The following is a 70063-nucleotide window of genomic DNA, read 5'->3' as shown; positions in this document are numbered from 1 at the left end:
GAGGAGAAGGTGAAAGGAGACAGAGAGAAGGTGAAAGGAGAGAGAGAGGGCAGGAGAAGGTGAAAGGAGAGAGAGAGGGCAGGAGAAGGTGAGAAGGAGGAGAGAAAGAGAGCAAGAGAAGGTGAAAGGAGAGGGAGAGGGCAGGAGAAGGTGAAAGGAGAGAGAGGGCAGGAGAAGGTGAAAGAGAGATAGGGAGAGAAGGGCAGGAGAAGGTGAAAGGAGAGAGAGAGGGCAGGAGAAGGTGTAAGGAGACAGGGCAGGAGAAGGTGAAAGGGGAGAGAGAGGGCAGGAGAAGGTGAAAAGGAGGCAGAGCAGGAGAAGGTGAAAGGAGAGAAAGGAGAAGTAAGGAGAGGGCAGGAGAAGGTGAAAGGAGAGAGAGAGGGCAGGAGAAGGTGAAAGGAGAGAGAGGGCAAGAGAAGGTGAAAGGAGAGAGGAGAGGGCAGGAGAAGGTGAAAGGAGAGGAGAGAGGGCAGGAGAAGAGGTGAAAGGAGAGGGGAGAGGGCAGGAGAAGGTGAAAGGAAGAGGGCAGGAGAAGGTGAAAGGAGAGAGAGGGCAGGAGAAGGTGAAAAGGAGAAGAAAGGAGAGGGCAGGAGAAGGTGAAAGGAGAGAGAGGGCAGGGAGAGAGGTGAAAGGGAGAGAGAGGGCAGGAGAAGGTGAAAGCTGAAAGGAGAGTGAAAGGAGGAGAGGGCAGGAGAAGGTGAAAGGAGAGAGAGAGGGCAGGAGAAGAAGGTGATGATAAGGAGAGAAAAAGGGCAGGAGAAGGTGAAAGGGGAGAGATAGGGCAGGAGAAGGTGAAAGGAGAGAGAGGGCAGGAGAAGGTGTGAAAGGAGAGAGAGGGGAGAAAGGAGACAGGGCATGAAAGGAGAAAGGAGAAGGTGAAAGGAGAGAGAGGGCAGGAGAAGGTGAAAGGAGAGGAGAAGGCAGGAAAATGAGAGAGAGAGGGCAGGAGAAGGTGTAAGGAGACAGGGCAGGATGAAGGTGAAAGGAGAGAGAGGGCAGGAGAAGGTGAAAGGAGAGAGAGGGCAGGAGAAGGTGAAAGGAGAGAGAGAGGGCAGGAGAAGGTGAAAGGAGAGAGAGGGCAGGAGAAGGTGAAAGGAGAGAGAGGCAGGAGAAGGTGAAGGCAGGAGGAGAGAGAAAGGGCAGGAGAAGGTGAAAGGGAGAGAGAAGGGCAGGATAAGGTGAAAGGAGAGACAGAGGGCAGGAGAAGGTGAAAGGGAGAGAGGGCAGGAGAAGGTGAAAGGAGAGAGAAAGGGCAGGAGAAGGTGAAAGAGAGAGAAGGGCAGGAGGAGGTGTGAAAAGGAGACAGGATGAAGATGTGAAAGGGAGAGATAGGGCAGGAGAAGGTGTAAGGAGAGAGAAAGGGCAGGAGAAGGTGAAAGGGAGACAGGGCAGGAGAAGGTGAAAGGAGAGAGGGAGGGCAGGAGAAGGTGAAAGGAGAGAGAGGGCAGGAGAAGGTGAAAAGGAGAGAGAGAGGGCAGGAGAAGGTGAAAGGAGAGAGAGGGCAGGAGAAGGTGAAAGGGAGAGAGAGAGAGGGCAGGAGAAGGTGAAAGGAGAGAGAGGGCAGGAGAAGGTGAAAGGAGAGAGAGAGGGCAGGAGAAGGTGAAAGGAGAGAGAGAAAGGGCAGGAGAAGGTGAAAGGAGAGAGAAAGAGGGCAGGAGAAGGTGAAAGGAGAGGAGAGAGGGCAGGAGAAGGTGAAAAGAGCAGGAGAAGGGCAGGAGAAGGTGAAAGGAGAGAGAGGGCAGGGGAAGGTGAAATGAGAAAGAGGGCAGGAGAAGATGAAAGGAGAGAAAAGGGCAGGAGAAGGTGAAAGAGAGAGAGAGGGCAGGAGAAGGTGAAAGGGAGAGAGAGGAGCAGGAGAAGGTGAAAGGAGAGAGAAGAGGGCAGGAGAAGGTGAAAGGAGAGAGAGGGCAGGAGAAGGTGAAAGGAGAGGAGGGCAGGAGAAGGTGAAAGGAGAGGAGATGGCAGAGAAGGCTGAAAGGAGAGGGAGAGGGCAGGAGAAGGTGAAAGGAGAGAGAGAGGGCAGGAGAAGGTGAAAGGGAGAGAGAGAGGGCAGGAGAAGGTGAAAGGAGGCAGAGAGCAAGAGAAGCTGAAAGGAGAGAGAGAGGGCAGGAGAAGGTGAAATGAGAGAGAGGGGCAGGAGAAGGTGAAAGGAGAGGGAGAGGGCAGGAGAAGGTGAAAGGAGAGAGAGGGCAGGAGAAGGTGTAAGGAGACAGGGCAGGAGAAGGTGAAAGGAGAGAGAGGGCAGGAGAAGGTGAAAGGAGAGGGAGATGGCAGGAGAAGGTGAAAGGAAGGAGCAGAGAATAAGGAGAGAGAGGGCAGGAGAAGGTGAAAGGAAAGGAGGAGAGAGAGAGGGCAGGAGAAGGGCAGGAGAAGGTGAAAGGAGAGAGAAAGGGCAGGAGAAGGTGAAAGGAGAGAAAGGAGAGATGGCAAGATAAGGTGAAAGAGAGAGAGAGGGCAGGAGAAGGTGAAAGGAGAGAGAGGGCAGGAGAAGGTGAAAGGGAGACAGGGCAGGAGAAAGGTGAAAGGGGAGAGAATAGGGCAGGAGAAGGTGTAAGGAGAGAGAGGGCAGGAGAAGGTGTAAGGAGACAGGGCAGGTGAAGGTGAAAGGAGAGAGAGGGCAGGAGAAGGTGTAAGGAGACAGGGCAGGAGAAGGTGAAAGGAGAGAGAGGGCAGGAGAAGGTGAAAGGAGAGAGAGGGCAGGAGAAGGTGAAAGGAGAGAGATAGGGCAGGAGAAGGTGAAAGGAGAGAGAGAGGGCAGGAGAAGGTGAAAGGAGAGGAGAAGGGCAGGAGAAGGTGAAAGGAGAGAGAGAGGGCAGGAGAAGGTGAAAGGAGAGCGAGAGGGCAAGAGAAGGTGAAAGGAGAGACAGAGGGCAGGAGAAGGTGAAAGGAGAGAGAGGGCAGGAGAAGGTGAAAGGGAAGAAAGGAGAGGGCAGGGAGAAGGTGAAAGGGAGAGAGAGGGCAGGAGGAGGTGTGAAAGGGAGACAGGGCATGAGAAGGTGAAAGGAGAGATGAAAGGAAGAGAAAGGGCAGGAGAAGGTGAAAGGAGAGAGAGGGCAGGAGAAGGTGTAAGGAGACAGAGGGCAGGAGAAGGTGAAAGGAGAGAGAGAGGGCAGGAGAAGGTGTAAGGAGACAGGGCAGAGAAGGTGAAAGGAGAGAGAGAGGGCAGGAGAAGGTGAAAGGAGAGAGAGAGGGCAGGAGAAGGTGAAAGGAGAGCGAGAGGGCAAGAGAAGGTGAAAGGAGAGACAGAGGGCAGGAGAAGGTGAAAGGAGAGAGAGGGCAGGAGAAGGTGAAAGGAAAGAGAAAGGGCAGGAGAAGGTGAAAGGAGAGAGAGGGCAGGAGGAGGTGTAAGGGACAGGAAAGTGAAGAGAAAGGACAGAGATAGGGCAGGAGAAGGTAAGGAGACAAGTGGGTGAAAGGAGAGAGAGGGCAGGAGAAGGAAAAAGGAGACAGGGCAGGAGAAGGTGAAAGGGAGAGAGAGGTTAGGAGAAGGTGAAAGGAGAGGGAGAGAGGGCAGGAGAAGGTGAAAGGGAGAGAGAGGGCAGGAGAAGGTGAAAGGAGAAGGCAGGAGAGAGAGGGCAAGGAGAAGGTGAAAGGAGAGAGAGGGCAGGAGAAGGTGAAAGGTAAGATGAGAGAGAGAGGGCAAGGAGAAGGTGAAAGGAGAGAGAAAGGGCAGGAGAAGGTGAAAGGGAGGGAGATGGCAGGAGAGAAGGTGAAAGGAGAGAGAGAGGGCAAGGAGAAGGTGAAAGGAGAGAGAGGGCAGGAGAAGGTGAAAGGGAGAGAGGGCAGGAGAAGGTGAAAGGAAGAGAAGAGGGCAGGAGAAGGTGAAAGGAGAGAGAGGGCAGGAGAAGGGAGAAAGCATGATTGAAAGGAGAGAGAGAGGGCAGGAGAAGGTGAAAGAGAGAGAGAGGGCAGGAGAAGGTGTAAGGGAGAGAGAGGGCAGGAGAAGGTGTAAGGAGACAGGGCAGGTGAAGGTGAAAGGAGAGAGAGGGCAGGAGAAGGTGTAAGGAGACAGGGCAGGAGAAGGTGAAAGGAGAGAGAGAGGGCAGGAGAAGGTGAAAGGAGAGAGAGAGGGCAGGAGAAGGTGAAAGGAGATTGAGAGGGCAAGATAAGGTGAAAGGAGAGACAGAGGGCAGGAGAAGGTGAAAGGAGAGAGAGGGCAGGAGAAGGTGAAAGGAAAGAGAAAGGGCAGGAGAAGGTGAAAGGAGAGAGAGGGCAGGAGGAGGTGTAAGGAGACAGGACATGATTAGGTGAAAGGGGAGAGATAGGGCAGGAGAAGGTGTAAGGAGAGAGAGGGCAGGAGAAGGTGTAAGGAGACAGGGCAGGTGAAGGTGAAAGGAGAGAGAGGGCAGGAGAAGGTGTAAGGAGACAGGGCAGGAGAAGGTGAAAGGAGAGAGAGAGGGCAGGAGAAGGTGAAAGGAGAGAGAGGGCAGGAGAAGGTGAAAGGAGAGAGAGAGGGCAGGAGAAGGTGAAAGGAGAGAGAGGGCAGGAGAAGGTGAAAGGAGAGAGAGAGGGCAGGAGAAGGTGAAAGGAGAGAGAAAGGGCAGGAGAAGGTGAAAGGGGAGAGAAAGAGCAGGAGAAGGTGAAAGGAGAGAGAGGGCAGGAGAAGGTGAAAGGAGCAAGGGCATGAGAAGGCGAAAGGAGAGAGAGAGGGCAGGGGAAGGTGAAATGAGAGAGAGGGCAGGAGAAGATGAAAGGAGAGAGAAAGGGCAGGAGAAGGTGAAAGGAGAGAGAAAGGGCAGGAGAAGGTGAAAGGAGAGAGAGAGGGCAGGAGAATGTGAAAGGAGAGAGAAAGGGCAGGAGAAGGTGAAAGGAGAGAGAAAGGGCAGGAGAAGGTGAAAGGAGAGAGAGGGCAGGAGAAGGTGAAAGGAGAGGGAGAGGGCAGGAAAAGGTGAAAGGAGAGGGAGATGGCAAGATAAGCTGAAAGGAGAGGGAGAGGGCAGGAGAAGGTGAAAGGAGAGGGAGAGGGCAGGAGAAGGTGAAATGAGAGGGAGAGGGCAGGAGAAGGTGAAAGGAGACAGAGAGCAAGAGAAGTTGAAAGGAGAGAGAGAGGGCAGGAGAAGGTGAAATGAGAGAGAGAGGGCAGGAGAAGGTGAAAGGAGACAGAGAGCAAGATAAGGTGAAAGGAGAGAGAGAGGGCAGGAGAAGGTGAAAGGAGAGGGAGATGGCAAGAGAAGCTGAAAGGAGAGGGAGAGGGCAGGAGAAGGTGAAAGGAGAGGGAGAGGGCAGGAGAAGGTGAAAGGAGAGGGAGAGGGCAGGAGAAGGTGAAAGGAGAGGGAGATGGCAGGAAAAGGTGAAAGGAGAGGGAGAGGGCAGGAGAAGGTGAAAGGAGAGGGAGAGGGCAGGAGAAGGTGAAAGGAGAGGGAGATGGCAGGAGAAGGTGAAAGGAGACAGAGAGCAAGAGAAGTTAAAAGGAGAGAGAGAGGGCAGGAGAAGGTGAAATGAGAGAGAGAGGGCAGGAGAAGGTGAAAGGAGACAGAGAGCAAGATAAGATGAAAGGAGAGAGAGAGGGCAGGAGAAGGTGAAATGAGAGAGAGAGGGCAGGAGAAGGTGTAAGGAGACAGGGCAGGATTAGGTGAAAGGGGAGAGATAGGGCAGGAGAAGGTGTAAGGAGAGAGAGGGCAGGAGAAGGTGTAAGGAGACAGGGCAGGAGAAGGTGAAAGGGGAGAGATAGGGCAGGAGAAGGTGTAAGGAGAGAGAGGGCAGGAGAAGGTGTAAGGAGACAGGGCAGGAGAAGGTGAAAGGGAGAGATAGGGCAGGAGAAGGTGTAAGGAGACAGGGCAGGAGAAGGTGTAAGGAGAGAGAGGGCAGGAGAAGGTGTAAGGAGACAGGGCAGGAGAAGGTGAAAGGGGAGAGATAGGGCAGGAGAAGGTGAAAGGAGAGGGAGAGGGCAGGAGAAGGTGAAAGGAGAGGGAGATGGCAGGAGAAGCTGAAAGGAGAGGGAGAGGGCAGGAGAAGGTGAAAGGAGAGGGAGAGGGCAGGAGAAGGTGAAAGGAGAGGGAGATGGCAAGAGAAGCTGAAAGGAGAGGGAGAGGGCAGGAGAAGGTGAAAGGAGAGGGAGAGGGCAGGAGAAGGTGAAAGGGGAGAGATAGGGCAGGAGAAGGTGAAAGGAGAGGGAGAGGGCAGGAGAAGGTGAAAGGAGAGGGAGAGGGCAGGAGAAGATGAAAGGAGAGGGAGATGGCAAGAGAAGCTGAAAGGAGAGGGAGAGGGCAGGAGAAGGTGAAAGTGAAAGGAGAGGGAGAGGGCAGGAGAAGGTGAAATGAGAGGGAGAGGGCAGGAGAAGGTGTAAGGAGACAGGGCAGGATTAGGTGAAAGGGGAGAGATAGGGCAGGAGAAGGTGTAAGGAGAGAGAGGGCAGGAGAAGGTGTAAGGAGACAGGGCAGGAGAAGGTGAAGGGGAGAGATAGGGCAGGAGGAGAAGGTGTAAGGAGAGAGAGGGCAGGGAGAAGGTGAAATGAGAGAGAGGGCAGGAGAAGGTGTAAGGAGACAGGGCAGGGAGAAGGTGAAAGGGGAGAGATAGGGCAGGAGAAGGTGTAAGGAGAGAGAGGGCAGGAGAAGGTGTAAGGAGACAGGGCAGGAGAAGGTGAAAGGGAGAGATAGGGCAGGAGAAGGGTAAGAGAGGGCAGGAGAAGGTGTAAGGAGAGAGAGGGCAGGAGAAGGTGTAAGGAGACAGGGCAGGATTAGGTGAAAGGGGAGAGATAGGGCAGGAGAAGGTGTAAGGAGAGAGAGGGCAGGAGAAGGTGTAAGGAGACAGGGCAGGAGAAGGTGAAATGAGAGAGAGAGGGCAGGAGAAGGTGAAAGAGACAGAGAGCAAGATAAGGTGAAAGGAGAGAGAGAGGGCAGGAGAAGGTGAAATGAGAGAGAGAGGGCAGGAGAAGGTGTAAGGAGACAGGGCAGGATTAGGTGAAAGGGGAGAGATAGGGCAGGAGAAGGTGTAAGGAGACAGGGTAGGAGAAGGTGAAAGGGGAGAGATAGGGCAGGAGAAGGTGTAAGGAGAGAGAGGGCAGGAGAAGGTGTAAGGAGACAGGGCAGGAGAAGGTGAAAGGGGAGAGATAGGGCAGGAGAAGGTGTAAGGAGACAGGGCAGGAGAAGGTGTAAGGAGAGAGAGGGCAGGAGAAGGTGTAAGGAGACAGGGCAGGAGAAGGTGAAAGGGGAGAGATAGGGCAGGAGAAGGTGTAAGGAGAGAGAGGGCAGGAGAAGGTGAAATGAGAGAGAGAGGGCAGGAGAAGGTGTAAGGAGACAGGGCAGGATTAGGTGAAAGGGGAGAGATAATGCAGGAGAAGGTGTAAGGAGAGAGAGGGCAGGAGAAGGTGTAAGGAGACAGGGCAGGAGAAGGTGAAAGGGGAGAGATAGGGCAGGAGAAGGTGAAAGGAGAGGGAGAGGGCAGGAGAAGGTGAAAGGAGAGGGAGAGGGCAGGAGAAGGTGAAAGGAGAGGGAGATGGCAGGAGAAGGTGAAAGGAGACAGAGAGCAAGAGAAGTTAAAAGGAGAGAGAGAGGGCAGGAGAAGGTGAAATGAGAGAGAGAGGGCAGGAGAAGGTGAAAGGAGACAGAGAGCAAGATAAGGTGAAAGGAGAGAGAGAGGGCAGGAGAAGGTGAAATGAGAGAGAGAGGGCAGGAGAAGGTGTAAGGAGACAGGGCAGGATTAGGTGAAATGGGAGAGATAGGGCAGGAGAAGGTGTAAGGAGAGAGAGGGCAGGAGAAGGTGTAAGGAGACAGGGCAGGAGAAGGTGAAAGGGGAGAGATAGGGCAGGAGAAGGTGTAAGGAGAGAGGGCAGGAGAAGGTGTAAGGAGACAGGGCAGGAGAAGGTGAAAGAAAGGGGAGAGATAGGGCAGGAGAAGGTGTAAGGAGACAGGGCAGGAGAAGGTGTAAGGAGAGAGAGGGCAGGAGAAGGTGTAAGGAGATAGGGCAGGAGAAGGTGAAAGGGGAGAGATAGGGCAGGAGAAGGTGTAAGGAGAGAGAGGGCAGGAGAAGGTGAAATGAGAGAGAGAGGGCAGGAGAAGGTGTAAGGAGACAGGGCAGGGTTAGGTGAAAGGGGAGAGATAGGGCAGGAGAAGGTGTAAGGAGAGAGAGGGCAGGAGAAGGTGTAAGGAGACAGGGCAGGAGAAGGTGAAAGGGGAGAGATAGGGCAGGAGAAAGGTGTAAGGAGAGAGAGGGCAGGAGAAGGTGTAAGGAGACAGGGCAGGATAAGGTGAAAGGGAGAGATAGGGCAGGAGAAGGTGTAAGGAGACAGGGCAGGAGAAGGTGTAAGGAGAGAGAGGGCAGGAGAAGGTGTAAGGAGACAGGGCAGGAGAAGGTGAAAGGGGAGAGATAGGGCAGGAGAAGGTGTAAGGAGAGAGAGGGCAGGAGAAGGTGTAAGGAGACAGGGCAGGAGAAGGTGAAAGGGAGAGATAGGGCAGGAGAAGGTGAAAGGAGGAGAGGAGAGGGAGGGCAGGAGAAGGTGAAAGGAGAGGGAGAGGGCAGGAGAAGGTGAAAGGAGAGGGAGATGGCAGGAGAAGGTGAAAGGAGACAGAGAGCAAGAGAAGTTAAAAGGAGAGAGAGAGGGCAGGAGAAGGTGAAATGAGAGAGAGAGGGCAGGAGAAGGTGAAAGGAGACAGAGAGCAAGATAAGGTGAAAGGAGAGAGAAAGGGCAGGAGAAGGTGAAATGAGAGAGAGAGGGCAGGAGAAGGTGTAAGGAGACAGGGCAGGATTAGGTGAAAGGGGAGAGATAGGGCAGGAGAAGGTGTAAGGAGAGAGAGGGCAGGAGAAGGTGTAAGGAGACAGGGCAGGAGAAGGTGAAAGGGGAGAGATAGGGCAGGAGAAGGTGTAAGGAGAGAGAGGGCAGGAGAAGGTGTAAGGAGACAGGGCAGGAGAAGGTGAAAGGGGAGAGATAGGGCAGGAGAAGGTGTAAGGAGACAGGGCAGGAGAAGGTGTAAGGAGAGAGAGGGCAGGAGAAGGTGTAAGGAGACAGGGCAGGAGAAGGTGAAAGGGAGAGATAGGGCAGGAGAAGGTGTAAGGAGAGAGAGGGCAGGAGAAGGTGAAATGAGAGAGAGGGCAGGAGAAGGTGTAAGGAGACAGGGCAGGATTAGGTGAAAGGGGAGAGATAGGGCAGGAGAAGGTGTAAGGAGAGAGAGGGCAGGAGAAGGTGTAAGGAGACAGGGCAGGAGAAGGAGAAAGGGGGAGAGATAGGGCAGGAGAAGGTGTAAGGAGAGAGAGGGCAGGAGAAGGTGTAAGGAGACAGGGCAGGAGAAGGTGAAAGGGGAGAGATAGGGCAGGAGAAGGTGTAAGGAGACAGGGCAGGAGAAGGTGTAAGGAGAGAGAGGGCAGGAGAAGGTGTAAGGAGACAGGGCAGGAGAAGGTGAAAGGGGAGAGATAGGGCAGGAGAAGGTGTAAGGAGAGAGAGGGCAGGAGAAGGTGTAAGGAGACAGGGCAGGAGAAGGTGAAAGGGGAGAGATAGGGCAGGAGAAGGTGTAAGGAGACAGGGCAGGAGAAGGTGTAAGGAGAGAGAGGGCAGGAGAAGGTGTAAGGAGACAGGGCAGGAGAAGGTGAAAGGGGAGAGAGAGGGCAGGAGAAGGTGAAAGGAGAGAGAGAGTGCAGGGGAGGGTGAAGGTTAGAGTGAGTGTGTAATCCAGCTTTACTGAGACATGCCGTGAGTTCGATTAAGATTTCAGGCTATTTTAGGCTATTTCTTCACATTGTAAGTGCATCAATGCACACACGGCAGAAGGCTATAAGTGTGAATGTTCCAAAACGCAATCAATTTTCTGGAAAACACTGTTCTCAAAAGTGACCCCAAATGCAATAATACATATATTGCTTTAATATAAAGCTGATTTTTTTATTTGTGAAAATGGTCTTCCCCAAACTTGAAACTCACACGCCACCTATGTATGCCAGTTAGAAGTTATTTGGCCACTTTAGTTGTGATACAAACCTTATCAAAACATATAGGCCTATGGGGTAGGCTACATGAGGTGTGCGACTATGTTTTGAAAAAGTACTGAACACGCTGGGCATCATTCACAAGTGATAGACTAATATTTTCACCCATCAGACTATTCTTAATTTAATGTTGTCTTTACACATACTAAATAATATACATGTGAAATTTGTTTTGATTTAGTATGGACCTGGACCGTTATCATTCACCTGTCTTGGAACAAGGGCATGGGGAATAAAATACATGCCATCTATGTACTTAAATAGCGAATGGAGGACGCTTTTCCTGTGGTTCATTTTTATGCCAGCCTGGTAGGCTATACTCCTGTTTTAAAGCAAAACAATGCGTTTGATATTAGGAAAGTTAATAAATTAATATAGTAGGCCTAGCCTACTAAGCTGATCAGATCCTCCTCTTTTTAGTAGAGGCCATCACTCTGTTTTCTCCCGCAATTGCATAGCCTATAGAAATGTTGCGCAACGTGAGCTCATGGGCTCTCATAAAGTGTTTGATTTGATTTTCGAAAACATTTGCATTGATGTCAGAGTGATTAGAGGGACAATAGAGTGCTGAGTACCAGGCAGTTAGCAAGTTTGGTAGGCTACTAATGACCATAAGCAGCATCAGAGCTTGGAGAAGCCTAGTTAGCGTGATTAAACGGTCACGTGGAATTTAAGGCGGTCATGACTCGTGACCGCCTTAGTGACGGTAATACGGTCACCCTAACAGCCCTAATCTCAGCTCCATGGCAATGTAAACTATTGAGCAAGTCACCCATAAATCATCCTCCTATGTGTGTGTGTGTGTGTGTGTGTGTGTGTGTGTATCCACTCATGGTAGCACTTTATTTTACAGAATTGACCTAGTACTTACTTGGAAACTGCATAGTAACATGGTAATTACAAAGGAATAACCTATTAATTACTTCAAATCAAATCAAATCAAATCAAATCAAATTTTATTTGTCACATACACATGGTTAGCAGATGTTAGTGCGAGTGTAGCGAAATGCTTGTGCTTCTAGTTCCGACAATGCAGTAATAACCAACAAGTAATCTAGCTAACAATTCCAAAACTACTACCTTATAGACACAAGTGTAAGGGGATAAAGAATATGTACATAAGATATATGAATGAGTGATGGTACAGAGCGGCATAGGCAAGATACAGTAGATGGTATTGAGTGCAGTATATACATATGAGATGAGTATGTAAACAAAGTGGCATAGTTAAAGTGGCTAGTGATACATGTATTACATAAGGATGCAGTAGATGATATAGAGTACAGTATATACGTATACATATGAGATGAATAATGTAGGGAACATTATATTAGGTAGCATTGTTTAAAGTGGCTAGTGATATATTTTACATCATTTCCCATCAATTCCCATTATTAAAGTGGCTGGAGTTGAGTCAGTGTGTTGGCAGCAGCCACTCAATGTTAGTGGTGGCTGTTTAACAGTCTGATGGCCTTGAGATAGAAGCTGTTTTTCAGTCTCTCGGTCCCAGCTGTGTCTTTGGGACTAGTTGCAACAAGCACCATTTGGCACTATTTGGTTTCAGGTAGTTACAGTTAATTGTGTTCAATTAATTGGAGTAAGTAGCAGAAAGTACTCATTGATACCTGGTAATTTACCAGGTAAACACCAATTAATTACTTCACCGTAAAATAAACTACTAGCCCAGTCATATTAGCCAACCAGTCTCCTTCAACTCCTTCCCAGTCTGTTTCTCTGTTGACTGTTGTGCCAGAGATGTCTGGTTGGCGGTCACTGACTGTGCCACTTTGTGCCTGCCCAGATGCCAGCTTCCTCTGCCACCATTCTGGCTCTACTCTGAGACAGTGATCAGCCATTACGGGTATGAGACGGTGATCAGCTGTCTGTGCCACTGTGTGCCAGTCGGCTCCAGCAGACAGACAGTTTCCTCTGTAAACTCATGATGCTGAGACGATGGTGATGAAGATGGTGTACCACGGTGTGTGATGCCACCAAGTCTAGGTCAATAAGACTCTCGCTGGCTGACTGGCATTGTTTGTCTGTCTGCCGATTCGAATGGCGTTTTCTAGACTAGAGATGACCTCTTTGTGCTGTTATGACGTTTTTTTCAACGTGCTCACACAGCAGCATAATTTCCCTTCTCATTCTCAATTCACAAAGCACACATGCATGCATGCACCCACCCCACACACACACACACACACACACACACACACACACACACACACACACACTTCAGATCATTGATGTTCGTCAGCTTTTCAATTACCTGAAATATTCGCTCAAATAAATCTAAATGAATTGCATTCAATTGATTAATTTGTTAATAGTTTGGTAGAGATAGATAAAAGACGATCAAAGCAACATTAAAATATGAACTAAGTTCCAAATCATTCGGAGTAATTGAACTCAACATTGAATACATTTTGTATTTGAATGATTATAATATGAAATAAAATAAAATGTATTCATCACACACACAGTTCACCGCAGGTATAAAAGGTGCAGCAAAATGCGCCCTCAACAATGCATTCATCAAAAAAAGAACAATGAAAAGAGTCAAGTCAAAAACAACAAGTAGTAGAAGCAATATAAACATATAAAGTGGGTCATGGAATGAATAGTATATATTAGAACAGCAGTGTTGACGGGGAGTGTGTGTGTGTGTGGGTGTGTGTGTGTGTGTGCCATTTGTCAGCTCTGAGTGCTCTTGTGTGTGTGTGTGTGTGTGTGTGTGTGTGTGTGTGTGTGTGTGTGTGTGTGTGCCATTTGTCAGCTCTGAGTGCTCTTGTGTGTGTGTGTGGTGTGTGTGTGTGTGTGTGTGTGTGTGTGTGTGTGTGTGTGTGTGTGTGTGTGTGTGTGTGTGTGTGTGTGTGTGTGTGTGTGTGGTGTGTGTTTGTGGTGTGTTTGTGGTGTGTGTGTGTGTGTGTGTGTGTGTGTGTGTGTGTGTGTGTGTGTTTATGCATGTTTGTGTGTGTTTGTGTGTCATTTTGTGTGTAAGGGTTGGATGTGTGGGTGGTCAGTGTAGATACTTTCTAAGGTGTGTATAGTCTCTCCGGTGGAAATAGTCTCTCAGGTGCAGGTATAATTAAATTGAAAAGTAATAGAATTGAACACAACACCAAATTTGAAGGGGGACACTGATGGCCAAATGCATATATTATCATATTTTTCCATGAATTCAACATAATTAATATAGTTAATTAAATGTGTGAAACAAACAACAGCTTCTATATTTATTTCTAGGTCTGTGGCCTCTCAGTTTCAATGTTGGCTTGCTGTTGGTTGGTTAGTCCGGGACTCTGCATGGAGAAATGCAGAGAATGCAACTGGTGGCAGAACACAGAGTTACAGCGCCACCTACAGTCCTCCAAGTAGAACCTCACTCTCTCTCTACTCTAGTTATTGTAACGGTGAGAGGTTAGCATGTCTTGGGGGTATGATATTTGTGCATCTGTAACTTTCTCACTTATCATTATTCACAATTCATTCTGGAGTATCCATAATCATGGTAGTATCCACATTAATGTAGAAGTGTTTAGAAACATATTCTATTCTTATTTACATAAAAAGTGACTACAAAAGGACACAATACATTTTTTACTATTCATTTCTATTGGGCACAAAATGATATGAAACACAACCAAAACACACAGCAAATGCACCCAACAAGTTTGTAGAGTCACAAGCTCTATGTAGTCATTGTGTACCATGAATAATATACTTTTGACTACATTAATACACTAATGAGTGAATCTGTCCAACTACTTTTAGTCCCCTAAAATGTGTATGGATGAAAATACAATCCAATTAAAGCTGCCAGTATGCACTTTAAACCCGTAGTCATTGAATCATTTCCAATCCAAAGTTATGGAGTACCGAGCCAAAACAACAACAACATTGTCACTGTCCCAATACTTTTGGAGCTCACTGTATGTGCATGAGACGTGCATGTATTAGAATGGCTCAAAGTCATATCACGACTACATCAAATCATTTGGTCCTTACAGTATAGTGATCCAAGTCGTATCAGAATGGTTTACAAAATGGTTGGAGGTCAAAATGGAAGTGATATGGCTCTCCATTCGGTTCCAATATAAAAAGCATGTTTTTGTTTGTTTGGACAAAAAAACTGCACAAACAGAAAAATAGAGGGCCTCGCGGCATCGCTCTGGTTTGTTTTTGTTTTCACAGCACAGCGGAGTCACCGAGGGTTCACAAGTATCTGTGAGGCTGCTCTGTCACATTTCATTATGTCTCTCTCTCTCTCTCTCTCTCTCTCTCTCTCTCTTTCTCTCTCTCTCTCTCTCTCTCTTTCTCTCTCTCTCTCTCTCTCTCTCTCTCTCTCTCTCTCCTCTCTCTCTCTCTCTCTCTCTCTCTCTCTCTCTCTCTCGCTCTCTCTCCCTCTCTCGCTCTCTCTCTCTCTCTCTCTCTTTCTCTCTCTCTCTCTCTCTCTCTCTCTCTCTCTCTCTCTCTCTCTCTCTCTCTCGCTCTCTCTCTCTCTCGCTCTCTCTCGCTCTCTCTCTACTGTACTCCCCCAGTAACATCAGGCTTTCTTTCTCTCTCGATCTTTCGCTCTTTCTCTCTCTTTCTCTCTCTCTCTCTACTGTACTCCCCCAGTAACATCAGGCTTTCTCTCTCTCTCAACCTTTCGCTCTTTCTCTCTCTTTCTCTCTCTCTCTCTCTCTCTACTGTACTCCCCCAGTAACATCAGGCTTACAATTCAATTCAAAGGGCTTTATTGGCATGGGAAACATATGTTTACATTGTCAAAGTAAGTGAAATGGATAAACAAAAGTAAAATAAACAATAAAAAGTGAACAGTAAATATTACAGTGTTGTAACGATGTGCAAATAGTTTAAGTACAAAAGGGAAAATAAATAAACAAAAATATGGGTTGAATTTAGAATGGTTTTTGTTCTACACTGGTTGCCCTTTCCTTGTGGCAACAGGTCACAAATCTTGCTGCTGTGATTGCACACTTTGATATTTCACCAAAAAGATACCTCTCTCATCGTCACTCAATGCCTAGGTTTACCTCCACTCTACTCACATCCTACCAGTAGCGTGCTGTGGTTCTGGGGCCTGGGCCTTCAGTGAAGTCCTACACAGTCCCACCTGAATTAATCCACCTCTTATTACCATCATTATGATGCCATGGCTCTAGACACTATACATTTAGACAGAAACACAGTATAACCAGGCGTTGCGTTTTTATTCAGAGAATTGCAGGGGAAGAGTACAATACCTTTTCATTGTGCAGCTTCGTTGCCCTGCGCGCTTGTTCGTTGAGCTGTAGATCCACTCGGGTGTCCCCAAAAGTTTTCAAAAGCACCATTGCTTGTAAGTGCCCAGCCGTACTTTGGTGTATCGTTACTGCCTTGGTTAGACAACTCAGGTTTGCAAAGCCAGTGTGGCTCCAAACACCAAATCGATCACTTGCAAATAATAGGCATTCCCAGCAGTACAGTTTGCAGTGCTTCTCGGAGCCTGTGAGTCATTGATAGCGCCCATAGTTGAAATTGGCGAACGAACCCCTTTCCCGCCTGTGACAGGCTTTGTAGCGTCGGCGTCTACCTCTCCTGACAATGTCTAACTTTTCTTGAAAAGTTTGTCTTGAGAATGGCGTTATAATTATATCCTCGACCAAATCGATATCTTCTCCTTCCGCCATTGTGGGTTGAAAAAACAGCTTAGTAGTACACAAATTAATTTGTTGATCAATTTCAGTTTCCTAGTTCTGAGACCTGCCCATATAGGACCTGCCTCTCAATATTGGTAATCCAATCAAAAGACGTGCACGCACTACGCCTGCTAGCTGGCTCCTGTGTAACACTGGAGCCAGCCAGCAGGCGTACAATAGCCAACTCTAAAGCTGATTGGTTGACACTAAATTTTAATTTCCATTCACTTTAAGCTACAAGCGCCCGCACTGTTGATTCTGAAGGCCTGAGGGCAGATTTTAGACCCCTGGCAACACATGATGGCTGAATTATGATTGGATAAAAGATCTAACATAAAGTCCAGCCCTCCAAATCTCAACCTGGGGCTGGAAGCAGTGCAACCAAGAGTGTAACTCTTACTCTGGGGAATAATTTAATACATATTTGTGGGAAAATATATTTAAAAAAAAATTATATTCTGATGATGTTTAGGCCAGCAGAGAAGGCCTTGCTGGCCCTGACGGCCCACCACTGCATCCCACCATACCCTTGTCTGTACATTATGCCCTGAATCTATTCCACCATGCCCAGAAATCTGCTTCTTTAATTCTCTGTTCTCAACGCACTAGATGACCAGTTCTTATAGCCTTTAGCTGTACCCTTATCCTCCTCCTCCTCTGTTCCTCTGGTGATGTAGAGGTTAACCCAGGCCCATTAGACCCCAGTACTACACCCATTCCCCAGGCGCTCTCATTTGTTGACTTCTGTAACCGTAAAAGTCTTGGTTTCATGCATTTTAACATCAGAAGCCTCCTCCCTAAGTTTGTTTTAATCACAGCTTTAGGACACTCCTCCAACCCTGATGTCCTAGTAGTGTCTGAATCCAGGCTTATGAAGGCCACTAAAAATTCTGAGATTTCCATCCCCAACTATAGCATTTTCCATCAAGATAGAACTGCCGAAGGGGGCGGAGTTGCAATCTACTGCAGCGATAGCCTGCTGAGTTCTGTCATACTATCCAGGTCTATGCCCAAACAGTTTGAGCTTCTACTTTTAAAAATCCACCTTTACAGAAATATGTCTCTCACTGTTGCTACTTGTTACAGACCCCCCTCAGCCCCCAGCTGTGCCCTGGACACCGTATGTGAATTGATTGCCCCCCATCTATCTTCAGAGTCCGTACTGTTAGGTGACCTAAACTGGGATATGATTAACACCCCGGCCGTCCTACAATCTAAGGTAGATGCCCTCAATCTCACACAAATTATCAAGGAACCTACCAGGTACAACCCTAAATCTGTAAACATGGGCACCCTCATAGATATTATCCTGACCAACCTGCCCTCTAAACACACCTCTGCTGTCTTCAACCAGGATCTCAGCGATCACTGCCTCATTGCCTGCATCCGTAATGTGTCCGCGGTCAAATGACCACCCCTCATCACTGTCAAACGCTCCCTAAAATACTTCAGCGAGCAGGCCTTTCTAATCAACCTGGCCCGGGGATCCTGGAAGGATATTGACCTCATCATGTCAGTGGAAGATGCCTGGTTGTTCTTTAAAAGTGCTTTCCTCACCATCTTAAATAAGCATGCCCCTTTCAAAAATGTAGAACTAAGAACAGATATAGCCCTTGGTTCACTCCAGACTTGACTGCCCTTGACCAGCACAAAAACATCCTGTGGCATACTGCATTAGCATCGAATATCCCCTGCGATATGCAGCTTTTCATGGAAGTCAGGAACCAATATACACAGTAAGTCAGGTTAATAAAGGCTAGCTTTTTCAAAACAGAAATTTGCATCCTGTAGCACTAATTCCAAAAAGTTAAGGGTCACTGTAAAGTCGATGGAGAATAAGAGCATCTCCTCCCAGCTGCCTACTGCACTGTGGCCTGGAAACACTGTCACCGCCGATAAACCCCCCCCCCCCCCCACCGCTTCTCCTTCGCCCAAATCCAGATACAGTAGCTGATGTTCTGAAAGAGCTGCAAAATCTTGACCCTTACAAATCTGCTGGGCTAGGCAATCTGGACCCTCTCTTTCCAATTATTATCCACCGCAATTGTTGCAACCCCTTTCGTATCATCTGAGATCCCCAAAGAATGGAAAGCTGCCACGGTCATCCCCCTCTTCAAAGAGGGAGACACTCTAGACCTAAACTGTTATAGACCTATATCTATCCTGCCCTGCCAATCTAAAGTCTTCGAAAGCCAAGTTAACAAACAGATCACCGACCACTTCAAATCCCACCGTACCTTCTCCGCTATGGAATCTGATTTCCGAGCTGGTCACGGGTGCACTTCAGCCACGCTCGAGGTCCTAAACAATATTATAACCTCCATTGATAAAAGACAGTATTGTGCATCGTCATCGACCTGGCCGAGGCTTCGACTCTGTCAATCATCGCATTCTTATCGGCAGACTCAACAGCTTTGGTTTCTCAAATGACTGCCTCGCCTGGTTCACCAACTACTTCTCAGATAGAGTTCAGTGTGTCAAATCGGAGGGCCTGTTGTCCGGACCTCTGGCAGTCTCTATGGGGGTGCCACAGTGTTCAATTCTCGGGCCAACTCTTTTCTCTGTATATATCAATGATGTCGCTCTTGCTGCTGGTGATTCTCTGATTCATCTCTACGCAGACGACACCATTCTGTATACTTCTGGACCTTCTTTGGATACTGTGTTAACTAACCTCCAGACAAGCTTCAATGCCATACAACTCTCCTTCTGTGGCCTCCACCTGCTCTTAAATGCAAGTAAAACTTAGTGCAGGCTATTCAACCGATCGCTGCCTGCATCCTCCCGCCCGACTAGCATCACTGCTCTGGACGGTTCTGACTTAGAATATGTGGACAACTACAAATACCTAGGTGTCTGGTTAGACTGTAAACTCTCCTTCCAGACTCACATTAAGCATCTCCAATCCAAAATTAAATCTTCCTATTTCACAACAAAGCATCCTTCACTTATGCTGCTAAACATACCCTTGTAAAACTGACTATTCTACCGATCCTTGACTTCAGCGATGTTATTTACAAATTGGATGTTAGTCTATCACAGTGCCATCGTTTTGTCACCAAAGCCCCATATACTACCCATCACTGAAACCTGTACGCTCTCGTTGTCTGGCACTCGCTTCATATTCATCGCCAAACCCACTGGGTCCAGGTCATCTATAAGTCTTCGCTAGGTGAAGTCCCACCTTATCTCAGCTCACTGGTCACCATAGCAACACCCACCTGTAGCACGCGCTCCAGCAGTCATCCCCAAAGCCAACACTTACTTTGGCCTCCTTTCCTTCCAGTTCTCTGCTGCCAATGACTGGAACAAATTGCAAAAATCACTGAAACTGGAGTCTTCCCTCACTAACTTTAAGCATCAGTTGTCAGAGCAGCTTACCGATCACTGTACCTGTACACAGCCCATCTGTAAATAGCCCACCCAACTACCTCATCCCCATATTGTTATTTATTTTTGCTCTTTTGCACCCCAGTATCTCTACTGGCACATCATCTACTGCACATCTATCACTCCAGTATTAATACTAAATTGTAATTATTTCGCCACTATGGCCTATTTATTGCCTACCTCCCTAATATTTCTACATTTGCACACACTGTATGTAGATTTCTTTCTATTGTGTCATTGACTGTACGTTTGTTTATCCCATGTGTAACTCTGTGTTGTTGTTTTTGGCCCATTGCTTTGCTTTATCTTGGCCAGGTCGCAGTTGGAAATGACAATTGTTCTCAACTGGCCTACTTGGTTAAATAAAGGTTAAAAAAAAACATTAAAAAACTCGCACATCATCTACACATCTATCACTCCAGTGTTAATGCTAAATAGTAATTATTTCGTCACTATGGCCTATTTATTGCCTTTCTACATTTGCACACACTGTACATTGATTTTTCCATTGCGTTATTGACTGTACGTTTGTTTATCCCATGTGTAACTCTGTGTTGTTGTTTTTGGCCCATTGCTTTGCTTTATCTTGGCCAGGTCGCAGTTGGAAATGACAATTGTTCTCAACTGGCCTACTTGGTTAAATAAAGGTTAAAAAAAAGTCCATCAAATTGGATTAGTTTTTTTTCTCATTCTTTCTTTCTTTGTGGGTCTGTGTAATCTGAGGGAAATATGTGTCTCTAATAGGGTCATACATTTGTCAGGAGGTTAGGAAGTGCAGCTCAGTTTCCACCTCATTTTGTGGGCATTGTCTTCTCATAGCCTGTCTTCTTCTTCTCAATAGCAAGGCTACGTTTTTTTTCTCTCTATCAATCTCTCTCTTCTCTCTCTCTCTCTCTCTCTCTCTCTCTCTCCCTCTCGCTCTCTCTCTCTCTCTATCTCCCTCCCTCCCTCTCGCTCTCGCTCTCTCTATCACTCTCTTTCTCTTCCCTCTACTATCGTCTTTTGCTCTCTCCCTCCCTTTCTCTCTCTTTCTCTTTCCTCTCTCCCTCCCTCCCTTTCGCTCTCTCCCCCCTTTTTTCTCTTCCCTTTCTCCCCTCCTTTTCTTTCCTATCTCCCTCTCTCCCTCCCGCGCTCTCTACTGTACTTCCCAGTACCATCAGGCATAAACAATGTTATATCGTATCATCCTCCCATTCACTTCTTCTCATCCTTGCTCATCCATGCTCTATCTTTAGCTCTAACTGAGCCATCCCCTCCTCTCCTCCTCCAAGCCACTCTCCCCCCTCCTCCTCTCCTTACCCCTGCCAGTTGTCTTGTGTCCTGTCTGACCTTTGGGTGACTTCTGCAGGGTAGCTTCTCAGTCATCTGCAGCTGTGGTCCTGCCAAAATCTGGATAATCCTATCACACTGTCATCACTGTTGAGAGAGGCAGGGCGGATCAGGGCAAGGCATGGCAGGTGAAGTGAAGTGTGTGTATTTGTGTGTGACTGTGTGTGTGTTTGTGTGTTCATTCATGTCCACATGTGTGTGTGTATGTGTTAATGATTACTTGTCAACAGACAAATAATATATAAATATAATATATAAACTAACTGACAGAAAGTGAGTGAGTGCTACGTATTACAGTGCATTCGGGAAGTATTCAGACGCCTTGACTTATTCAACATTTTGTTACGTTCAGACCCCCCTCATCAATCTACCCCCCCCTCCAAAAAAAGGAAATATCACATTAACATAAGTATTCAGACCCTTTACTCAGCTGAATCACTTTGGCAGCGATTACAGCCTCGAGTCTTCTTGGGTATTACGCGACAAGCCTTGCACACCTGTATTTGGGGAGTTTTCCCATTCTTTTCTGCAGATCCTCTCAAGCTCTGTCAGGTTGGACATTGCTCCAGAGCTATTTTCAGGTCTCTCCAGAGATGTTCGATCGGGTTCAAGTTCAGGCTCTGGCTGGGCCACTCAAGAACATTCAGAGACTTGCCATGAAGCCACTCCTGCGTTCTTGGATGTGTGCTTAGGGTCGTTGTCCTGTTGGAAGGTGAACCTTCGCTCTAGCCGGAGGTCCTGAGTGCTCTGGAGCAGGTTTTCATCAAGGATCTCTCTGTCCTTTGCTCCGTTCATCTTTCCCTCAATCCTGACTAGTCTCCCAGTCCCTGCCACTGAATAACATTCCCACAGCATGATGCTGCCACCACCATGCTTCACCTTAGTGATGGTGCCAGGTTTCCTCCAGACATGATGCTTGGCATTCAAGCCAAAATGTTCAATCTTGTTTTCATCAGACCAGAGAATCTTGTTTCTCATGGTCTGAGTGTCCTTTAGGTGCCTTTTGGCAAACTCCAAGCGGGTTGTCATGTGCCTTTTGGAATGCTGCAGAAATGGTTGTCCTTTTAGAAGGTTCTCTCATCTCCACAGAGGAACTCTGGAGCTCTGTCAGAGTGAACATCGGGTTCTTGGTCACTTCCCTGACCAAGGTTCTTCTCCCCTGATTACTCAGTTTGGCCGGTTGGCCAGCTCTAGGAAGTGTCTTGGTGGTTCAAAACTTCTTCCATTTAAGAATGATGAAAGCCACTGTGTTATTGGGGATCTTTAATGCTGCAGAAATGTTTTGGTACCCTTCCCCAGATCTGTGCCTCGGCACAATCCTGTCTCGGAGCTCTATGGACAATTCCTTCAACCTCATGGCTAGGTTTTTGCGCTGACATGCACTGTCAACTGTGGGACCTTAAATAGATAGGTGTGTGCCTTTCCAAATCATGTCCAATTAATTGAATTTACCACAGGTGAACTCCAATCATGTTATAGAAACATCTCAAGGATGATCAATAGAAGCAGGTTGCACCTGAGCTCAATTTTGAGTCTCATAGCAAAGGGTCTGAATATTTATGTAAATAAGGTATTTCTGTTTTTATCTTTTGCAAAAAGATTGATGAAAAAACGTAACGTAACAAAATGTGGAAAAGGGGAAGGGGTCTGAATACTTTCCGAATGCATTGTATACTGTACATTGATGTACTCATCCCAAACGAACCCGTAGCTATCTGGGGTATTAGTCCTAGTATCATGACTATGATAAGCCAGCCAGCTGCAGTTGGCACCACCAGATGCTCGCCTTGTGCCCTAGTCCATCCATAGCCTGCTGCCTCCATACAAAGCAATAAACAACAACTTGTAATCACACACACACACACACACACACACGCCAGATGCTGGGTGGAGTGTGTGTGTCCTCAATCGGCACAAGGTATCAGATCGTTATCCCCTACACCCAGTGAGTTCTGTATTATCACCACAGACTATCAACACACAGATTCTGCTGCCTCTGTGGCTGCACCGTACTGGCCCCATCCCTCTGTCTCTCTGTCTCTCTCTCTCTCTCTCTGTCTCTCACACACTCTTCCTCTATTTCCCTCTCTCTCTATATTTTTATTTCTCTATATCCCTCTCTCTCTCTCACTCTACCTCTATAACCCTCTATCCCCATCTCGCTCTCTCTTTCTCTCTCTCTCTCTTTCTCTCTTTCTTTCTCTTCATCTATATCCCTCTCTCTCCCTCTTGCCTTCTGCCATCTCCCACCCCCTGTTCATCCCTCCATCTATATCTCTCGTACTCTCTCTCTCTGTCTCTCTCACTCTTGGGCATAAGATGCATCACATCTGTGCTTGTAAATAGACATGTATAACACCACGTTGATATTAGGGGTAAATCTATGGGCAGGGCCGGGTTAGGATCCCAGATGATTGAGTAATGGAAAGATTTTAGGATAACAAATAAGTTGTTTTCCCTTTATCCCTTTAAGGCTAGCTGGCCCAGACAAGACATGATGGAGATAATAAACAAACAGTTCACAAGTTAATTTCTCCAACAATGCAACTTCTCACCCCTGATGTTGAGTCCATATAGCATCCAAATGGTGAAGTCAAAAACAAGACAAGGTAGGCCTGTTATTAAAAATAGAAAATGTTGGCCTATAATAAAAATAGAACATGAAAATGGGTTCATTTATATTATTAACTAAATAATTATCCATCGTAGCACGTTTTTAGTCTAGTCCAGTAGTACCATATCTCATTCCATTGAAGTCGGTTCTGAAATCGCCAGATAGACCCCAGTGTTGATTCCCAACGTAAACATTTCTAGCAGAGACAGTCGCTAATATATGTTTTGATGATATAATGCCAATGTTCAAACTCTCAAAAGGATGAACAAACCCAGTGTGTTAAAACACGTGCTGATCAAAAGCAATCATCTTTGCAATATTTTGAAAAGGTAGGTATGTCAGGATGGCCGAGCGGTCTAAGGCGCTGCGTTCAGGTCGCAGTCTCCTCTGGAGGCGTGGGTTCGAATCCCACTTCTGACAATTACTTTTGCGCAAATTCTGAGAAAAGAGAATGATAAAGCTAATTTCTCGTATTTCTTAACCTCTATTCGTTTCATTGCGCAACATTTATTCGTGTTACATAATCAACATAAAGATGAGAAGTCAATCAAGTTCAGAATTATATTTAATTCATATTTTGTCTTGTGCAATAACTATTGCAATAATTGGTGTAGGCCAATATCTTCACCAGGCTGTCACGTTCTGACCATAGTTCTGTTATTTTATTCTTTGTTTTAGTATGGTCAGGGCGTGAGTTGGGGTGGGCAGTCTATGTTTGTTTTTCTATGTTGGTTTTTGTGTTCGGCCTAGTATGGTTCTCAATCAGAGGCAGGTGTCGTTAGTTGTCTCTGATTGAGAATCATACTTAGGTAGCCTGGGTTTCACTTTTGGTTGGTAGGTGTTTGTTTCCGTGTGAGTGTGTTGGCCACACGATACTGTTTCGGTTTTCGTTTAGTTCACATCGTTTATTGTTTTGTATTTCAGTGTTCAGTTCGTTTCTATTAAAAATCATCATGAACACTTACCACGCTGCGCTTTGGTCCTCCTCTCTTTCTCCCGAAGACGATCGTTGCACTGTCTGAATAAATTTTTGTATAGTTATTCATCTCATAAATCGTTTATTTGAACATATTGATGTAAAAAAGTATTTCATATATTTATATTCTTCATGTTTCAATAAACAGAGATGTATAACTAAATAGTTATACAACTAACAAAAAACATCTGAAAACATCAACAACATGTATATTTATTTTGCAGCAATCAATGTAAATAGTCTTATTTCGTATGCAAAAATATTAGATGAGTTGGTCGAACAGCCTAATTGTAAAATTAAACAATTTTATGGAACTTCTAGAAATTGGCCATGGACAACCTCTAACAATTGTTATAATGGCATGCCTTTTATCAACCACAAAGGTGTAGAACCATGAATAGTTCTGAAATAATTCTGAACATATTTTATCTAAATATTTTCCTCACAATTTCCCCCGATGTGGATACCTTGTGATCCATCCAAAGCGACAACATTTTATTCAATGAATTCCATGATGGTTATGGCTTTAAAATAATGAATCGAATGTGTCACAATGGTTTGCTTTGATAAAAGATAGGTAATGCTCTAATGGAATCAGTCTTTACAACGATTACAAAACGTACAAATAGGAGCGAAAAAGAACGGTGGATTCAACTGTGCTAGCCTTTCTTTATGTTAAATGTTACCAACTCATTAGTGATTCAGGAAAACCATCATATAACAGTTTTTAATAACTAGCAGATCAACTAAGGTCAGGCCTACACCTCACTACGCTTCTCCACCTATTTGTTCCACATATTTGTTTATGCCCCAGTAGTGCTCCACAAGTCTTTCCCTGGGATAATGTCCCCTGCTAATGCCAACAGACAGCCATGATATTATGTGACAATTTCACCTTTATCACCCTTCTGTAATTGATGTAACAAAGTGTCACGTATCCACGGTGACAGACAGATCTACAAGCCTGGGGGCCACGTATCCACGGTGACAGACAGATCTACAAGCCTAGGGGGGGCATCGTGATCAAAATCACATTTATCAAAACCATAAATGTTTGTTATTGATCTAGAAACCTATGTGTCAAAAAAACAAACATTTTGGCACGTTCACAATGGTTTATAGTGTAAGAGATGAGGTAAACGCATGTTTGATAAATCAAAAGCACGAGTTGTTTCATAGATAGTCATATTGTTTTTTTCAACGGTAGCCTATTGGTGTGTCCCACTCCCTCTAGTTTTGTGTTATATTTGTGCCATGGTTATTGTGGGTCTGTTTGCAAAGTAATGACGTTCACAATGACGTTTGGTTGCAATGTAGCTACGCTACCCAAGCCGCTTGCAATCCATTCTCACAAAAACCTCACAATAAAAACTCTTCCGGAGAGAACATAGGCTAAGTGCTGCAGCGTCCCACCACACCCAATCTCTCAGGATGACGAATGAGACCATCCAACCAGTTTTAAAGTAGCGCCATGGGTCAGTCTATCAGTACTGGAAAATCATTCTAACTGCTGAAAAGTATGACAGTCAGTACTGTTCTTTTTGGGTTGATTGTTGCTGAATTCAGTCTTTCCCTTCACAATGCTGGTATTTATTACACGTTGTTTTATTATTAATCCGAACATCAGGGCTGGAACTGAGGTCTCTGCCCTTACCAGATATAGGCCTGGTCCCTGTGAAGTTGTGTGCTGCTAAAAACAACAATATCCACTCTAGGGATTATGAATAAATAACATGGGGGAGAATAGTCTGAGTAATTGGTGTGTGTGTGTGTGTGTGTGTGTGTGTGAATAATTGTTGAGGGTTCTTCTTCCCAATCTATGTCATGTCATTTCCAGGATGATTTTAAAAAGTTTTTAATGGCAGATCTCTGTTAAGACTGCAAACAGAGGTCAAGGGTTGTGTCCCAAATAGCACCCTATCCCATATCTAGTGGACTACTTTTGACCAAAGCCCAATGGGTCAAGTTCAAAAGTAGTGCACTACATAGGGAATAAGGTGCCATTTGGTTCGCACACAATATGTTCCTCTACTGTAATATGAAGATGCCAGGAATTGTTTATCCTGACAAACACACTTTGATTTTACTGTAGATTTACAAAGACAGTGTCCCCGTTAGAGATGTCAACTGGAGTGCACAATTTCTTACTGAGGCTGGGGATACTTCAGGTGTTTAGTGGAAGAAGGTGATCTTTTAAGGACATGCAGAGATGTCATCGATGACAATGTTAGGATGGAAGAATTCAATGTAGTGGTCCTAACCTTAAAATGTGGACCTGTGTGGCTCAGTTGGTTGTGCAACACCGAGGTTGTGGGGTTGACCCTCATGGGGACCCAGAAGAGGGGGGGGAAATGGATGCACTCACCACTTTAAGTCGCTTTGGATAAGAGTGTCTGCTAAATAAAGGTTTCTTGGTCTGGTTTTTGCCCTAACACTACAAAGGTGATTCAAATAATCAAAACTTGATGATGAGTTGGTTATTTGAATCAGTTGCGAAGCGCTAGGGAAAAAAACAAAAACTTACATTCAGGAGGGGGGCCCCTGGACGGAGTTTGGGAAACCCTGTGCTAAATTACTAAAATATGCACAATTGTATTTTTTTCACTACTGGTATGAGTATGTGTGAACAACTCCCCGTCTTGTATCACTTCAAGTCAAGACTTTCGGTTCCCTTTCCTACACACTGGGGGTGTGTGTGTTTGTGGGAATGTGTGTGCTGGTCAAAGGCGAAGTAAGATCCTGAGTCAGAACAGAACAAGGAGACTGTTGTCAGGGAGTCAGAGAACCAGAGGCTAGAACCAGTGGCTATAGAGCCATAAGCTATAGAACCAGAGGCTATAGAACCAGAGGCTGTAGAACCAGAGGCTACAGAACCAGAGGCTATAGAACCAGAGACTATAGAACCTTAGGCTAAAACCAGAGGCTATAGAGCCATATGCTATAGAACCAAAGACTATAGAACCACAGGCAATAGAACCAGAGGCGAAAGAACCGGAGGCTAGCTGGGTAATCATGTCGTTCCAAGGGGAAAACAGCACTGCTGCAGGTGAGACTGTCAACGATTCAGGGGTATTATTAAACTGGTATATCAACTGGTCCAAATTCCATACCTTACTTACAGCGTTTGTTGTTTGAAATTAGGTCTGCATTTGAGGGTAAATGAATGTGGAAGTGAGAAAGGTGTCATGGACTTATTTAGACAAATACTTAAGTGACTATCTGATATTTCATGTGAATTATGGAAATATTTCTGATATCCCTAACCTCGTGTAAAGCTTTGCTTGATGACGACAAAGCCTACCCATTATTGATGGAGATGTTAAACTTGTAGTGTATTTGAGGTTTAAAGAGGCTTCTGACGTTTGTAATTTCCCACGTTGAAATTTCAGACTTGATTTTCCCATATGAAAACTGCATCATGCCATACTAAAATGTCCATTCATTTTAATCCACATAATAATTCACATTTCCTGTTGCTGCAGAATTATTTTTACTGCTGTAGCAAACTGGCTCAAATTAAGATCCAACATCTGTAGTGAAAACCTGACTCATTTGGTTTCGAATGTCGTTCTTCCTCATTTATTGACCACTTATTCATGATTCAGAGCTGTAATAACTGAACATTTTGTTTCTGTTCTGGAATAACTTTTTCTCAATTTTCTCAGCTTCGAGTGGAGAAAGCAGTTGCTCCTCTGAAGATGAAGGAGATATTCAGGTATCTTCAATAGCATCTGTGATGCCGCCCCCCTCAAGATCTTATACTAATAACTCCAAGCACGTTGTTTATTTACTTTCTTATGCAATAAAAAGTAAGTAAGATGTGACTGATTTCTCTGTTCATGTGTCTGTTTGTTTGATCTGTCCTGTAGTGTGAGATTCTGGAAAAGCAGAGGGATGAGGCCAGTCAGAAGCTGTCTGAGATGCAGGAAGGTGAGCTGCACCAGTCAACATCCTTGATTACATGGTGGGAGCTCAGCTTTCCAATGAAGCTTCCGTAATGAGAATAAATGCGCACACATTGTAGGAGTCTATTCATCCAGCAGCCTAATACCAGCTTTCTCTCTCTCTCTCTCTCTCTCTCTCTCTCCACACTCCCATTGTCTCTCTCTCTCTCTCCACACTCCCATTGTCTCTCTCCCCCTCTCTCCTCAGTATCCTCTCAGCTGTTGAAGGAGATGGATGTTCTAGAGATGCAGTTCCAGATTGAACGCTCCTGCAGGGAGAGTGCAGAGGCCCTCGCTGTCAAGGTGGGGTGTATTGTGGTTACTGTAGTTCGTCATGCGACAGCGTTGGAACTCCAAAGAATGTCTCAGTGATGTCATCCACTGAACCAATCAGTGTCCCACTTGGGTGTGCACGTTTTGTGCCAGCCCAGTACTAACACAGACAAGTCAGCTAATGATTAAGGGCTCAATGATTAGTTCATAAGTTGAATCACTACTAGGTGGGAACAAAAGCCTGCACGCCCTGTGGAATAAATAACACTGCTCTTAACAGATATCTTTCTCCTTGAACACAAAGGTGACAAAAGAGAACAAGGTTCTGAAGAGGAGGAGCCAAGCTCTGCTGCCACTCCTCCCTAAGCTTCCTGAATACATGGCCACCATGACCTTTGACCTGGAGTCTGACCAGGGGGTCGACCCCAACCCCGATGGGGACAGCGGTGAGGAGGCTGTGCTGCAAGGACAGGCACAGATCAGAGGTATAGAGACATTCTGAGATCCACCATACACAACAACTACCATCCCGAACACATACTGTATAATGTATGAACATGAATGAGAGATTCCAGTATGACAAGGCAATAGAATTGAGATTTGAGAGGATTGTTTTTTGTACTTTTACCCGACCGACCAAGAAAATGTAAAGAGATATAAGATACCTGCTTATCTTCCTCTCTCACATTTCACTTTCTCTCTCCTTCTCCTCCTCTCTCTCCCCCACCCACCCTCTCTCTCACTCCATCATGGTCAGAGCTGCAGGCCTCAGTGGAACAGCTGCTGGGGGAGAAGATGCAGTTGTGTGAGCAGGTCGATTCACTGAAGAGAGAGCAGAGCCAGCTCGAAGAACAGGTAGATAGCCGTGTGTGTGTGTGTGTGTGTACTAAGTAAAACTTTATAAGTATTTATTGTTTCCCACTCTTCTACATGTGCCACTCAGTTGGCCCTAGAGATTGGGGAGAAAGAGGCCATACTGAAGAAACTGGCCAAGCAGAACAAGAACATGAATAAGATGAAGAGAGGTGAGACCCCACTCAGACACATACCAGTGTTCCTCATGATATTACGCTCCATTCACCTCATACCAAAGTCACATTCAATGTTTTATGTGTATGTGGGTCCATAGTATCCCAGCTAGTGACAGAGGAGTTCACAGAGATCAGTCAGAAACTGGACCTGGAACAGGGTCTCAGACAGCACGCCGAGGTCTTCGCTCACCAGGTACACAACCCTGTGTTTCGGTTTGTGTATTTCATTTCTGTGCGTTTTGTGTACATGCGTATGTGTTTCCGTTTGTGTATTTCATTTCTGTGCGTTTTGTGTACATGCGTATGTTTCCGTTTGTGTATTTCATTTATGTGCGTTTTGTGTACATGCGTATGTGTTTTTGTTTTCTCAGTGTGTGTGTGTGTGTGTGTGCCTGCGAGTGTGCACCCATCTCACACTCCTATAGGTGGCATGCCATAGGAAGACAAGGAGCAGCAGTGGCCTCAACCAGGGCCCCGGGGGCAGTCCTAGTGAATGGAGGAGCATTGGACAGAGGGAGGGCAGGGCTACTTCCTCACTTCCTCATTCAGACACTCACTTCCTCATTCAGACAGGGGGCATATTGTGGGGCGCGCGGAGGGGGGTGGGGTAGATACACCCATTCATTCTGTATTCATTAAAGAGGACAAATTAGCCAAACAAATACAAAGAGGTGTGGAGAAGGGAGGGACACAGGCAGGCTGGTCACTTTGTAAACACACATATACACACACACACACAGCTCACGTTTCCCCAGCTGGCCCTGTTGTAAACAAAGGTGGCTATCTTTTCCTTCTATTTTTTTACGGGCGTCTAGGAGGACAACAAAAGTAGTCTCCCCTCTTAGAGCCCCCTCGCTTTATAATGAGCATCCATCACGGCGGCAGTTTGAGAACGGGGACTATAGCTTTAAACACAACCCCGCCTTTAGCTTGACACTTTACATTGAATGCTGGCAATTGTCGCCTTTGTGCACGCTGTTCGCTATTTGCCAGACAGGCACATAATGGGACGCCTCGCAGGGATCCTTACCTGTGAAAAGGACCCCTACTGTTCTGAGACAACCACACAACTCAGCCCACTTTACTCTTAATGCAATGCGAAGCATTATTTGTTTGATGGTGTGTGTGTGTGTGTCTGAAGCCTCTATTTGTCTACTTTCACATGTTTTGAAAACACACTCCCCATTCATAGGTCTTCTCTCTCCGCATGTGTCGTGCTGCATAATAATGATGTGGGCCTCAAATAGGAAATAACTTAGCTAAGCATGTGTGTGTGTGTGTGTGTCTGTGCATGCGTGCGTGCATATTGTGTGGAAACCAGCAGCCCCTTTCCCTTGTCAAACAGCACTCCCTACTTGGTCCCTAGCTGTGTGAAAGTAGCCTTGTGCTATAGGGACTTTAGAGGGCTTACACCAGGGTAATTGGGAGTAAATATGGGACTGGTTGTTTTGTTAACTGTAATGATGATGTGTAGTCAAACACACAGATGACTGCTGTCGCGACACCTTCACTGTGTTCGACCTCGTGGGAGCCAAAAGTGAAAGTGACTCACGGACTTTCAGTTCCTAAACTCACTGTCTCTGACTGTAACGGTTTTGTTAAACCTAGTTTCACTATCATTTGACCATTTACAGCTTCACATTACAGCTTTATCTATGCTGCTGGAAGGGAATTTGGCATCATTCTGTATGGGATTCCATATTCATTTAATTTGACTTCATACCACCCCTTTCCACTAGTCATACCTGATGACTGTATGCTGGTCATAACTCTTGCACATCTAAAACAAAATATGAAAAAGCAAATGAATGATTGATTCATGATTGATGGATTGATTGACTGACTGGCAGGTGTTGGTGAAGCAGAAGGAGACCCAGAGACAGAGCATGGTGCTGCAGCAGAGTTCAGAGACCAGTCTCCAGCTCCAACATGCTCTGGAACAGGTGGCCCACATCAGCAGTACCCTACAGGAGATACAACGCTACTACCGAAACCAGGTAGATTGTGTGTGTGTGTGTGTGAGAGTGTGTGTGTGAGTGAGAGTGTATGTGTGAGTGAGTGAGTGAGTGAGTGAGTGAGTGAGTGAGTGAGTGAGTGAGTGAGTGACAATGTTCGAGTCTTTTTTAAACTACAGTATATTAGGCCTCCTGAGTGGCACAGTGGTCTAAGGCACTGCATTGCAGTGTTGCATTGTCACTACAGCCTGGGGTTCGATCACAACCGGGCGTGACCGTGAGTCCCATAAGGCAGCGCACAATTGGCCCAGAGTCATCTGGGTTTGGCCGGGGGGGGGGCTTTACTTGGCTCATTGCGCTCTAGCGACTCCTTGCGCCCGCAGGCTGACTTCAGTCATCAGTTGAACGGTGTTTCCTCTGACACATTGATGTGGCTGACTTCCGGGTTAAGCCATGTTTCGGGGGACGCATGACTCGACCTTTGCCTCTCCCAAGCCTGTTGAGAGGTTGCAGCAATGAGACAAGATTGTAATCACAACAAGGGGGTAAAAAAAAAAACTACAGTGTATTTGTTGGCGTATAATACCTGAGCAATGGATCTGAAGAGGTTACATTTAAATGTATAGGTCTAGGTCTCCCGAGTGGCACAGCGGTCTAAGGCACTGCATCAAAGTGCTTGAGGTGTCACTACAGACTCGGGTTCTATCCTAGCCGGCTGTGACTGGGAGACCCATGAGGTGGCGCACTATTGGCCCAGCATTGTCTGGGTTAGGGGTGGGATTTCCTTGTGCCATTGCGCTCTAGCGACTCCTTATGGTGGGCCAGGCGCCTACAAGCTGACCTCAGTTGCCAGCTAAACAGTGTTTCCTCTGACAAATTGGTGCGGCTGGCTTCCAAGTTAATCGAGCAGTGCGGCTTGGCAGAGTCGTGTTTCAGAGGACGCATGGCTCTTGACCTTTGTGGTGGAATTATTGTAATCAAATCATTTAAGATTTCTTCAAAACAATCAAACTTCATTATTTAATTACTGCAGTAATGAAGCTGGTTGGTAATCACCCCTGGAGGTGATCAATGAGAACTCAAAGAGATGGTTTGAGCCACAGCATTTTATAGCAATGTCCATCCTCCTCCGTCTATATGACACGCAACAGATGTATGGAATGGGTCACAAGGTTTAGATTTGTATGAAAGATAATTATAATTCACAGCAGACAGTCTCTGCTGTAAAAACACAAGAACTCATTGTGTAGAGACCAGTGTCTGGCCCCCCAACTCCATACTGGAGCCATCTCTCCCTGGTACCGTATAGAACAGAAACATTAACTCATGCTCTGGAATGCGGTATCCCCAAAGACATTGTAAATCTTCCAGAGGCCCATCCTCAGTAGAACACGCATAGATGAGCGTTCTAACAACCGCTTATTCTGTTGCATAAAACAACCATTTGATGCAATAACAGCATTATAACATAATCTTGTAATTTCCACCATACTTTCACCTCTCCCGAGTCCGTAGGGGAGTTGCAGCGATGGGACAAAACTGTAACTACCAATTGCGGAGAAAAAGGGGTAAAAGTACAACAAAACCTCAAAAATAGTCAGTAAGTCTAATACATGTCGCTGTACATGACTATCAAAGGTGGAACCGACCGAGTGTGCTCTGGAAGAGAGTTTTCTGTCTGAGCTGCAATGTGTCAGAGGCCAACTGGAGAGCAGTGAGGAGGAGAGGAGGACCATGGACACCCAGCTCAGGGAGGCTCAGAACACTGTCACCCAGCTTCAGGGGGAAGGTACATTTACAGATGAAGTTTGGTCACAGTGAGCATAGGACACTGATGCACAATTCAAATATTTAATTACAAAAAAACAACACTATAACCGTCTGAAGTTGAATTTCTCTTTGCCCCATTTTCAATATTCAAACAAATGCTATTTTACCGTATTCAAATATGACACACTTGTGGTTGGTGGTACTTTCTCTTCGTTTTAGTGAAACAGCTTGAGGATAGGCTGAAAGACGCAGAGAAAGACCTGGTTTCAGAGAAGGACAACTCAACCCCTGCACTTCCTCCTCCTCCACCACCCCTGCCCCCACCGTCCTCCAGTACTGCTGTTGAGTAGGTATTCTATATACTATAAATACATAACCACGATATTAGCTGGTAGAGGTATCCTATTTCAAACAACTTGAACTTACATTGAAAATGAAAACTTGTTGACCTTTGTTACAAAGCAAGGTGATGGTAATACCCATAGGTACATTTGATTAAATAATTTAGTTAATTTGATTAAATAAACAACTTCTGCAACACTTTCTCTTCTTCCCCTCTTCAGTCCCTTAGTCGTCCTTCGCAACAAGAGGAAGGAGTCAGCCAACAACATTGATAAGAATAGTGAGTGTTCTTACCATGTTATTATTACGCATTTCCACCCTCTTCGGAGGACAAAAATAAACTTTGTTAATATAGCTTTTTCTTTTGTTGTTACATGTACATTCTACACACATTTTACATACATGGCACTTGTTTTTTTGTAGTTGCAGTAGTTACTGTCGTGACTTTACATTCATTAATCTGATGACTGTTATTTATTTAATCCACTAACTATGTTTAATTGTTACCCCATTAAATTAACCATGTAACAATTAAGTCATTAAGATTTGGGGCACCACGGAAGAAGTTGTTTAGAGAGTTACCATCTTCCAAATTAAACTCTATAAGGTCTTTACCTATAATGTTAATAAACAGCCATCTTATTAATCATTACCTCTTATCAAATACTCGTTCTGAACGATCGTCACCTTCTTGGATCTGCAAAAACCCCAGACTTGCACATTATTCAGTACTACACAAATTGCTTTAATCATTTATTTACTAGCTAACTAAATAATAACACAGAATACACACACACACACTTACATGAGACAAAGGTCCCTAGTGGACTGACAAGATATGACAGCTTGTTACAACATAGATGGAGAGGGGGGAGAGAGAGAAAAAGGACACTTATTGTACAGTCAAGGACATTAATCATATATCTTGCACACGAACCACCGCCCGTTTGGAATAAGAAATCATGAATGTATTTACGTGTGAAATGCCTTTGTTCGTCGTTTATCTCGGTCGGAACCAAACCTTCTCTGAAAGTTGTTCCAGCTATATGGCTCTGATTGTCCAAAAGGGATCTCTCCTCCCCTTTCCCGTTTTCTACTGTTGTTCACTCTGGACGATAACCAGCCATGTCGACGGTTCCTATTGGTGATGAACGTAGTAGGATAGTCTCACTTAGATTAGCTTTTCTCAATATTTGCCTTAAGACAGCTAATCAGCTGTACCAGTGATTGTCTGAGGTGAGCTTCTCGACTCTTCCTCCTCGTGTTGGTATTCAGGATTCGGACCACGATGGACATGAGCTGCAACTCTTCGTCTCTCTGGTCCAAAGGAAGGTGAGTTCATTTCTTCACCTCGTGTTGAGGTTCAAAGAGTCAACCATTCCAAACGTGTAGCTCTCCACCTCAAGTTTCCTGGTCTAAAGGTTGATTCTCTTTCAAGCCTTTATGCACTCTTATTAAAAAGGGGCATTCCGTCATTCTGACAAGCTCTCTGACCGCACTCGGGGCGTGGCTACTTAATGTGCAAAGAATATCAAACTATTATCTCATTAGAAAACTAAAATCACATTCCTATCTTATTAACACAAATACCTTCATCACTTTCATATGTGTTCACAACATATTGGATGAAAATGTAATAACATTACAAAATGTAAAACAATATGACATCTGTTTTCCATAGTTCCCCACTGACCATTTTCCCACATTGTTATGTTAGAAATATTGTTCCATTATCACTTTTTGGATGTTAGAGTTTTGGGTGGGCAAAACTGTCTGTGAACAAAGACATTCCTTTGGTTAATACTAAAGAACAAGCGAGAGAGTCTCCCTCTCTTGTAATTTACGACCGTGTGTGAACGGTTGACGATCCAGCAGCTCCCCATTTCCCCTCTGTGGGAGAGAGAGAGGGCTGGTTACTGTCACAATCTCGTCAGTCTGACCTCAACCCATTCTGATCCTCACAGGACAGTCATGACATTACATAGCAAGGATAAAGTAATTTGATATTTCTATATACTGTACATTGCATCTAGATAGATAGTACTTATTCATGATACATTGTTTTTTTCAGTCCTAACTATTATAGAACATGAGCTTTTAAAACGCACCACTCAGCTACTCACAGTCCATCCCACCTATCTCCGTAAACCGGCCTCTTTAGATTTCCATATTTTTCTGTTTCACATCAATTTCAAACCCGTGTAAACACATAGTATCTACAGATTGTAAGTTAAAGATACATGTTTTTACTAAAAATATGATTATATTGTTGAATGCTATTTGTTGGGTGATTTTAGGTAAATGATTAGATTTTTCAGCCATTCCTGAACCTGTGACCAGATATCTACTGATTCTGTCTCTTCATAGCAACATTTGCAGAGCTAAGTTGTTTGTATGCCCCATAACATTCTGTTTGTGGCAAGAATTTTGTATAATCATTTAAAATTAAAAACTACATTTTTAATCAAGCGTTGTTTTGCGTATTAGTTCATAAACCATGTGCACGGTTGAAAATCTCTTCCCAACTATTTTGTAACCTGTATGGCACCGCTGTCAACATTTTGGTCTGCAAGTAAAACTGGCATATGTTTTTAGATACATAAAAAATTGGGGCAAATTTGGGTCTTTAATAAAGGGCAGACAAACAAGTTCCCTACCTTCTCCCCCGTCCACTTGCCTCCTAATTTTTGCGGTAATGCTGCAATCAGTTGGTTGTAATTTTGGATAGAGCAAACATTTTAATATATGTTTGTTAACTGCACATGTGACATAACTCTACCTTTCCTATTCATAATATCATTACAAAGATTTTCTGGATAAATGTAAAGTAGGACATTTTTGAACAAGGGGTGAGCAATGCTTACTCCTCTACTGGAGAACCAGTTCAGGTTTAAGTATAATTTTTGTATTTTAAATTATTTATTTATTTTGAACATTTATTTAACTTGGCAAGTCAGTTAAGAACAAATTCTTATTTACAATGACGGCCAACACCGGCCGAACCAGGACAACGCTGGGCCAATTGTGCGCCGCCCTATGGGACTCCCAATTACAGCCAGTTGTGATACAGCTTGGATATGTATGACTGATGTTTTTAGTGAGAGGTTTAGTGCTTTCATAATTAATAAATTTAGCTCCCCCCAAACTCATATTCACTATATAAATAACTATTGTCTGTTCCAAATAAAGTGAAATATGTTTTGCTTAAATGGCAGGGCCATAAGTAAATAGGTAAACTGGGATATGCCTAAAGAATTAATCAGGGTAATTTCTCCACAAATAGACAGGTATTTACCTTTCCATGGTTGCAAGATCTTATCTATTTTTTGCCAACTTTCTGTTAAAATTGGTTGTAGTAAGTTCCTTTATTTTTTTAGGGATCAGAATACCGAGTCTGTCCACTTCACCGTCAGACCATTTTATTGGTAAAAAAAACGACACAATAATGTAAAAGTTGTATTTTTATGCGATCCAATACGTAATATGGTACACTGATCATTGTTTGGTTGTAATCCAGAGAGGTTAGAAACATTATCTAGAACCTCTATGCGGCTGTGCAGGGATCACACTCACAAGGTCGCAGGGCCAGATATATAACCAAGACCCATACACAGAGAATGTGCTGACCAGCTAGTGTCTTCACTGATATTTTCAACCTCTCTCTAATCCAGTCTGTAATAACATGTTTCAAGCAAACCACCATTGTTCCTGTGCCTAAGAACACCAAGGTAAACTGTCTAAATAATTACTGCCCCATAGCACTCACATCTGTAGCCACGAAATGCTTTGAAAGGCTGGACATGACTCACATCAATACCATCATCCCAGAAACTCTGGACCCACTCCAATTTGCATAATGTCCCAACAGATGCACAGATGACGCAATCTCTATTGTACTCCACACTGCCTTTTCCCACCTGAACAAAAGGAACACCTACGTGAGAATGCTGTTCGTTGACTACAGTGCAGCATTCAACACCATAGTACCCACCAAGCTCATCACTAAGCTAAGGACCCTGGCACTGAACACCTCCCTCTGCAACTGGATCCTTCCTGACAGGCCGACCCCAGGTGGTGAAGGTAGGCAACAACACATTCGCCATGCTGACCCTCAACACGGGGACCCCACAGGGGTGTGTGCTCAGTCCCCTCCTGTACTCTCTGTTCACCCACGACTGCGTGGCCGTGCACGACTCCAACACCATCAAGTTTGCCGACAACACAACGGTGGTAGGCCTGATCACTGACGACAATAAGACAGCCTATAAGGAGGAGGTCAGAGACCTGGCAGTGTGGTGCCAGGGCAACAACCTCTCTATCAATGTGGGCAAGACAAAGGAGCTTATCGTGGACTGCAGGAAACGGAGGGCCGAACACGCCCCATTCACATCGATGGGGCTGTAGAGTGGGTCGAGAGCTTCAAGTTCCTCGGTGTCCACATCACTAAGGAGCTATCATGGACCAAACACACCAACACATTTGTGATGAGGGCACAATAATGCCTCTTCTTCCTCAGGAGGCTGAAAATATGTGTCATGGGCCCTCAGATCCTCAAAAAGTTATTCAGCTGCACCATTGAGAGCATCTTGACTGGTTGCATCACTGCTTGGTATGGCAACTGCTCGGCACCTGACTGCAAGGCGCTACAGAGGGTAGTGCGTCGGCCCAGTACATCACTGGGGCCAAACTCTCTGCCTTCCAGGACCTCTATACCAAAGGATGGTAAAAAAAATGGTCAAGGACTCCAGCAACCAATGAGAGTTCTTTCTGCTACCACACAGCAAGTGGTACCGGAGTGCCAAGTCTGTGACCAAAAGGCACCAGAACAGATTCTACACCCAAGCCATAAGAATGCTGAACAGTTAATCAAATTGCTACCCGCACAATTTACATTGACCCCCTCTGTAATGTTTTCATTTTTACCCCCTTTTTTTCTCCCCAATTTCGTGATTACAGTCTTGTCTCATCGCTCAAACTCCAAAAACAGGCTTGGGAGAGGCGAAGCTTGAGTCATGCGTCCTCCGAAACATGACCCGTTAAGCAGCGCTTCTTAACACCCGCTCACTTAACCCGGAAGCCAGCTGCACCAATGTGTCAGAGGATACACCGTTCATCTGACGACCGCAGTCAGCCTGCAGGCACCCGGCCCGCCACAAGGAGTTGCTAGAGCGCGATGAGTTAAGTGAAGTAAAGTCCCCCCCAGCTAAACCCTCCAACTCGGACTACGGTGGGCCAATTGTGCCCCACCCTATGGGACTCCCGGTCACGGCCAGTTGTGACACAGCCTGGGATCGAACCCAAGGCTGTTGGGACACCACAACATTGCGATGCAGTGCAGTAGACCGCTGCGCCACATTTCTTTATCTTAATTGTTTTGCACTGACTCTTGCACTGACTCTACGCACCCACTCACACATACTACACTGACACTCCAACACACACACTACATATGCTCAAACACACAGAACACCCACATGCATATTGACGCCACACACACACACACACACTCACATATAGACAAACTTTCACAACTTCACATACTTGGCTGCTACTCTGTTTATAATATATCCTGATTGCCAAGTCACTTTTACCTCTCCCCACATGTACATGCTGTATTACCTCAACTACCTCGTACCCCTGCATATTGACTCAGTACTGGTACTACTTGCATACAGCCTCCTTATTGTTTTTATTGTGTTACCATTTCCTTTTTTATTTAGCAAATATTTGTCTTACTTTTTAACTCTGCACTGCTGTGTAAGCAATTCACTGTAAAGTCTACACCTGTTGTATTCGGCACATGTGACCAATAACATTTTATTTGATTTTGATTTGATACTCAAGGCAGGTTTAGGAGGGAAATTAAGACCCTGGTTCTATTGTTCAACACAGCACAGCTCAAGTAGCCTATTCATTGTGTTGTGTCCCTTTCTCCAACAGAGCCAGATCCTACTTTGGACATGAAGACCCGAGCGGTGGATGCGATGATGGAGAGGATAAAGAAAGGCATTGTCCTGAGACCCACTCAGAGACCACAGGTAGGGCTAGATAGTGCATGTATAAATCAATCAATCAATCATCAATCAACCAATCAATCATGCTATCTACAATTGCAGTGGTGAGACATCTGACATTTTGTCTCCTATTTCAGGTCGGATCAGAAGATGACTGTGCCTGGAGGGTGAGCACTTTTGATACCTTTCTCATTATAATAATTGTTATAAAAGACTATTGATTTATTTAATATTAAAATGCTTTTAATAAATGAATCTTTCAATCACAGGACCAGAGGATTGAGAAGAGAAAGTCAGCCGTGCTGGAGCTGAAAGGAATGCTGGTAAGATGGGATCAGTTAAGAATTGGGAGTCCCATAGAGCAGCGCACAATTGGCCCAGTGTCTTCCAAGCTTGGCCGGTGTAGGCCGTCATTGTAAATAAGAATTTGTTCTTAACTGACTTGCCTAGTTAAATAAAGGTTAAATAAGAATGTCGACAACAACAACAAAAAATCAAAAAATTAAGGATTTTCAATTCTACAAGAGAAGTGAGTCTAATAGGTCGACGGGATTAATAATGTACCCTGATTGGTTTACTGTACTTTTGAATTCTTCTTTTCTTTGACCTGATTGGTTTAACCTCCTCCTCACCTATCCTGATTGTCTACTGTACTACCTCTACTAGAATACCATAAAGCACCAAGGCCACAGGAGGGCATGGTCACGGAATAGGTTCAGCCGAAACGTGGGGGAGGCAGAGCTACAGATGGTGCTACAGAGAAGGAGACGGGCCATGGCGGATGGACAGGACACCCTCAGCTCCGCCCCCTCCACTGCCATAACCCCTAGCAAAATACAAGGTGCAGTAGCATCTCCATCCTTTGTTTTAGGAATTGGGGGACAGTCAGTCAGTTTGGGTTTTTAAGGGTTGCAGTGTCCTTTCTGGTTATTGTTTTGTCCACGGGCATTAAATTGGTACTACATTTGATTTATTTATTTGATTTGATTTCACCTTTATTTAACCAGGTAGGCTAGTTGAGAACAAGTTCTCATTTGCAACTGCGACCTGGCCAAGATAAAGCATAGCAGTGTGAACAGACAACACAGAGTTACACATGGAGTAAACAATTAACAAGTCAATAACACGGTAGAAAAAAAGAGAGTCTATATACATTTTGTGCAAAAGGCATGAGGTAGGCAAATAATTACAATTTTGCAGATTAACACTGGAGTGATAAATGATCAGATGGTCATGTACAGGCAGAGATATTGGTGTGCAAAAGAGCAGAAAAGTAAATAAATAAAAACAGTATGGGGATGAGGTAGGTAAAATTGGGTGGGCTATTTACCGATAGACTATGTACAGCTGCAGCAATCGGTTAGCTGCTCAGATAGCAGATGTTTGAAGTTGGTGAGGGAGAAAAAAGTCTCCAACTTCAGCGATTTTTGCAATTCTTTCCAGTCACAGGCAGCAGAGAACTGGAACGAAAGGCGGCCAAATGAGGTGTTGGCTTTAGGGATGATCAGTGAGATACACCTGCTGGAGCGCGTGCTACGGGTGGGTGTTGCCATCGTGACCAGTGAACTGAGATAAGGCGGAGCATACCTAGCATGGACTTGTAGATGACCTGGAGCCGACTAGAGCATACAGGTCGCAGTGGTGGGTGGCATAAGGTGCTTTAGTGACAATACGGATGGCACTGTGATAAACTGCATCCAGTTTGCTGAGTAGAGTGTTGGAAGCTATTTTGTAGATGACGTCGCCGAAGTCGAGGATCGGTAGGATAGTCAGTTTTACTAGGGTAAGTTTGGCGGCGTGAGTGAAGGAGGCTTTGTTGCGGAATAGAAAGCCGACTCTAGATTTGATTTTCGATTGGAGATGTTTGATATGAGTCTGGAAGGAGAGTTTACAGTCTAGCCAGACACCTAGGTACTTATAGATGTCCACATATTCAAGGTCGGAACCATCCAGGGTGGTGATACTAGTCAGGCGTGCGGGTGCAGGCAGCGAACGGTTGAAAAGCATGCATTTGGTTTTACTAGCGTTTAAGAGCAGTTGGAGGCCACGGAAGGAGTGTTGTATGGCATTGAAGCTCGTTTGGAGGTTAGATAGCACAGTGTCCAAGGACGGGCCGGAAGTATATAGAATGGTATCGTCTGCATAGAGGTGGATCACGGAATCGCCCGCAGCAAGAGCAACATCATTGATATATACAGAGAAAAGAGTCGGCCCAAGAATTGAACCCTGTGGCACCCCCATAGAGACTGCCAGAGGACCGGACAGCATGCCCTCCGATTTGACACACTGAAATCTGTCTGCAAAGTAGTTGGTGAACCAGGCAAGGCAGTCATCAGAAAAACCGAGGCTACTGAGTCTGCCGATAAGAATATGGTGATTGACAGAGTCGAAAGCCTTGGCAAGGTCGATGAAGACTGCTGCACAGTACTGTCTTTTATCGATGGCCGTTATGATATCATTTAGTACCTTGAGCGTGGCTGAGGTGCACCCGTGACCGGCTCGGAAACCAGATTGCACAGTGGAGAAGGTACGGTGTGATTCGAGATGGTCAGTGACCTGTTTGTTGACTTGGTTTTCGAAGACCTTAGATAGGCAGGGCAGGATGGATATAGGTCTGTAATAGTTTGGGTCCAGGGTGTCTCCCCCTTTGAAGAGGGGGATGACTGCGGCAGCTTTACAATCCTTGGGGATGTCAGACGATATGAAAGAGAGGTTGAACAGGCTGGTAATAGGGGTTGCGACAATGGCGGCAGATAGTTTCAGAAATAGAGGGTCCAGATTGTCAAGCCCAGCTGATTTGTACGGGTCCAGGTTTTACAGCTCTTTCAGAACATCTGCTATCTGGATTTGGGTAAAGGAGAACCTGGAGAGGCTTGGGCGAGTAGCTGCGGGGGGGGGGGGGGCGGAGCTGTTGGCCGAGGTTGGAGTAGCCAGGCGGAAGGCATGGCCAGCCGTTGAGAAATGCTTGTTGAAGTTTTCGATAATCATGGATTTATCGGTGGTGACCGTGTTACCTAGCCTCAGTGCAGTGGGCAGCTGGGAGGAGGTGCTCTTGTTCTCTATGGACTTCACAGTGTCCCAGAACTTTTTGGAGTTGGAGCTACAGGATGCAAATTTCTGCCTGAAGAAGCTGGCCTTTGCTTTCCTGACTGACTGTGTGTATTGGTTCCTGACTTCCCTGAACAGTTGCATATCGCGGGGACTATTCGATGCTATTGCAGTCCGCCACAGGATGTTTTTGTGCTGGTCGAGGGCAGTCAGGTCTGGAGTGAACCAAGGGCTATATCTGTTCTTAGTTCTACATTTTTTGAACGGAGCATGCTTATCTAAAATGGTGAGGAAGTTACTTTTAAAGAATGACCAGGCATCCTCAACTGACGGGATGAGGTCAACGTCCTTCCAGGATACCCGGGCCAGGTCGATTAGAAAGGCCTGCTCACAGAAGTGTTTTAGGGAGCGTTTGACAGTGATGAGGGGTGGTCGTTTGACTGCGGCTCCGTGGCGGATACAGGCAATGAGGCAGTGATCGCTGAGGGTGCCCTTGTTTACAGATTTAGGGTTGTACCTGGTGGGTTCCTTGATGATTTGTGTGAGATTGAGGGCATCTATCTTAGATTGTAGGACTGCCGGGGTGTTAAGCATATCCCAGTTTAGGTCACCTAACAGAACAAACTCTGAAGCTAGATGGGGGGCGATCAATTCACAAATGGTGTCCAGGGCACAGCTGGGAACTGAGGGGGGTCGGTAGCAGGCGGCAACAGTGAGAGACTTATTTCTGGAGAGAGTCATTTTTAAGATTAGTAGTTCGAACTGTTTGGGTATGGACCTGGAAAGTATGACATTACTTTGCAGGCTATCTCTGCAGTAGACTGCAACTCCTCCCCCTTTGGCAGTTCTATCTTGACGGAAAATGTTATAGTTGGGTATAGAAATCTCAGAATTTTTGGTGGCCTTCCTGAGCCAGGATTCAGACACGGCAAGGACATCAGGGTTAGCAGAGTGTGCTAAAGCAGTGAGTAAAACAAACTTAGGGAGGAGGCTTCTGATGTTGACATGCATGAAACCAAGGCTTTTTCGATCACAGAAGTCAACAAATGAGGGTGCCTGGGGACATGCAGGGCCTGGGTTTACCTCCACATCACCCGCGGAACAGAGGAGGAGTAGTATGAGGGTGCGGCTAAAGGCTATAAAAACTGGTCGCCTAGAGCGTTGGGGACAAAGAATAAAAGGAGCAGATTTCTGGGCATGGTAGAATATATTCAGGGCATAATGCGCAGACAGGGGTATGGTGGGGTGCGGGTACAGCGGAGGTAAGCCCAGGCACTGGGTGATGATGAGAGAGGTTGTATCTCTGGACATGCTGGTTGTAATGGGTGGGGTCACCGCATGTCTGGGAGGTGGGACAAAGGGGGTATGAAGAGTGGAACTAGGGGCTCCATTGTAAACTAAAACAATGATAACTAACCTGAACAACAGTATACAAGGCATATTGACATTTGAGAGAGACATACAGTGAGGCATACAGTAATCACAGGTGTTGAATTGGGAGAGCTAGCTAAAACAGTAGGTGAGACAACAACAGCTAATCAGCTAGCACAACAACAGCAGGTAAAATGGCGTTGACTAGGCAGGGAGGGTCGGATTAACTACACACAGAGCCTGAGTGCGGCTGGGGCCGACAGATAAAACATAAACAAGCAGAATGGAGTACCGTGATTAATGGACAGTCCAGCATGCATCAGCTATGTAGCCAAGTGATCAGTGTCCAGGGGGCAGCGGTGGATGGGGCAGGGAAGCTGGACTGGCGAGTATTATCCAGGTTTTAAAAAACTGTCTGGCTGTGCAGAAGGTAAAAGCCGCTAGCAGTGGCTAACAATGACTAAATAGCTTGTAGCTAGTTAGCTGGTTAGCTTCTGGAGGTTCTTGAATGTGTTCTAAAAATTAAAAATAATAGCGATTCCGTATCACATTGGGTGAGGCAGCTTACCGGGAGGTATAATCGAATAAAAAATCGAAAAGAGATTGAAAGTAAATATGGGTCCAGTGAGTGGTTGGGCTGGCTGGGGACGCGGCGATTCAGACAGTTAGCAGGCCTGTGCTAACAAGCTAACAGTTAGTAGGCCGGGGCTAAACAAGCTAGCAGTTAGCAGACCGGGGCTAAACAAGCTAGCAGTTAGCAGGCCGAATTAGCAAGCAAGCAGATAGCAAGGGCTAGAAAGGCTTTTGGGGACGTCGCGATGGGGTTAAGTCTGTTTATGCCTCTTCATGCGGTGACATTGATAGACCGGTCGTGGGTCCGGATATTGTAGCCCAGGAGTATGCTTCGGTGGTAGCACAGGAGCTCTGGCCGGGCTAGCTTCAAGCTAAGTGGATGGAAACGCTAGCCAGGAGTAATCATCCGGGGTTGCGGTTAGCTAGTTGTGAAGATCCAGATGAGAATGTTCCATTTGCAGTGGGAATCCGGGGATAAAAATAATAAAAATAAAAATAATAGGTCCGTTATGCTCTGGTTAGAGTCGCGTTGTTCGAACTGGCGAGAGCTTTCCGAGCTAAAGGTTAGCTGATGACCGGTTAGCTGATGACCGCTAGCAATGGTTTGCTGACTGATAGCTGGTAGTTAGCTGGCTAGCTTCAGTTGAGGGGTTCCGGATCTGAAGTAAATATAAATACATTGCTACATTGGGTGAGGCTGGTTGCAGGAGAGTATTTAGATGTTGAGGTTTAGCAAAATGTTTTAAAAGATATGAGAAGGAAAATATGTAAAAACAACAACAATATATATATATATAAAACGATATATACAAGGGACACGACACGACAAGACGTCTGACTGCTACGCCATCTTGCTACATTAAAAGATGGACTGGCCTGGACGTGGATGGCTTGAAATGGTTTTAGGTCAAAGTTGGTTAAAGAGAAAGATTGATGTAGATGATAACAAACGAGGGACCAGGAGGACACATCATTAGCCTACCCAGGCAACGTTTAGACAAGCAGTCCAATTCAGATTTTTATTTTCACTACTTGGTCATTTGACCAATCGGATCAAATCTGAAAAAGATCTGATGTTAAAAAAGATGTGATCGATCAAAAGAAAAACAAACTAAATTGGGCTGCCTTTCTAAACGCAGCCTTAGTGATGTTTTTCACTTACCTACAATATTTTAGATTTTATTTTATTTTTTAGATAAAAAATTGCTTATATACCATGTCTTTCCCCCAGGCCCCCAGCCGGGCAGTCCAGCAGCAGGAGCACTTCCCTGGGCAGGAGAGAGTGGCAGCACCCCTGTACTCCGGAGGCTCCAGCAAAACAGAGAGAAGAGGAACTCCCATATCAGAGAATCAAAACTGATCATCTGCCAGGAGAACATCTGAAAGTTGGGAAAACGGATGACTAGTTTTGGGATACTGTACCACAGTGTTTCCCAAACCTCTCCTTGTGTACCCCCAGCTAGTCCACATATTTAATGTATATGTGGAACCTTTGCCTTTAATAATAATAGTAACTAAAATGTGAGTGGCTTGGGTTAAGGCTTGACCTTAATCTTTGGGTTTTGGAGACCCAAAGGGGTGTGCATTTCTGTTTTTGCCATAGCAGCACACTCCTGATTGAAATAATCCAAGCTTGGTGATGAGTTTATGACTTGAAACTGCTGTGCAGTGCTAGGGAAAACAATTACATTTGGATCACCAAGACCAGGATCAAGAAACACTAGGTTAAGGGTAGTAAAGCCAATGGCAAAGACCCTTCTGTGGCAGTAAGAATGTACACGGATATTCTACTTGTGCTGGATGTGAGAAATAACCCATCCATGAATTTCTCTCAATTCACATTCAATGTTGCAACCAGAAAAGCAAAGAGTGAGAAGAATGTGGTTCTGCATTGATGCTCTTATCGTGGAATTCTTGGTGCATTATTGTCCCGATGCTCTGAATACTTGTCTCTTTTTGTGTGGGGGTCACTTCACTCTAATACCTGCTATGCTTCAGCTGTGTAAAAAAAAATACTACTTCAAAGTGGAAATAATACAATATTTTATTCACATCATGCCTCAGTTGCCATCTGTAAATGGAAAGCACACATGCAGTACCAGTGAATGAAAAATACACATACCACCAGCAAATAATTTCTACTGTTTCTTTTGAAGAGTGGACAGCTACCTTTCCTCTCATTCTGCACTCTGGACCTCCTTGTAGCTAGAGACCTAGCGCCTTAATTAGCTCACACAACAGAGGAATTGTGTCGGCTGCCATTTAGGCACTTCATATACTTGGGTTGCCAAGGTGTTGTCGAGCTAAGAGCACTCAGGTGATCTTAAAGGTCCTCCAGCTTCTGAAAGTGTCTGAAATGGAGGCTGGATGGATGGCAGCTTTTTGAGTTCACACTTCCACACACCCCTGCTCTTTGGTAAAAGCATTTGAAAAGGATGGGATTACTTTCACACTTTGACACCATTTTAGTTTCTGCTGCACGCTGTTCTGTCATTATATATTTATTTAATTTGGCTCCTTTACTAGAAAGGTCTGCTTTTCACTTTCAGCATACATTTTTCATTGTTTTTTTGCCACTCAATCTCAAAGGTGGAGGATTTTTAAATAATGTTGCTACTCCCTTCTGTGTAGGTGTCTCCTTTCTCTCTCTCTCTCTCTCTCTCTCTCTCTGTGTGTGTGATGAAATCAACAGAAATAAAGTAGCTTATTAATTCTACTATATTTCTACCACTGTCTCACTATTAAGATTCTACTGTTATTTAACCATTTACAGCATACCTGGAAGACCAGCAGGTAATAGCAGCACATTCATTTCTGATCGTTTATTCCAGCTCTAGCTGTAAACTACAGAGCGCAGGCAGCTCCCCCTCTGTCCAAATGTGCTGGAGTTCCTCCGACCATAACTGGCGCTGTAGCCTGGAGACTGCAGCGCTTTCCTCAATGTCCGACTGCCAGTGGGGCGAACTTTGACCAACCGCCAGTTAGCTAAATTATTTCGTAGCACTTACTGTCACTTTTGTTTTTAAATATATATATATGTGTGTGTGTTGTTTTTACATGAAACGAGATGTGGTTTATTTGTTTACTAAGTTGGCTGTCGTTGGTGATACAGATATCTTTCATCACACTAGCAATTGGTGAGTTTACTTTTTGAAGTTGTTAGCTACAGTAGCTAGCATTGCCACATTACCTTCTTTCACACCCAGCCTATCGATGCATGCCAATTCGGCCTGGGCTCAGGGGTGCAAGCAAAGTGACAACCAGCAATGTGGCAGAATAAACTTTACTAATTTGCCAGTTGGGATAATAGTAGAAATGTAGTTAACAATGCTAGGCACATAACGTAGCGTGGCAAATTCCCAATAGTAACAATAGCTAGCTACGGCTAGTGTGTGAGCTAACAGCCAACTGGGTAGCTAACGTTAGTTGTGATTCACAATCCAACCAAGAGAGTTAAGCAAATCTACCTGTTTTCACGTGCAAAGTTAACTGTAATCACTACAGTAATATATTGGCTCACCTGCGGCGTTTCATCCAGCTTGCAACTGGTGACAAACCTTACCCAATGTTAACTACCTATTGCTGGTCCATACCGATTGCTGGTTGTTGTGCAAGGGGCTAGTAGTAACTAGTTACTAGTAACTAACTAGTTAGCGAGTATCTTTACCACAACACTGCTATTTACAAAATCGCAAACTAACGTTATTGGAAAGCCAATCGTATAACGCAATAGTTGGATAGAAATGTCTGGCACGTAACTGTTCGACGGTTGCCCTAATGTTACTCCTATATTCCAAGCAGCGGAGTTGAGTGGTCCTAAATCCCGCTTGCACACCGCTCCATTCATCGAAATCGCAATTTAGCAAACACTCGTCTATATTTGTGACTACCTGGACCTACCATTTCGTTTTTAAGTATTGAAACCAAACCATGTGATTTCAAATAGGCTACATGTCGTATTAAAGAGCATATACAGTGCATTTCCATATTTTGTTACATTACAGGTTTATTCTAAAATGGATGGGGGGAAAAATCCTCATCAATCTACACACAATACACCATAATGACAAAGCGAACACAGGGTTTTAGAAATGTTTACAAATTAATTTTAAAAAACATCTTATTTACGTAAGTAATCAGCCCCTTTGCTCTGAGACTCGAAATTGAGCTCAGGTACATCATGTTTCCATTGATCGTCCTTGATTTGAGTCCACTTGTTGTAAATTCAATTGATTGGACATGATTTGGAAAGGCACACACTATATAAGGTGCCACAATTGACAGTGCATGTCAGAGCAAAAACCAAGCCATGAGGTCGAAGGAATTGTCCGTAGAGTTCCGACACAGGATTGTGTTGAGGCACAGATCTGGGGAAGGGTACCAAAACATTTCTTCAGAATTGAAGGCCTGCAATAACACACTGGCCACCATCATTCTTAGATGGAAGAAGTTTGGAACCACCAAGACTTCCTAGAGCTGGCCGCCCAGCCAAATTGAGCAATTGTGGAGAAGGGCCTTGGTCAGGGAGGTGACCAAGAACCCGATGGTCACTCTGACAGAGCTCCAGAGTTCCTCTTTGGAGATGGGAGAACCTTCCAGAAGGACAAGCATCTCTGCAGCACTCCACCTATCAGGCCTTTAAGGTAGAGTGGCCAGATGGAAGCCACTCCTCAGTAAAAAGGCACATGACAGCCTGCTTGGAGTTGGTCAAAAGGCACCTAAAGGACTCTCAGATCATGAGAAACAAGATTCTCTGGTCTGACTGATGAAACCAAGGTTGAACTATTTTGTCTGAATGCCAAGCGCCATGTCTTGAGGAAACCTGGCACCATCTCTACGGTGAAGCATGGTGGTGGCGGCATCATGCTATGGGGATGTTTTTCAGCGGCAGGGACTGGGAGACTAGTCAGGATCGAGGAAAAGCTGAACGGAGCAAAGTACAGAGAGCTTCTTGATGAAAACCTGCCCCAGAGCAATCAGGACCCCTGATTGGGGTGAAGGTCCAACAGGACAACGGCCCTAAGCACACAGCCAAGACAACGCAGGAATGGCTTCGGGACAAGTCTCTGAATGTCCTTGAGTGGCCCAGCCAGAGCCCAGACTTGAACCTGTTTGAACATCTCTGGAGAGACCTGAAAATAGCTGTGCAGTGACCTGACAGATTGTTCCGCTCCGCTCACATACTCTGATTCCAAGGACCAATGTTTTGTTTAAAGGCAAATTGGCTCTGGAAGCCAAAACAGCCAAATACTCCCCTCTGTGTGGGAACCCTAACCATATAAAGGTGTGTACTAATTTAAATAGAAAAGTATTTCGCGCTGATATGAAGATACACTCCTTATGCTTCCAAAACCGTACCGCAACCGATGCGTGTTTAACTTTCGGGAAGATACTATTGTCAATATTAGTGATATGGAAAAAAAGTCGATAGTTAGATATCTGGATATTATTTTTGATGATCGCAATACCTTTTTAGAATAGTGAGAATTGCAATACATATCGCATCGGCACCTAAGTATCATGATAATCTTGAGCACCCTGGCAAATCCTAGTCAATAGGCGCTAAAGCAGTTAGTGTGTATGACTGAATGGGGTAGAAGTCATCTGGCTTATGCCCTTGTTTAAAACCAGTCTACTGGGCTAGTAGGTTTAGCTGTGCAGATGGGCTGACAAATTATACACATTTTTGACGTGTTAAATGCATGCGCATCTGTAAACTTAGAAGATAATACTAGTTTGAAAGTCGAGTGAGTGAACTTTTGTCACAGGCTGTTTAGTTTTATCCTAAAATCCAATCTGATTGGACAGCTGTCACTTATTGTCCGGCATGTCTATTTTAGCAACTAATGTCATCAACAATGATGTAGTAATCACCAATAACCGGTAAGTTAATATAGTCCGTGTGGATTTAATGCGAATGTGCGTCAAAACAGCTCTTGAATCTCTTGTTCAAACAGTGAGTGAGTTTGCAGTGAGGTGGTAGAACGAAGAGAGAGAGAGAGCTGTCCGATGCGGGGTAATAAATAAATAAAAATGTCTGCCTGTCATGCCTCGCTATGAGTTTCACCGGCACTTGGACATAGGGTTCAAAAGTGCACTCTGTGTGTTTAGAAGGCCGGGTGGGCATGGAGTACTTTGCCTTACGTGACGAGATGCAGATCCTTCGTGTGTGTGTGTGTGTGTGCTGTCGCCCCCTTCTCTTTGACGTAATTGTTCTGACTCGTTTTAGTGCTTTTGCCTCAAGTAGCCTTTTCTGGAAGCATGTTAGTAAATGTCTGATTCTGTCTAGGCTACCTTCAGTTTTTCAGGGGTTATTTTGGGTCTTGTGTATGTGTTTGTTTGTGTGTGTTTACTGCCGTGAATGTTGTTTACTTATTCATCAATCGATCTCATCCCTTGTATGTCACAGTGCTGTCTATGGACAAGCTGGTAAATGCATTTTGTTGGTTGTTTTTATTTTATTTATTAGTACGTCTCTCCTCCCCCCAGCTGCTGGCCTGTATTATTTGGCAGAACTAATAGAAGAGTACACAGTTGCCACTAGTCGAATAATAAAGTACATGATACTGGTGAGTAGTTTCTCTTGGATGATATCTAACACAGTGAATTTGACCGATCATTTCCCAGAACACTTCGGCCTACAGTGTACACATTCAAACTACCTCTCTACAGTAACCGATCAGTCTTACAGCCTAAATATCTTGGTCACCTACTTGTACATTCATCTCTTCTGAACAACTCTCCCCTTCTCCCCCTTTTTACTTGTTAGGTGACCCAGTATTCCCATATGTCCTAGGCCGCATTCAAAATGTTGCACTACTTTGGCCCAGAGGCCTATGAACAAAAATGTTGCACTATATGGTGAATAGGCATTTCAGATGTGTCCTATACCACAGAGGGGAGGAGTACTACTAACACCCCTCCTCTGTGTACTGTACTTTAGTTCTCTACAGGTGTGCTGACGGGCCTGTACCTGTTTGAGGGCTTCCCATGGCTGATGATGGGCTGTGGTCTCTTCACCAACCTGGTGTACTTTGGCCTCCTGCAGACCTTCCCTTACATACTGCTGAGCTCACCCAACTTCATTCTCTCCTGTGGTGAGCATCAGAGGCAGGCAGCAGCTGAGGCGGGAACAAGTGTACAGTGGCGATAGCTTTCTAGATGTAAACGCCAATCGATAATATGCAGGGCCTGGAGTTTCTTCCCTGGTCATGTGTGGCCTAATTGAACTGTTTAAAATACACTATTCATCCCTCCTACATCTTTGTCTTTCCCCCCCCCCCCCCCGCTCTCCCTCTTTCTCTCAGTATTGGTGGTGTTGAATCACTACATGGCTTTCCAGTACTTTGCTGAAGAGTATTACCCCTTCTCAGAGGTAAGCCTAGGACGTACACACACACACACCTCTGAGGTAAGCCTAATCTGTGTTGATTACTCCTGAGCTCTTATGAGCAAAGTATTGCAGGGAACATAATCTTTTATTTACTTAGCAAATGACATAATGGAACTATATGAGTGATGGCTCAAACACTCAGGGTTGGGTAGGTTACGTTCCAAATGTAATCATTACAATTACTAGTTACCTGTCCAAAATTGTGATCAGTAACATAATTTATGGATTACACCAACTCAGTAGCGTAATCAGATTACTTGCAGGTACTTTTGGATTACTTTCCCCTTCATAAGAAGACCGTTTTTTTTTATCAGTTACTCCCCAACCCTGCAAATACCTCACCTAGGGCAAAGACAGTTGCGATGTGTAATGGGAATATTTAAACTGAATGAAGTTAATATTCAAAGACCGAGGACTCACGGATTTATCATTGTTTTCTCTCAACACTGATTCTGTTGTATGTGACAAAGTCACTGCTTTTTCTTTTGCCCTTCATACAAAGCCTCTCAGGCCGGTGTTTACAGAACAGCCGTCTGCTGATTAGGACCTAGTAGTCATAGGCTATATGTTTTGCTATGATCAGGAAAAACTCTGAGCCCTAGTCGTAAACTCTAAAGGCAGAGTATTTCCTTGTCAGGAATCACTCCTGGCCCTGTAGCTCCTCTTTTCCTTCTCAATTCTTCTCAATTCCATATCTTCTTCTCCCTGAAGGTCCTGGCGTACTTCACCATCTGCCTGTGGATCATCCCCTTCTCCTTCTTTGTGTCGCTATCGGCGGGGGAGAACGTGCTTCCGTCCACCGTGCAGCAAGGAGGTGAGCTCTTAAGGCGAAGTCTGAAATGACACCCAATTTCCTGTGTAGTGCACTGCTTTTGACCAGAGCCTTATGATACGGATACTTAGTCCTGTTCAGTAGGGCACACACTTAATTACAATGGAAAACGTTTACCAGGAAAGTACGTTTTTCCCTATATAACTAGTTCCGTTAAATGTTTTCTCCCTGCTGGACCCCACCCAGATATAGCACGTTCAGGTACCATTCCCCCCCAGTTGTTCACCTCTTAGCCAACCAGGTTCTTTTACTAAAAATGATTTAACTCTCTTTCTCAACAACTTCAACACATTTCAAATGTATTTTTCTCCTCTCTTTCCTTCTCTAGATGACGTGGTCTCAAATTACTTCACCAAGGGCAAGAGGGGCAAGAGGTCTGGCATCCTGCTCATCTTCTCTTTCCTCAAGGAGGCAGTGTTGCCTAGTCGACAGAAGATGTACTGAGGCTCTACTCGGGGGGGGGGGTTGGGGTGGTCGGGGGTGGTAAGGGGTACAAGGGTATATTTGGGAAGGGACGAATGGAGAGGTGGAAGAAGAGCTCATCGTAGCAGAGCAGACGAGAGCTTCCCGTTATTGCGAAGGACTAGCAGCAGTGTGTTTACAGAACTTGTACATCTCTCATAGTCGCTCTCTTTCTCCCTCTAGCGCTGTCTGCATCTGAATTGGCACTCTGTTGCCTATATAGTGCACCATATAGTGAATAGGGTATCCATGGTTGTCTGTGATGATGGTGACTGCAAACAAAGAACTGAATGCCTCCCTGGCTCCTGTTCTCCAGCTACAGGAGGTGTCTCAAATAGGCTCTCTTCTGCATCAGACTATTCTGTTCTGTTTAAAAAAAAAAAAACTAAAACCAGTGTTTCTTATTGGACAAGTTCATGTTGTCCCCTCTCGGTTTTAGTCAGTTGGAGGTGGAGGGCAGGTTGAAGAGGGGAACAGGGTTGGCGTGAAACGAGGCCTAGACCGGATCACTTGTTTGCGTCCCAAAGGTCACCCTATTCCCTACATGGTGCAGAGTCCCATGGGCCCTGGTAAAAAAAAAACTAGTGCCCTATGAAGGGAATAGGGTACCATTTTGGGAAGCAGCCCTTTTGTTGTGTGCTGGGTCGCTAACTCCCTACTAGTATGGGGTCGCCTACTAAGCCAATGTTTGTACGTGGCCGCATAGGAACAAATGCGTTTTTCTTTTGTACCGTTCAACAATCATCAATGACTCCATGGCTCTCAAACTGCTCATTCTCTTGAGCCATTCAAAAGAAGAAAAGGAAAGCTTAAATAATACAAGTGATTTTTCTTTTGTATGTCAATTGATTAAAAAAAAAACAGAAACAAACTAACATGCCCACGAATACTTATGAATCTGTGATAAGGTAGTTGACGCGCAATCATTTTTGTACGCTTGTTATGGGTGAATCGGGTAAGTTTGGCGAGAGAAACTGCGAAAGGGATGTGTAGCATTGCTATTAAAGAGGCAGTTATATGGTGAGACTCATCACTGACTGTGTGGAAGATAAATGGTATTTTCGCTGGGGTATGGAATTATTGGATCCCTTGATAAAAATGAGCAACAAAAACTAAAGTAAGAAATACTAATAGTGAGCTAAAATAATGTGTTTATACTAGATGATGTGGTCTCATTGTTTGACAAGTAACACAACAAAAATAATCACAATTATTGCACGCCCTGCTTTCAATACTCCAGCACCCTCGCCCTTTGCGAGGATAATGGCACTGACTTTTTCTAAATGTTTTATGAAATTGGAGAACGCATTGGGAGGGATCTTAGACCATTACTCTATATAGAATCTTTCCAGATCCTTGGACCTCTTTCGTCTGCGCTTAAGGACTACCCTCTTCAATTCAAACCACAGGTTTTCAATGGAGTACAAGGATCTAGTATGGGGTACATTGAAAAATATTGATTTTTTTTGTGGTCGATTAACAATTTCTTTGTGGATTTTGATATGTGCTTGGGTTATTGTGTTGCTGGAAGATTAACTTGCTGCCAAGTTTCAGCCTCCTGGCAGAGGCAAACAGGTTTTTAGCTAATATCTCCTGATACTTGGTCAAGTTTATGATGTCCTTAACTAGGGCCCCAAGACCAGTGGAAATAGCCCCATAACATCAAAGATCCACCACCATATTTTACAGTAGGGATGAGGTGTTTTCTGAGTATGTATTTTCATGTCATCTGACCATAGCAACGATTGGAGTTCACTAAACGGCGTTGGCACTTGAATTTGAACCTGTGCTATGGGCATATGACATAAAAATAGAGCTCTTTGGACACGCCCACCAGCGGTGGGTTTGTCCTTCGAAAGAACAATCATCCCTACGGGGGAGGATCTGGAAAGATTATGTATGGAAGAATGGTCTAAGATCCCTTCCGATGTGCTATCCAATCTCATAAAACATTTTAGAAAAAGGCTCAGTGTCGTTATCCTCGCAAGGGGAGCGTGCTAGGGTATTGGAAACAGGATCCAATCATATTTGACCCCTATATTTGTGGTGTTGATTTAACTTGTTAAACAAAATCTTTCTCTGAGCAATTGTATTAGTCGTAATAGCCTCCCGAGTGGCGCAGCGGTCTAAGGCACTGCATCTCAGTGCTACTGTAGAGGCGTCACTACAGACCCTGGTTCGATCCTGTATCACAACCAGCCGTGATCGGTAGTCCCATAGGGCAGCGCACAATTGACCCAGTATCGTCTGGGTTAGGGGGTCGGCCGTCATTGTAAAATAAGAATTTGATCTTAACTGACTGGCCTAGTTAAAGGTTAAATAACTAATTTACAGTATATTTTATATACTTTTTTTTTGCTCATCTTTATCAAGGGATCCAATAATTCCGGACCCCACTGTCAGACTTAATCAATGATTGGCGGCGAGGCAGTTAAATTACTTAAATGTAAAATGTTATCAGACTCTCTTATCCAGAGCGAATTACTAGGGAGCAACTAGGGTTAAGTGCCTTGCTCAAGGGCACATCGACAGATTTTTCACCTAGTCAGCTCAGGGATTTGAACAAGCAACCTTTCTGTTAACCTGGTGTGAGACTCAATATGTGAACGGTTATGTGGAATTACTTTCCTGGGTTGTGTTCACTGGGTATGAATTGTTTAAACACTTCTAACAGAAAATAAGCGTTGTTATTGGACTTGTGTTTAGTAATTTCTCCATTCCAAAAAATTGATCTCCCACTACTGAACTGAACATGACCCTACTTTTGCAAAGTACTCTATATTGATTGTGTGCTTTCACTATACGTGTATGTTCTGGGGCTAGCAGCATTTGGGGGGAGAGGGGGCGAAAGGTTGAGCAGAGGTCAGGACATGCCATTGCTGGGGTGTGAAGTGATTCTCAGGAAGTGTGAGCGTTATGATGACAAAGTAAGCGGACAAAACCACAACTCCCACCTCCACCCCCTACCTTCTTTTGACAAGCTCTCACCTGCAGACCCAGACTAGACCCCGAGGGAGTGTCATCAAGACAGCAGGCCCCTGTTTGTGACAAGTGACCCAGGTTACTGTGGTCTCAGCCATGTGTCACCCCTCCCTTCTCCCTTACCTTCGCGCAGGAGACCGAGGAGCTCCAATCACAGAGAAGTAGCTGGAGACTGGTGAACTCAGCTGTTCCACTTATGTATGCATAGCCAGTTTGACATTGGGATGGGGGAGCCCTATAATGACACGAAAGCACTTAATTGGGACAGCAACCCCAGGGTGGAAAGTTACAGGGTAGTCCTTATTTCTCCTGTATTCAACAACATACATAGATAGTCATATACTAATTACAATACCCATTTGTAACCATTTTCGGGAGTTAGCTCTGACATTGCCAAACAATCCTTGTACGCCTTTCATAATCTCTGACAATTTTTATTGGACAAGAATATACAGTATTAATGACACCAGTAATGTTTCTCAAATATCACACCTTTTAATAATAAAAATACTCCTGATATGCAAAATCTATGTTTTGCAGAACACCACTGTCCAATCACCTGTGATGCTTGGTGACAGTAGAGTCAGTACAGTGTCTCTCCATTACAGTAGATTAAGACTGGGAGAAAGTGGATCTCCACCACTCCTTAAAGTAGAAGTTGCCCCCAGCCACAGATCTAGGATCAGATTGCCCTACCTGCCATTCTAACCTTAACACTTAGAGGGATTAAATAAATCTGACTCTGGATCATTGGTTAGGGGCAACTTCTACCTCTCCATCCAGTCAGTAGTGGCCAGGCTCCAGCTCCTCAGCCAGGTGCATGGCCACCTCTGTCCAGGGAGAGGTGTTGGGTCCTGGGGAGCAGCCGAGGCGCGGCAGATCCAGCACATGGTTGGGCTGGAAGTGGTTGGGCGAGGCAATCCTTGATGGGAAGGCAGCAGAGAACAGCCCCCTCTGAAGGACATCCCAGGGCAGGTTGGGGACCGACTGGGGGGACCCGTCCCACTTGGCAGTGTACTGGGGACGTCCATCCCCACGGGCCCTGCAGAGAGTTATGCTGCGCCTCAGGTCGGGCTCTGGAGGGGACCTCTCGGGCTGGCTGCTCAGACGCACACCCTGGGGCCGGGAGACAGAGGCCGGCGGGGGTTTGGAGGGGTTGGGGGAGATGTTCCAGGCCTCCCGAGGAGGGGCCCCTGGATGCTGCCTGTGGCAGACCTTGGTCCTCTGGCTTTGTGGCCTCTGGTCTGGGGAGAGACAGTGGGCGTGAGCCTGGTTCCATGTGGCCACAGGCTGGGCCCAGAGGAGGGGAAGGCCTTTCTTATCGGCCCACGTCGTGACCTTCTCTTCCATCAACTTCTGTCTCCCCACCTGAGGGAGGTCACCATAGAAAAATGGACACGGAGGAGAACCAGGTAACAATCGTTAGGAAAAAAGTAATGATTCCTTTTTGATTAAATTCAAGCGTTTGGACATTTTAACATTGATGACAGTGTTAGATCTATGTAACTCATGAGTAACTTCCTATCAGTAAAATGTTAACAGTAATAATAACTGCGTTGTGTTTTTCCACACAGTAGAGTAGACGAACCTTCTCTATGTTCTCGGCCCTCCTGTGCATGTTGAACAGGTCCTGCCGAAGGTTCTGCAGCGCCTTGAGCCTCTCCATCTCTCTTTTCTTCTCGTTCTGCCACATAGAGTCCTTCAGAAACCTAGCCACAGTCAGTCACACATACAGTCAAGTAAAGTGTCACTTCTGTTAAGAAATAAGAGGAGTAAACTCATTGTCATCTGATAGGGGGCGCCACTCCTAGGCGCCACTCGCCCCTCAGCTGATCTATGAATATCTCTCTGACATGGCTGTATTAACTGGTAAGTACACAACTTGTTACCCCTACTACTACACCAAACCTGTCAAACAAACACACACACACATCTCTTTCTCTATACCTCTATTTCTGTCTTTCTTTCTCTCACACACATACACACACCTGGCAATCCTTCTGTGGCACCAGATGCGTGCCAGTTCCAGAGGTGTGTGTCCTCGGTTGTCTCGTGCACCAGTGTCTGCCCCCGCCTGCACTAGAGTCTTGGTACACTCCCACAGGCCCTCGGTGGCAGCCAGGTGGAGGGGCGTCAACCCTGTGTCAGTGGCTCTGGAAATGAACCAATTACACAACTCTCTTAAAGTACATCATTACCACCTTCTTCATCTTCACTGTCATTATCACCATCATCGTCATTATAAAGGTAACGCTCATTATAGACATTGGGATAATGTTGTCAGAGCAAGAGATGATGTCGTACACGTTTGGCAGGGCTCCATGCTCCAGTAGGTAGGTGAGGCAGGCATGGGAGTGGGGTCTGCTCTTGGCAGTGAGGACCATGTGGATGGGTCTGCGGCCCAGGGGGCAGCTGGCGTTTATGTCCACCACTTGGGATGCCAACAGCAGCTTCATACACTCCAACTGCCCGTGTAGGCTGGCCACGTGGAGCACCGTCAGACCCTAGTGTGTGTGTACATATAGGTATGCAGGCGAGCACTGCACTCAGACAGGCACAAAAGGGCAGACGGATGGACACACGCTCAGACAGACACAGACACTCAGCAGGTCAGTACAGCCACAGATAACATGTTGGATTGCATAAATATAAACAAATGACTAGCACTTCAAGAGATGGGGTTATTGAATTGACATCGAGTCAAGCCGCCAACACAGTGCTTGATTCACCTGTTTGTCGAGCTGCGTTGGGGACAGCGCCCGCTTCAGGCTGAGTCGCAGCCAGTCACGGTCCCCGGAGGTGGCCGCCTGGAACATGTCGCTGTCCGGCGGAGCCTTCACCAACCGCCGCACCAGCACCACCCCACTACCTACCCTGGGCTTACTGGAGGAGCACATTATCCAGTCACTCAATAACAACAATCAGTCCAGGAACAGGTTGAGAATAGGAATAAAAAAAAGTTTGTCTTTAGTTTTTCAAATTATAGTTCGATAGTTGGAAATAAACTAGTAAACCCAGGCTCTGGTTAGCCTAAACGTCTGCCAGCATTAAGGCGACTCCTTGCTCTTGGGCGGTGGGCAACCACTAGGCTAGGCTACTTCAAGTTGCGCTATAACTTCTGATAAATTACAGGCACGAAGGCTTGGCTACAATGTTACAGTGTTTCAACGGGTTAAATGTATAGCTACAAGTCCGGATACAATTTTACCACATAGTAGCCATCTTTAGGTCGATAACTTTCCGCGTGTGTTTATATGTTCCATGGTTGCTATGGTTATTCTTCATATTGTTCCACTGTTTTTAAGCACAACAACGCAACAAAAATACAATTAATTGTATTTATATTACTCAACAACCCAAAACAGAACATTGCAACAGAACGATGCATGACAGACAGAAACTTTCCTATTTAGAATCCATTTGATTCGAACACTTACTTTATCTTTCCAGAATTCAGAAGTTGTCCTTGTAAAAGAGAATTAATTGAAAACATGCGCATTGTTAATGTTCCAGTCCAAGAATATAGAAATACTTTCGAGTTATAGCCCATGGCTCATTATCGCAGTCTAGTGTGGAAGGCAAATAAATTATGTCAATTTGTGTGTGTGTGTGTGTGTGTGTGTGTAGAGGCGTGGCCAAGAAACCCCTCGGATAGAAGGAATCCGGGCCTGATCCTATTGCTTCTGTTATTGTTCCTCACTCACGTAGCCTACAGAAGACTGGGCTTTGTTTTGTAACGGCTATGAAATGTGTTGAATTAAACAAATAGCCCAGTTCAGAGCAAAGGCAGTTCTAGCATACTTAATATATATACATACATATATATATATATATATATATATATACATATATACACACTGTATATTATCAGTAACATACATAGTCTTACATCATAAAGAATTTTCCCCATTAAAGTGGTCATCATTTCAACACCGACCTTCCTATCAATGTGGTAAATCGTTTCAATAGAGGCCTCTGTTTTTTCCCTTTAATGTCTGATAAGCCTACAGTAGGCTATGACATGATACACAAATCTGGCACATTGGCCCACATGGAATTTGTCTAATTACTAGCCCAATTAACAACATCCAAGTCAATCTAATCTATTGCCAGAGGCCTGAGTGACGCAGCACGGTAAGGCACTGCCTCTCAGTGCAAGAGGCGTCACTACAGTCCCTGGTTCAAATCCAGGCTGAATCACGTCTGACCGTGGTTAGAGTCCCATAGCGTTGTGCACAATTGGCCCTGCATCGTCTGGGGTAGGCCATCATTTTCAATAAGAATTTGTTCTTAACTGACTTGCCTAGTTAAATAAAGGTAATACATAAAAAATCCCCCTTTTGCCTTCATGAGGTAAGATGGAGTGTCTCCTGTCATGATACTGGGAAATGGATACTTCCATAGAACCAATGGGATTCCTATAGTTCAAGCCAAAGCCCTGGGCAGAGGCATTGACAATGCATTGGCTGGAGCATGTGTTGTCATTGACCGTGTATGGGTCTGAGGTTTCAGAGCAAAGTAAGTATGAAATCGGTCGATTCTGTATGGAACCAGTATTGGAGGCCAGCCTCGCTGAAACAACCTGGACTCAGGGGTAGACGTAACATAGTAAACTAAAATTTGGGACACCCAAATGAGTATGGTCTGTTATGTTTGGTATGGTCCATCATCTATTTCATATTATGAATTCTAATTTGTTGTGGGCAACTTTAGCTTGGTGGCTAATGTTAGCCAGGCTAGGGATTAGGGTTAGGGGTTAAAGTTAAGGTTAGGGTTAGGTGAAGGGTTAGCTAACATGCTAAAAAACTATTAAGCGGTTGCAAAGTTGCTAATGAACTAAATGCTAAAGTTAACAATTTGCGTTATATGCCTACCATCCATCCCAACCAACCAACCAACCCCCCTCCTTTCATTTTAGTAACCTTCTGTCTTATGTAACCATACCAAACGTAACAGTAAGTGTCCCAGATTTTCATTAGCTATGTTACGTCTAGTCTGTGAGAGCAGGCTGGCTGAGAATGTGACAGGAGAGGACAGTGGTGTGTGTGTGTATCAGTGGAGGCTGCTGAGGGGAGAACTGCTCATAATAATGTCTGGAAAGGGGCAAATGGAATGGCATCAAACACCTGTAAACCATGTGTTTGATGTATTTGATACCATTCCTCTGATTGCGCTCCAGTCATTACCAAGAGTCCTTTCTCCCCAATTAAAGTGCCACCAACGTCCTGTGGTGTGTACGCATGTGTGCGTGATCGTGCGCGAGCGCGAGTGTGTGGTGATACTCTCTATGTTTCTGTGTGATCAATGCTCTCATCAGAAGGGTTGCCTAGTCTGATCATTGATTATTGACCGAGTGAACTCTGCCTACACCCGGGAGAGATGGACTTTGGTTACATCTGATAATACTTTGCAAAGTATGTGTCATGGCAATACTGTACCTTCACATGAAAGCTGATTGCTGTACTAATTCACTTTTGTTTTAAGTAGGCCTGTCATGTGTATGTTCCCCTGTCCAGTGATAGCCACTCAAGTAGAAGAAAGACAACCTCTGCATCTCATACTTGGTCAGGAGAAGCCATACTGTATGATCTATAAAAAAAAATGGAATTCGATAGATACCTGTTCTAGGAGTTCTTAGAATTCTATTTAAATGGTAGAATCCAAATTCTATTTCTATGGTATGAGTTACTGTGTGTGTGTGTGTTGTGTGGTTCCAAGAGTTACTGTGTATCGGATTGACTGTCGTTCAGTACAGGTTCAAGGTCAGGCCGGAGATGGTTTTGCTCCCAGCTTGACCCTGGAGTCTGTCCGCCAAATGCATCCCTGCCTCAGTGACTTCCCTAGCCTGTCCTTGGCCACATGGTGGGGGTCGTGTGGAGCACTTAGTGCAGTGTGTGTGTTCGTGCGTGTGTATGTGTGCGATGTTGTGGACTCATGTTTGCTCCTAGCAGAAGTCTCTGGACAGAGACCCTTTCATACAGTATGTCAATTTCTGTTTGGCTACACGGATCAGATGCTTGCTTGAGTGGTGTGTGTGTGTATACGTGTGTATGTGTGTGCGTGTGTATGCATGTGTGTGGATGACAAACGTTTCAAGCCTCCCTCCACTGACTATCTATATAACCCCAGCAGGTTGATTTCTCCAACACTGTCGCACCATTAGATCTGATCTGAGCTATAGTTACAGCTTAGTAAAAGGCCCATCAGAGCTGTTCAACCCTGCTTAAGGCAGGAGTGAAAATGAGCTCATGTCCTCAAAGCTTGAGAAGCCCGCAGTGGCCAGCTGTGGTGCTTTGCCATTGGCTCCCCCTTTTCATCCGATCACCAGTCTGGTCCCTAAGAGGCGGAGTTCTGAGCTTTGGGTGAGATCACTGAATGAAGATCGGCCAATTAGTCATTCAAACTCAACATTAAAGAAAATACTATCGAGTCAGTCCATGTTCATGCAAATACGTTTAATCACACACAAACAGACTCAGTACCCTTCTCATCCCCAAGCACTCATGCTCTCACTGCTGGTCCATTTGAAAGACACAAAGCCCATGTGGAAATATGACTGCTGTGAAAAGATGGGCTCCAGCCTAAGGATGTATTCGTGCTGATGTGGAGAGTGAGAGCTAAAAAGGACAGGGAGGAAAAGAGAGAGAGAGAATGACAGTGAGAGAGATGGAGAGAGAAAGAGAAAATGAGAGAAAGAGATAAAGAGGGGAGAGAATATGAGAGCGAGATAGAGAAGATGAAGAGCGCTTCATAGGCCTCACAGCGCCTTCATATTTTATGAGCCACCTCGTGAGGACCTCATGCCCTGGGGGCCTCTGAGCTATGTTAGTGTAAATGCGCTGATGCCCTCGCTCCTCTCTCTCTCTATCTTGTTCTCTCTCTTTCTCTCTCTCTCTCTCTCTCTCTCTCTCTCTCTATTGCTCTCGCTATCTCTAATCCTTCTCTCTCTCTCTCTCTCTCTCTCTCTCTCTTTATCTCCCTCTCTCTCTCTCTCTCTCTGCTCAGCCAGGCGGCAGTGTGTTAATGCATCCTGGCACATTCTGCAGCTCGGAGTCACAATGTGGCCGGGCTTTAAGCAGTGACCGTACCACGACCTCCCTCAGCCTCCACGCACGCACTGTCACTGTACGAGGAGGGTGAGACATGGGGCAAGGGGGGTGAAGGGGGAGGGGATGGGGGGGGAGCACATGGGAGAGAATGGCAGGGAGGGGCAGTGAGATAGGGGAGAGAGGGGTGGACTCTGTTTCTGTCTATGTCACCCGGTGGGTACTATCCAACACAGTGCCAGTGAGACAATGGCTGTTACATTGTAGGCTTTCAGCGCTTGAGTGCTGAACATTACATTAGTTAGAGGAGCTGAAGACATGGAATATAATGTATTAACTGTCAAAAATGAAATATTTTGGACCGTTGATGATCAAATGTCTCTCCCAAATGATGTGCACTGTATTTGTTTTACTCTGTCTCAGTGAGTGGTGTGTATAGTATACAGTGTGAGTCACTATACACTCTTAGAAGAAAAAAAAGTACTATCTAGAACCTTAAAGGGTTATTCGGCTGTCCCCATAGGAGAACCCTTTGAAGAACCCTTTTTGGTTGCAGAACCCGTTCAATAGAGCATTCGACATGGAATCCAAAAGGGTTCTACCTGGAACCAAAAAAGGGTTCTGTCTAATGAGGACCGCTGAAGAACCATTTGGAACTCTTTTTTCTAAGAGTGTAGAAAAGAAAAGCGGAGGCCCCATGCTGGGATCCTACTATAAGATGCCTCTGATGCACGCCGTCGTCTCTCTCGGTCCTCGCAGGATAAAGATCTCATCTGTTGGGTCCTGCTCCCTCTTCAGGATAAACATCTCACCTGTTGGGTCCTGCTCCGTCATCAGGATAAACATCTCACCTGTTGGGTCCTTCTCCGTCATCAGGATAAACATCTCACCTGTTGGGTCCTGCTCCCTCATCAGGATAAACATCTCACCTGTTGGGTCCTGCTCCCTCATCAAGATATACATCTCATCTGCTGGTTCATTCTTCTTCATCAGAATAAACATCTCATATGTTGGGTCCTGCTCCCTCATCAGAATAAACATCTCATATGTTGGGTCCTGCTCCCTCATCAGGATAGACATCTCATATGATGGGTCCTGCTCCCTCATCAAGATATACATCTCATCTGCTGGTTCATTCTCCTTCATCAGAATAAACATCTCATATGTTGGGTCCTGCTCCCTCATCAGGATAAACATCTAATATTTTGTGTCCTGCTCCCTCATCAGGATAAACATCTCATATGATGGGTCATGCTCCCTCAACAGGATAGACATCTCATATGATGGGTCCTGCTCTCTCATCAGGATAGACATCTCATATGATGGGTCATGCTCCCTCATCCATGAGGTCCCTGTGAAGAGTCTTCTCCTTTCCTTTTCTTTCCTCCCCTTCCTTTTCCTTTCCTCTTTCTGTTACTTTCCTGTCCTTCCCTCTCCACTCCTTTCCTCTTTCGTTCTTCTCCTCTTTTCTCTGCCTTAGCTGGAGCGCCCAGGGGGGAGGAAAAGAGTGAGCGACAGAGCGACAGAAAGACAGAGACAAAGAGAGAGGGCAATAATGAGTGAAATAAGATAATAGCTGCGGCGAAACAGATTTAAAGAGCAACCGAGAATTGCCGATGGCGCTGGGTTAATGAAGAATTGAAGGAGTAAATGAAGAGTGCAATATAATGGACGAAAGAGGCAGGGGTGAGCCCCAGAGAGAGAGAGGGGGAAAACAGAGAGCGGGAAAGGACACGTGTGTGTGTGAGAGAGAGATAATAATGGGGCTAGGGCAGTGAAGTCAAAGATCAGGGGGTGAACAGGAAGGTAAGAGAGACATTTCTCTGAAATGACGGGTGACCATGGCCTCTCTATGACATGTCAGTCCCTGGCCCCCCCAGCTGAGTGGCAGGCACGATGTAACATAGTTGAAGGACGATGGTCCAGTGACTCATCTGCCAATCTTCTTACAGATCGATGGGCAACCTGCACCAAATACACACACACACTCCAGCCTCTCTGTGCCAAGGAGGAGAGGGTGAGGTACAGTAGCAGACAGCAGAACAGTAACACCAGCAATGTTAACCTGTAACCAGGCCCAACTTTTTCCAATTCAAACTTTATTGTCCCAGCAGGGGGAGTCATTCATTGTGCAGTCAGGAGTAAAAGACAGAAACATTAAATCCAGTCTGGACTGTAGCGTAAACTAGTCTTCTATCTCATTTCAACGCTCGGCTTCTCTCCAAACCCAGCTACCTCACTAACTGTTGTGTAATGCCGATATGACGTTGCTTAAGCTGGTCCTGTGCTCTTTTGTACAAGAGAGTTACGTTTTTCTCTCTCTCCTGTTCGCTCTCTCTCTTTCTCTCTCTCTCTCTCTTTCTCTCTCTTTGCCTCTCTTGTTCCCTTTTGTGATATGATGTTGAAGTTGATATGCTTGGAAGGCTGTTCTGTCAATCTGTTGGGTGTCACTATAACCAGAAAGGCAGCCTGCCCCGAGCTGTACTGTAGTTCTGTACTGTAGTTCTAGTGTGTGTGTATATGTGTATTCCAGAGGAGGCTGGTGGGAGGAGCTATAGGAGGATGGGCTCATTGTAATGGCTGGAATGGAATCAATTGAATGGCATCAAACACATCCCACATATGGCAACCGCGCTTTACTCCGTTCCATCAATTCCATTCTATCCATTACAATGAGCCCTTCCTCCTTCCTAATGGTTCCTCTCAGCAGCCTCCACTGGTGGAAGTGTGTGTGTGTGTGTGTGTGCGTGTATGAACACAAACACCATGACTCTGCTGAGTAGTGTGGATGGATGGATGCAGGGCATCTATATCCAGGTCACAGAGCATTTCCCCTCACCATGGGTTCACCAGAAGGACATATCATGACTGCAGAAAACCCCATTGCATTCATATATCGGGATTGACACTGTAGGAGCCATTTTGGCCTTCTTATGTGCTCATTTAATGTGTTGTGTTAAATATTGTCGCTGTTCGAATACCTGAGCCATTCAGGTGAATTTTTAAAAATCCTGGAGCAAGGCACTTAACCCGTCGTACTACTATGGCTGACCCTGTAAATAAACACATTTCACTGCGCCTATCCGGTATATGTGACAAGAAAATTCTCATATGGGGTTTTGGGTCACTGGTCACATGTATATAGGTGAGAAGATAGAGCATTATTTTAATCACGATGCTGTGAATGGCAGACCTGGGTTCAAATCATTTCAAATTCTTTAGCTGTGCTTCATTGAGCTTGCCTGTTTGCAATGGAACCAATAGAAATTCCCCAAAGTGCAAACCCCGCCCACTTGGCAGTCCAGGCATGCTAAAATACAACACTCAAAAACACAGGAAGGATGAGGTGGAGAGGAGAGATTACCCCAAAGAGAGAGAGTCTGTCTCAGGGGAATTGACAGTTGACAGTTGTCTCAGGGGGATTGACTTGTGGAGGTCTACAATTTTTTTCTGAGATCTTGGCTGATTTCTTTTGATTTTCCCATGAAGTCAAGCAAAGAGGCACTGAGTTTGAAGGTAGGCCTTGAAATACATCCACAGGTACACCTCCAATTGACTCAAATGATGTCAATTAACTTCAATTCGCTTCTAAAGGATGCCATGACATCATTTTCTGGAATTTTCCAAGCTGTTCAAATGCACAGTCATCTTATTGTATGTAATCTTCTGACCCACTGGAATTGTGATACAGTGAATTATAAGTGAAATAATCTGTCTGTAAAACAATTGTTGGAAAAATTACTTGTGTCATGCACAAAGTAGATGTCCTAACCGACTTGCCAAAACTATAGTTTGTTAACAAGAAATTTGTGGAGTGGTTGAAAAAAAAGTTTTAATGACTCCAACCTAAGTGTATGTAAACTTCTGACTGCAACTGTATCTGTCACTCCCTTTGGTTCCTTCCCCAGGCGTTATTGTTTCTGTTCCAGTGTCATGTCTGTGCGTTGTTTGTGTTTCTTGTTTGGTATTTAGTTGCATTTATTTATTAAAACACTCGCTCCCTAAACTTGCTTCCCGACTCTCACCGCACTCGTTACAGAATAACATCTCACCTCAGAGAAGCATCAGGGAGCGTTTTTTTTTTTTTTTGGTGTCAGGTGGAATGACGTCGGGTCCCCTGCGACCACCGGCTCATCAGGCTCTCATGCCTCAGCCGGATCTCCAGGCTCTCCTGCCTTAGCCGGTCTGTTGGGATTCCACGTCCCAGCCGGCGACAGGTTCCCTCGAATCAGCAGGGGTGACCGGTCCACTCCTGATCCCTGGGATCGTCCCTTGGGTTGGCTGGAGCCGAACGCGCCGGGGAGGGGGTACTGTCAGGTTTGCTCTCTCTCCGGCGCTCTAGGTCGCCATGCTCCTGCGTCTCAGCCGGATTGACAGGTTTCCCGCGCCTCTGCAGAGGTGTCCGCTCCTGATCTCCGGGATCCTCATTTTGGTCAGCGTCCTGCGGCTGGACCCGATCATTGGGGAGGGGGTACTGTCACGTGTGCTCCCTCTCTGGCCTCTAGGTCACCAGGCTGCCCTTTATGGCGCACACCTGTCACCATCGTTACGCGCACCTGCGCGTCATCAGACTCACCTGGACTCACTTCCCTGATTACCTTCCCTATATATGTCACTCCCTTTGGTTCCTTCCCCAGGCTTTATTGTTTCTGTTTCACTGTCATGTTTGTGCATTGTTTGTGTTTCTTGTTTGGTATTTAGTTGCATTTATTTATTAAAACACTCGCTCCCTGAACCTGCTTCCCGGCTCTCAGCGCACTTGTACACACACGTCGTGACAGTGATTTAATACTTTACAATTCAGCTTGCAAAAAACCCACTGGGCACACACTGGTTGTCATTTTAATGAAATGATGTGGAATAGAGGTTGAATTGACATCTGTGCCCAGCATTTTGTATTTGTATTTATGAGGGATCCCCATTAGCTGCTGCCAAGGCTAGCTGCTGTTCCATAAGGTGTATTTTTTGAGATTCTAGTGCTTGCATCAGTTACCTGATGTGGAATAGTGTTCTATGTAGTCATGGCTCTATGTAGTACTGTGCGCCTCCCATAGTCTGTTCTGGACTTGTGAAGAGACCCCTGGTGGCATGTCTTGTGGGGTATGTATGGCCGAGCTGTGTGCTTGTAGTTTAAACAGACAGTTTAAACAGTTCAGGACATTCAGCTTGTCAACACTTCTTAAAACACAAGCAGTGATGAAGTCAATTTCTCCTCCACTTAGAGTCATGAGAGATTGACATGCATATCATTAATGTTAGCTCCCTGTGTACTTTTAAGGGCCAGCTGTGCTGCCCTGTTCTGCGCCAATTGTAATTGTCCTAAGTCCCTCTTTGTGGCACCTGACCACAATATTGAACAGTAGTCCAGGTGCGACATAGCTAGGGCCTGTAGGACCTGCCTTGTTGATAGTGTTAAGATGGCAGAGCAGTGCTTTATTATAGACAGACGTTTCCCCATTTTAGCTACTGTTGTATCAATATGTTTTGACCATGACAGTTTACAATCCAGGGTTACTCCAAGCAGTTTAGTCATCTCAACTTGCTCAATTTCCATATTATTCATTACAAGAGTTAGTTGAGGTTTAGGGTTTAGTGAATGATTTGTCTCAAATACAATGCTTTTAGTTTTAGAAATATTTAGGAGTAACTTAATCCATTCCGAAACTAACTGCAGCTCTTTGTTAAGTGATGCAGTTATTTCATTTGCTATAGTAGCTGAAGTGTATAGTGCTGAGTCATCCGCATACATAGACACACTGGCTTTACTCAAAGCCAGTCACATGTTGTTAGTAAAGATTGAAAATAGTAAGGGGCCTAAACAGCTGCCCTGGGGAATTCCTGATTTCATTATGTTGGAGAGGCTTCCATTAAAGAACCCCCTATGTGTTCTGTTAGACAGATAACTCTTTATCCACAATATAGCAGGGGGTGTAAAGCCATAACATATACATTTTTACAGCAGCAGGCTATGATCGATAATGTCAAAAGCCGCACTGAAGTCTAACAAAAACAGCCCCCACAATCTTTTTTTCATCAATTTCTCTCATCCAATCATCAGTCATTTCTGTGAGTGCTGGGCTTGTTGAATGTCCTTCCCTATAAGCATGCTGAAAGTCTGTTGTCAATTATTTGTTTACTGTAAAATTGCATTGTATCTGGTCAAACACAATTTTTCCCAGAAGTTTACTAAGGGTTGGTAACAGGCTGATTTATTGGCTATTTGAGCCTGTAAAGGAGGCTTTACTATTCTTGGGTAGCGGAATGACTTTTGCTTCCCTCCAGGCCTGAGGGTACACACTTTCTAGTAGTCTTAAATTGAAGATATGGCAAATGGGAGTGGCAATATCGTCCACTGTTATCCTGAAGAATTATCCATCCAGGTCACTCCTACGCGATGCCAGCGGGTAAGTCCTGCTAAAATTATGTGAAACCACGTCGGTCGCCATGACTTGATCAGCTGCTTAGCCAACACGTTGTATCTTGCTTACTAACATAGCTAGCTAGTTCTACCTTTTACTGACAAATAAACAGCTTGCTTAGCTTGCCCTGAAGTTGTAGACATGTTGCTCCAAAATGAAGGGGGACTGTTGTCAGAATGTTTCTCCACAGTTGCTACTAACGTTGGGGTCAGCTGAGCGCAGCAGCAGCTGAACTGATGGTAGGCTATGACTCGTGGCAGAACAGGCAGCGCTAGCTGCTTCTTTATAACTCATTCATGATGGTAAAATAATGTTGCTAAATGTATCTAGCATATGGACGAAACGTTTGGTGTTCAGCCTTGAGTGTGTGCAAGTTAGCTTCTTATTCCTTTCAGTGACTGGCTCAGTTAGCCAACTGATGGACAAATTTAAGCTAGCTTGTTGTCGTGCGCATTGTTAACCTCTTGGAACCACCCCCCTCCCCCCGGATCCGGGATAATTGTCATCAACTACGCTAAATAGCAAAGCGCAACGGTCAAATAATCTTACTAGAAAATATTAATATTCATGAAATCATAAGTGAAATATAGCGAAACACAGCTTAGCCTTTTGTTAATCACCCTGTCGTCTCAGATTTTGAAATTATGCCTTACAGCGAAAACAATACAAGCGTTTGTGTAAGTTTATCGATATACTAACA

General features: G+C 45.3%; 3 protein-coding genes and 1 non-coding gene across 5 annotated transcripts; 3 read left to right on the top strand and 1 right to left on the bottom strand.

Annotated features, from left to right (window-relative positions):
• The first annotated feature begins 23269 nt into the window (after window positions 1-23269).
• trnal-cag (transfer RNA leucine (anticodon CAG)) lies at window positions 23270-23352 on the top strand. Its single transcript has one exon. It is a non-coding gene; the product is annotated as a tRNA-Leu (tRNA).
• A 3287-nt stretch (window positions 23353-26639) lies between these two features.
• On the top strand, window positions 26640-46282 carry LOC115133416 (shootin-1-like). The gene is made up of 17 exons (XM_029666624.2): window positions 26640-26954; window positions 27574-27623; window positions 27778-27838; window positions 28061-28155; window positions 28430-28610; window positions 28883-28980; window positions 29069-29150; window positions 29255-29349; window positions 31007-31153; window positions 32750-32900; window positions 33101-33227; window positions 33445-33503; window positions 39164-39261; window positions 39375-39404; window positions 39507-39560; window positions 39904-40078; window positions 45461-46282. The coding sequence occupies exons 1-17, from the start codon at window positions 26921-26923 to the stop codon at window positions 45610-45612; spliced, it is 1689 nt and encodes a 562-aa protein (XP_029522484.1). The 5' UTR covers window positions 26640-26920; the 3' UTR covers window positions 45613-46282.
• An 858-nt stretch (window positions 46283-47140) lies between these two features.
• On the top strand, window positions 47141-52913 carry LOC115133417 (protein TEX261-like). 2 transcript variants are annotated; one of them, XM_029666627.2, is made up of 6 exons: window positions 47141-47366; window positions 50719-50798; window positions 51173-51326; window positions 51537-51604; window positions 52334-52436; window positions 52783-52913. In XM_029666627.2, the coding sequence occupies exons 1-6, from the start codon at window positions 47297-47299 to the stop codon at window positions 52896-52898; spliced, it is 591 nt and encodes a 196-aa protein (XP_029522487.1). In that variant the 5' UTR covers window positions 47141-47296; the 3' UTR covers window positions 52899-52913. The 2 variants fall into 2 exon arrangements, with proteins under 2 accessions (XP_029522487.1, XP_029522485.2); XM_029666625.2 differs by having other exon boundaries at window positions 50699-50798.
• A 3398-nt stretch (window positions 52914-56311) lies between these two features.
• ankrd53 (ankyrin repeat domain 53) lies at window positions 56312-59514 on the bottom strand. The gene is made up of 6 exons (XM_029666623.1): window positions 59336-59514; window positions 58628-58781; window positions 58203-58402; window positions 57887-58051; window positions 57487-57607; window positions 56312-57266 (listed from the first exon to the last, which is right to left on the bottom strand). Exons 1-6 carry the CDS (start codon window positions 59446-59448, stop codon window positions 56682-56684), a joined length of 1338 nt encoding a protein of 445 aa, XP_029522483.1. The 5' UTR covers window positions 59449-59514; the 3' UTR covers window positions 56312-56681.
• Window positions 59515-70063: the final 10549 nt, after the last annotated feature.

Source organism: Oncorhynchus nerka, linkage group LG8, assembly GCF_034236695.1.
Source record: "Oncorhynchus nerka isolate Pitt River linkage group LG8, Oner_Uvic_2.0, whole genome shotgun sequence".
NCBI classification, from domain to species: domain Eukaryota; kingdom Metazoa; phylum Chordata; class Actinopteri; order Salmoniformes; family Salmonidae; genus Oncorhynchus; species Oncorhynchus nerka.
Note: the sequence above shows the minus strand (reverse complement) of the source record. Positions and strands in the feature narration are given on the sequence as shown.

Coding starts and splice junctions, on each gene's coding strand:
- ankrd53 (XM_029666623.1), bottom strand. CDS start 59,448: ATGGGCTATAACTCGAAAGTATTTCTATATTCTTGGACTGGAACATTA. Junction 58,782..59,335: donor CTGAATTCTGGAAAGATAAA/GTAAGTGTTCGA, acceptor GTGCTCCTCCAG/TAAGCCCAGGGTAGGTAGTG. Junction 58,403..58,627: donor CAACGCAGCTCGACAAACAG/GTGAATCAAGCA, acceptor CACACACACTAG/GGTCTGACGGTGCTCCACGT.
- LOC115133416 (XM_029666624.2), top strand. CDS start 26,921: ATGTCGTTCCAAGGGGAAAACAGCACTGCTGCAG. Junction 33,228..33,444: donor TCCTCCAGTACTGCTGTTGA/GTAGGTATTCTA, acceptor TCCCCTCTTCAG/TCCCTTAGTCGTCCTTCGCA. Junction 39,262..39,374: donor GACCCACTCAGAGACCACAG/GTAGGGCTAGAT, acceptor CTCCTATTTCAG/GTCGGATCAGAAGATGACTG.
- LOC115133417 (XM_029666625.2), top strand. CDS start 47,266: ATGTGTGTGTGTTGTTTTTACATGAAACGAGATGTGGTTTATTTGTTT. Junction 50,799..51,172: donor TAATAAAGTACATGATACTG/GTGAGTAGTTTC, acceptor ACTGTACTTTAG/TTCTCTACAGGTGTGCTGAC. Junction 51,605..52,333: donor AGTATTACCCCTTCTCAGAG/GTAAGCCTAGGA, acceptor TTCTCCCTGAAG/GTCCTGGCGTACTTCACCAT.